Raw genomic sequence first — 71,042 nt, 5'->3', positions numbered from 1 at the left:
CATGATACTTTGTCTTTTTGTCTTACTTCTATTTCTAATGATAGACATCTTTTTTCAGGTGCAGGAACCATGATGTGTGACCGGTGGTGGAAACTTGGCCTACTGAAGATGGCTGCGGCCCTGGAGTACACTCCCCCTGTGCTGGTATTCCCACGCGAGCCCCCAAGGTTTCTCCTACCTGCCTAGAGTGACCAGCACCACCTGCCGGTCTGCCTGCACACCTGGCTGGCCGGCCGGTCACTGCTGCTACGGCTGCAGGAAGCCCTCAAGTGTATTTCTCAGCTTCAGCTCCTTTTGCTCCTGCTGGCCCAGCTGGCGAGAGACCAAGTGCATTACCGCTAACCATGTGATAATGTTGTGCCCTAACCCTGGACTATCGCTCGGCTGACGTGCCCATGCGCTCGCTCCTGGACTAGTGCAGTTCTTGTAGTCAAATTGATAGACTTTATAGCAACCTGCCTTAGTGTGGAGGTGCAGAGTAGTGAAGTGCACACCTTAGGGTACCTGGAAGACATCTTATACGACAAGGACAAGACCAGAGGCTCAGGAGGAGAGGCGGCGTGTGCAAGGCGCCCCAACTTACCACACTCATCAGCTGTGACATTTTTTAGCTCTGGGACGGAGGACAAAGTGGTTTACGCTGGCTCTTCTTGTGTGGCTCCCGTCATTCCGCCACCGTGGCAGGGGTGGGGGGGGGCACAGCACTGGCTGGGGGGGCTGCCCCTGATAATATGGCAGACTTTCAGCAGGGCAGACAAGTTGTTGTTGACCGGCTAAAGCGTCGCCTCGGCCACTACCGCCAGAACCACAATTCCGTCACCTCTCGCTTCGACACCTCCATCCAAACTCTGTACACTGACCAGCAAAAACAGACTATCTTGCTGAAACAGAGGCACATAGAATCTAAGGCTAAGAAAACCAACAAGAAAACCAACGATAACAAGAAGCAGGATAATTCGTCCTTATTAGCCACCATGGGGGTATGTAAGGTTTGCATTTATTGTAGAATTAGAATCATCAATTGAACAATACCATTTTTGAGCTCTGTAAAGTTACAGATCTTTCAAAATCTAAATATCATAGTATTTTGCTGTGTTTGATTGGTAGGGCTCATTTTAAGTGAGCTTATTTAGATTGATATTTCATTAAATGTAAATTTTTTTGTAAGTAAATCACCTTCAGTTGTGATGTATGTTGGGACTGTTTCTGCCTTTGTTGGACTAACTCAGTGGTGATGGTGTGTTGTGTATCTGACCCTTCCCCCTTTACCCTGCAGCAGTCAAAGATGCTTGCCCGAGGGCATGACCAGACCACATCGTCTGGCGAGACCCACGAGAATGAGCCAGCAACCAAGAAACAGCGGCTCAACAATGGCGCTCCCCCTCATGGCGGCCCCCTCCACGGCACCCCCTCCCATGCGGGGGGCCCTCCTCCCCCACACGGGGCAGGCCTCCACCCAGGGGCCTCCCAGTCCTCTGGCTCCTCAGGGGATATTGGTGACCTGCAGATGGCACAGCAGCTCCCCAATATTAAAAAGACTGACTCCCCAGTGCCTCTTGGAGGTGCCACCTCAGCTGTCAACGGGCCTTCCGTGGACGATGTGAAGAAGGAGCAGCAGGACCTGGACATCAACATCCTGGAAGAGTTTGATGACTTCAGTAACCTTGGTGATATTGATGACATGGGGATCAATTTTGATCAGTTCATGAGTGACCTTGACTTTGACAATATGAAGCAGGAAAACAGTAACTCTGGCCTGGCTGACCTTGTGAAAGAGGAATCTGTTGACAATATATTTGAAAATGAGCCATCGAGTGTGAGTAGTGATAGTGGCGTAGCAAGTGGTAATGCCAATTCTCAGAGTCCCCAAGTGAACATGAGTAAGTCTGGGGGGACTCCCACCACCTCTGCCTCACCAGTGTTCACTCAGTACCCGGGAACACCCCCAGTTTCCCATACCTCCACCCCACCTACCTCCTTCCCACAAACCTCATTCAACCCCACCTCCACCTCCACCACTTCCAGCTCCCCAACTACGTTCTCTGCTCCCAGTAGTGTGACAAAAATTCGTGTGGGCATGGGACAGTCAGACATGATCCCCGCCGCCCAGACGCTGAAGCAGATGGCTGAGCAGCATCAGATCAAGATGGTGTCGGCGCCCAATGCACGGCCAGGCTTTGCCGACTATCAGCTGAACAACATGAACAGTCCTGCTGGCCCTGGCATGATGGGGCAGACCGGAAGCATCGGTAATCAAATGTACAATAGCAACATGAATCAAACCAATCCCATGTACAACAATCAAAATAGCGGTATGAGTGAAATGGAGATGAAAAAACGCCAACTAATGCAGCAGCAGATGGTGCAGCAACAGGTGCATCAGTCTCAGCAGCAGCAACAATCACAGCAGCAGCAACAGCAGCAGCAACAGCAGCAGCAACAACAGCAGCAGCAACAACAACAGCAGCAGCAGCAGCAGCAGCAACAACAACCTCAGCAACAGCAGCAGCAACAGCCCACTGGCCAACAGCAGGGCCAGATGCCAGCAGGAATGGTGCCATACCAGAATCGCATCTCCCCTATGGGCTCCTTCCCCAGCTCCTCCCAACCAGGCACCCTCACACCCCAGTACCAGATGGCTGGGGCCATGGGCACTGGGGTGAGAGGCCCATATCCTGGAGGTCCCCGCGGGCCATCCCCAATACCTCCAGGCTCACAGGGAGGAGGACCGTCTCCCATACCTGCAGGAGTTCAAGTAAGTATTTCACAGGTCCTCTGTTGCCATAAATAGGTTAGGAAGTTTTGTCATTTTGGCTTCAGTTTCATATTAAATTTGAGGATGTGCTGTCCACTGTTAATCACAGTCAGACCCTTCTGTGGAGCAAAGGAAGGCAAGTCTTGAGTCAGGTAAAACTTTCATGAACTTTGACGACTTCTATAATTGCTGAAGTTAATGTTAATGAAACAAAGTCTCCAGTGTGAATTAATTAAATCATAGATTACTTTCTACCATGTATTCTCTCATTCATAATGTTTTTTCATGTGTTTTAATCAAGGAAAAGCATTCTTTCAATATTGATTATATGAATGAATCGATTGCAAATCTTTTGAGTTTTTCCGTGGACTTGACTTTAAGATTTGTGTATGAATTGTTCTGAGAGCTTTCCTTACTTTTACATACTGTCATCGTCTCACTTTTTGTCATTTCATTCCGCGTCAAGCTGAGTCCTGTGCCGGAGGGTTTGACTGTTGATCGTCAGATCAGTGTCATGCCTCACATTATTATATACCATAAACATTCAGCACCAAACAGCTGCATTCTTTTGCAATCTGCATATATTATGTTGCACATGATATTGATTTTTCCATTTTTATTTTGCTGCCTTTGAATATATTGTTTGATGTTTTGCATTCTACTTTTGCAATGATTTTTATAAAATTTTTAAAACTTGGCAGCAATGCATCATTGTTTATATAATCATTTTCACTCATCCCTTGGAACCCTCTTTCATCTCCACATTCCTCCACTCTTCTTCACAGCTTGGTGGTCAGATGGGAGCTGATGGCAAACTAAGTAATGAAATGTTCTATCAGGGTCAGATTAGCAGCCAGTATAGGATGAGCCCAGCTCAGCCACCAAGATATCCCGGCCAGCAGATGATGGGGCCAGGGGGCATGATGCGCCACGTTAGCCCTGCCGGCAGCCAGATGGTTGGCCAGTCTGGGCAGATGATGCCCCGTCCCCCACCACCCGAGTACCAACAGCTTATACAACAGCAGCAAATGATGGGTCAGCCCATGTCCCAGGCCATGTCTCAGATGGGGCAAGGCATGAACCAGATGAGCTACCAGGGCATGCGGCCCAACATGAGGCCAGGGATGGTGGCCAACCCCATGGTTAACATTGGCTCTAACCAGATGATGGGAAACATGGCCCAGCAAACGCTGCCACCCAACATGCCCACCATGAAGCCTGGCATGGTTCCGACCACCACCATGAACCCAACTTCAAGCATGCCCAGCACAACCATGGCTGGTGGCACCATGCCCACCATGAGTGTTGGTACCATGTCAGCCAGCAACATGAGCAACAGCATGGGGCAGGTGAGCACAGCTGGCACCATGGGCATGGTCAGCCGCAACCCCATGGGCAACAGCAGCATCCTCCAGCGGCCGAGACCGCCCAACGTCAACATCGGTCCAGGCCCCGGCGGCCTCAACATAGGCACACAGATGCCTCCATCAAGGCCAGAGTGGCGGCAGATCATGATGCAGGGCGGCCAGGGGAACGTGCAGATCATGGGTCCTATGCGGCCGGGCTACCCCCAGCAGCAGCCACAGCAAGGTGCGTTCTCTCCCCGCAACCACTCCTTGTATTGTTCTTGTCAGATGTTGGCTAGTGATATAATTATTCATAGAGGTTCTTGCTCACAAATATTCAGTTTTTAATAGATGTTAATCATGGTGCCAATCTGTCAATAGTTTCTTCTCATCTTGTGTTGTGGTGCAGATTTTGTCACGGTGAAAGTACTGTACTGAATGAAATTTTCTACCTTGACAGGCGGCATGCTAAACCAGCAAGGTCAGCTGATTGGTATTCAGCGACCACCAAGTCAGATGATGAATATGATGGCCATGCAGCAAGGCCCCTCCATGCAGGGCGGCCCAGGCATGCAAGGCAACCCTAGTATGCAGCCAGGGATGCAGGGCGGGCCAGGGATGCAGGGCGGGCCAGGGATGCAGGGCGGACCAGGGATGCAAGGTGGCCCAGGCATGCAGGGAGGGCCAGGCATGCAGGGTGGGCCAGGAATGCAAGGGCCCGGGATGCAAGGAGGACCCGGTATGCAGGGTGGACCAGGGATGCAAGGTGGGCCAGGCATGCCAGGTGGCCCAGGGATGCAAGGAGGCCCCTCCATGCAGGGCCCAAGGATGCAGGCCAATATGGTGGCTATGACACAGCAGGGGCAGGTATGTACTGGGCACAGTTTGTTGACTTCATTGACCAACTTTCTTGAACCAGGTTAATACATCAGTATATCATACCATTACCAATACTAATTATCTATCTAGTACTAAATTGCCTGGATTCATATACATTCTGGAATGGACCGTATTGGCTATACAGGCAGTGCCACATGTGGCCACTCAACTCCAAGCTGTCGTTTCCATAGAGTTCATTCAAGTTATAGACTAGAGTGCGTCTGAGGCTGTCTCCGGGATGCATGACCATGATGCCGCCATCGGTCCAAGCCGATGATTGCACACTCTTTACTCCTTCCCGATTTCAGTTTTTCTCCATGTCAAATAGTAGAGTCAGGAAATCTGGTAGGAATAAAGTGTGTGCAGTCATTGGCTTGGAGCGGTGGCAGTACCAAGGCCTGGAGGCAGCCTCAGACGCACCCTAGTACAGAACTTGAATTCTATGGAAAGTACTGCTTTGACAGTTCACCGAGTGGCCACATGTGGCACTGCCTGTATAGCCAATACGGTCCATTATTTTCTATTTTGAGTGGATTTTACTTACATGTAAAACTCAGTTTTCAATGTAGGATTATAAATATTCTACATTAATTTTCTATATGTCATATGTATATTCTCAATAAAACATGACTATTTGTATTTACTAATAAAATTAATGTTTGTAAATAGGTACTCAGTGATGTATCATTACCTCATTATTCAGTTTATTTATTTTGTAATGTACAGTGTAGGGTAAACAAATTGTACTAATGCCCTTGAATGTTGTAGGTGCGGATGGGAATTCACATGAGCCAGGCAGGAGGCATGGGTGGAGGTCAGGTGACCTCCCAATACCCAGGTCAACAGGGCCAGATGTCTACAATGACCCAGATGCCTCCTGGACCCAATCAGATGATGACCAACCCCACAGCCCAGGGACGCAACCCTGCAGCCATGGCCGGCATGACTGGCGCACGAAGCCCAGCGGCAATGGCCCAAATGAGTGGGCCAGGACACCCCATGAGCCCTGCCAACAGAGGGCAGATGGGCGGTGCCAGTCCAGTCAACATGGGCCAGATGAGTGGTCCTGGACAGGCACCAAGTCCAGCCAACATGGGAAGCATGACCCACCCAAGGTCCCCTGCCACCATGGGGCAGATGCATCCACGCAGCCCAGCTACCATGGGTCAGGGAGGCCCAGCCAGACCATTGAGCAACCCGGGCATGGGTCAGGGTGGCCCAGCACGGCCCCTCAGCAACCCTGGCATGGGCCAGCAGCAGGGGCAGCAGGCAAGCCAGACAGCATCGGGAGGGACAACCATCGGAGGTCAGACAACGGGCAGTACTCCGGGACCCATGAACCGAGGGTCACCCGGGGGCATGACCCAAGCCTCCTCCGGCATATCCTCTAGTGGAAGTGGACTGAACCAAAACCCAAGTAGTTTAAGCCAAAATCCTGGTAGCATGACCCAAAATTCTAATAGTATGAACCAGAACTCTGGTAGTATTAACCAAACCCCTGGTGGCATGAGCCAGAACAGTAGTGGTATGAACCAAAGCCAAAGTGGGATCAACCAAAACTCGAGTGGTATGAACCAGACCCCTGGAGGCATGAATCAGGCCAACAGTGGTCCTCCTGGGAGTCGGCCAAACCAGAGTCCAATGAGCCAGGTACAGTCAATCCAGGGTCCGGGTGCAACAGGCTCCCAGACCAACCTTACCATGAACAGAGTGAAAGGCGGCACGGCAACGGTGAACAGCAGCCAGAACACACCTCAAACCTCAGTGGCCAGCCAGCGGCCAGCCAACGATAGTAATAACAGTGTACGGACATCACAACCATCCACGCCCAACCCACCGCCACCCACCTCGAGTGGGAACACCCCGGCCACAGACTTTGAATTTGACTTTGGTGACTTTGCCTCTTTGATAAGTGACTAAGGTGGTGGTGGTGGCTGTGTGTGTGTGGCTGGCTGGCTGGCCGGGCTTGTTTTGGCTGGTTGGCACCCCACGTCAGTGCTGTATATATGAAACATTCCTGTAGAAGTGTTATATAATGTACAGTCTTAATTATTATTTTATTAATTAGTAGTAGTAATATTATTTTTATTTTTATTATTTTAACTTTTTATCAAAACTACTACTACTACCACTACAACATCTACTACTACTACTACTACTGTGACTATTATTATGATTATCATGAGTAATTATCAGCAAATGGTCCAAGAACTGAAGAAAATGAGTAATTTAGTATATTGATATAATCATGAAGACTTGCCATATCATATAGTCTTACTGCCAAGTATTATGCCCCCTCCCTACCACCACAGCAAGACCAACCACCTGACCACAGCCCCGCACTACAATCTGTTCTGATGCCGGGCACAGCCATAGTTATTTTCACCTTAGCACTCGCCAGCAACAACATTACAAGTTTCTTGACCAAGCATATCATTTTACACCACTATCACTTTCTTCCTAGCAAAAACAAAAAAAAATAATGAAAAATTGTAGTAAACAGGGTTTCATTTTAGTTTCCCACCAACCTGCAGTGTTGCAGTATTAAGTTTTATCTTGATGTGGTAAAGGATTATGGTCTTTACAGAATGACAATGTGCCTCACTGGACAGCAGGTTTAAAGCTGAACATAATCAGGCTGATGTGACCACACTGTTTCCTTTCCATGACATGGGCCTTGGAGTTCAGAAGTATACCCATTGGACTAGTCTTCTTGTTAGTCTGAAAAAAAGTAGTTGAGTAAATCTATATCGAATGTTATCCACCATATAAACCTTTTGTAGTAGGGTGTTCGGTTCTTTTTAAATGACAGCCTGAACTGCAAGGCCTTATTTGTGCCAAGAATGTGTACAAAACATTGATTTTATGATATGAACAAATTCTTTCTGAAACTTTTGTGTTGTGTCTGAGTGCTGCTCCCTCCCTCCCCATTTTCCTTGCTCCCCTCCTCCTCATCGTCCCAGCAAGGTGTCTTTAGCTATGTACTCTGGTGTAGGTGGTTTTGTAGAATTTCTCATCACTGTTGATTAGCTTCACATGTCATACTCTTATTATTTTTTTTATCCATCGTTTGGGTAAAATTTTTAGGCATTGTTACCATTTCCCTCACTTATTCTTGTTCTCGTACTCGTCACTCTCTGCCACATGTCCCAAAGTACCCCGTGTCTTGGGGAACTTCAACGAGGGGAGAGTATGAGCAGAACTTTGCAATCAGCCAATCACAAAACTTTTTATGGGTGTCTGTATTTAAAAAGAAAGCCCTGATATTTGATTGTTCAAAAATACTTATCTTCCATACACATCCCTCCCCACCAGCCAAGATTTTTGTTTCACTGAAGTGCAATGCTAAGATAGTGAAGCATGCCTTATTTTCGTCTCACACACTTTGCGTTCCCCTTGGCGCCAATGGCAGTGGACATGGCAGCTGCTGTTCTTGATGTGCTGCTGCTGCTGTTTGTCTGAGCCGTGATCAGTCTCCAGTATTAATCCCAGACCTCCAGCACACTACTTGATGCTTTGTCCCCCCTCTTCTGATTTTCCACAGAACAATTGTCTATGCAGTATTACTACCAGTGTTTGTTTCATCATTTTTGAAGTCTTTGTATACCCAGGAAGATCATCTATGTAGAATTATCTTTTAAAGTATTTAAAAACATATGGAGGTATGTAGGCATGAAAAAGCATCATTTCACACTGAAAGAAACACAAAACTGTAAACTATTTTTATATATATGACTTGTGCAGCATAGGACAAGAAAGACATTGTGCTGAGCCTGCAACATTGCATCAAATTCCTGTCTTTGAGAAAAAATGTCTGTTGGTTTTGCCGAACATTTCCGACTCAGCTTTTGTACAGTTCGTATGATCTTCACCCAATGATTCTCAGGTATATATTTGCAGAGACCCAAACTTCCAGACCAGTGTCCCCACATGTATATTTATTTATTTCATAAGTTCCTTAAAACAATCTCAATATTTTTCTTCCACCTCATTTTTTTTTCCAATCTACAAAGCTTCTTCAGGGATATACATCACAACACTTATTTTCATTCACATTTTCCTTCTCGAGCACTATTTTTCTTCCTCCCCTTTTGAGTACGTGTTGGAGATGCGAGGCAAAACCAACGTGAGGCATGAGGGGCCCTTTGCTGTGATCCTGCTACCACTAGAGTCACTCCCCATTGATTACATACAACAAATGAAAACCTCGACACCAACAAGAAACTTCAGGAAGGAAAAGAAAGGGAAGAGATAAGAAAAGGGTCATGGATGGCTTAGTGATTTAGAACGATGGAATTTGTATAGTATTTGAGAGGTAAGGGAAGGAAAGGACTTTGTAATGCATAATCCTTTGGAATGGTGTAGTTTGTGTATTTTGAGAAGAGGAAAGGAATGAGAACCACAGGTGGGTTAATCTTTTTTGGAGTGATGAAGTTTGTGTAGTATATCCTGCCAAAGTAAATAAATATTAACAAGATTTGGTGATTGTTGATGCCGAGTGTGGGTACTCAAGTTGTGTAGGTGTCAGCATGGTGACAGCCTGAACACACACACACACACAAACACATACACACACACACAAACACATACACACACACACACACACACACACACACACACACACACACACACACACACACACACACACACACACACACACACAGGACCTTCCTCGAGTGTGTGCAACATGTTTGCCAGTGTACAAACCTGTAGCGCTAGTCCATCATCACATAAAGGGAGTGGAGGGCCAAGGCTTCCTGGCAGCCCACGTGATCATTTCCTCGAGTCTGTACAAGTGATTGTATTGGTGTGACTCACCACTGATTAGGTGTTCTCAATGTGGCAGAAAGAAATTACATGCAAAAGTACATAGTACACATTATTTCAATGATGTCTAAAAAGCTTTGACTCTGAAATGTTTGAAGGACGACCAGCAGGAAATGATCCCCGTGGGTGACGCAGGCGGTGCCCTCCAGAAGTGCCCGTGAAGTCAGTGAAAACACGTGTCATGTAGTAAATATCTTTTCCAGAAGACATATTTTGTAAGTTCGTTAACGTAAAAAAAGTGTACAAATTTAGCCTTCACTTCAAGGACCGAGTGTTTTCACTGATTTTAGGCACGTCAGGTTTTGTAATGCAAAAATAAATTTGTGCATATGTGACACCATAATAAATTATGAGTTTTTTGGTAACTTGTGTAAACTGTTTATTTTCCAACTTTTTGATAGTGGAAATGAGCCATAACAGTTAAATACCAAAGTCTCATAATTGGTGATCTTAATGATATATATATATGGGCATCAAAGCATTTTCTACTTTGTTTTGACACAGGTTTCCAATAGTGTAAAGTCCCAAGTACAGAATCCATTATTATAACCACTGACATAGGTTCATTGAGTTAGCTTTGCCCGAGGCCGAGGCAGCGAGGAGGCGGAGCTGTGGCTGTGAGGCTGGTGTGAGGGCACGGCTGGCCGGGGACGGCACCTCATGCTGTGGCACTTCTATGATAGTTTTCCAGTCAGACTTTTTTAAGTTTCTGTACTTACGTGATGTAGGTCTTTTGATATCAAAACTTATTTTACATTTTATAGTGTGTATGCAACAATTCATAGATCAAATTTTGTTTTATACATTTTGATATGTTGTTCTGAGGGTTTTTAAGACCTTGGATATGATTTTAAAAACTTTTTCACTTGTACCTGCCTTGGTTTTTTTTCCCAAGTCGTGCTTTGATTGCCCTGATGGGAATATTATCTGGGGCTCGGATGAAGATGTCTACAAATCTGTGGTTCCAGATTGGGTTTTGTACATAAGATGATTGTAACTGAACTCTGTCTGCAGCGCTGCTGTTTGTGCACGGCGTTCATCTGAGCCGCAGGTGTAGACGCGAATGTCTTTTTGTGACCCTAGACAGTGCCGCACCACGACTGTGTCTTGCCTCACCTCGCATAGTTCATCGAAGAGCACCTCTCCACCTCCTCCCTCCTCGCCCTTGTCGCCGAGGCTGTACCGCCGCCAGGACTAGATCAGTATTCCTTCCCTGTACAGACGACCACCGGTTATGGCTAGAGTGTGTGTATTTTGTATCGGAAAAATAAGTGTAGGTATATTGAAAGCTGTTATTTATGCAACCCCAGACAATTATATTTTAACCAGCAAACTGGTACCTGAGGTAATAAAGGTAATGATGTCCCAAGTCTGCCCCGCGACTCCTGGGGCGCGGACAGCCTTCGTGACAGTGGCAGGACACAGGTGGCTGAGGTGCCAGTGTCACGGTTCGCTAGTGGCACCCCCCCGGGGGGCGGCTCCGGGCACTGCCCCGGGTCGCTCCCCGTCCACAGTCTGGTTTTGATTGCTCGCCGCTCGTCCTTGGAGCGTGAGTTTGCAGGTTCAACAGAAAGGCTCCGGATAGTTGGATAGTTGTTGTGAGGACGCAGGAAGCCACTCGTTGAGGTGCAGTGAAGGGAAGGTCTCTGCCGAGTAGCTCAGAGTGTTGAGGGAGTGTTGAGAGAATGTCATCTAGTTATAAACGGGAAACCATTCTTTGAAATACAGAGACAGGTGGGTGCGGCACACACTGAACCCCTGCTGGCCACCTTGTGACCAGATGATCTCAGCCGACGTACTTAGGTCACAAAGTCAGTCGCTTTGTAACATGTCACCCATCGGCTGACATGCCATCCTTGCAGATATGTACATATTGTTGTCATTTCAAATGCAATAAAATAGTTTCGGTCAGAATGGAGTTTTTTGTTTACTCTCTGAGGTAGGAAACTGTTGATAGCTCAATATATGATTCCTGAAAGTTCACATTACCACAAAATATAGCTCAATACGACTGACGTAACAGAAATATCAATCATCCAGCTTTTATAATAACATGATAAGCATGACGCAGCCTTTTGAGAGTCAACGAAGCGAGGCGAGTCGACCGAGTCCCTGGTAGGGGTCGGCGGCTTCAGTCTCGGTCAGCTTCGAGCAAGGACTCACCAGGCTTCGAGCAGTGACTTGTCAGCCTGGAAGTAGTGGCAAGGCGGACACCGGTGAGGTAAGTCATGTACTGATTTTGTCCCAACACAGACAGGTTGCTAATATCCCCTTAGGTAAAATACACCAACACTGCTCGGAAAAGATATAGCGCACATGTTATATAACGTGTGACACGTTTATGTTGGTAACTGCTGCTTGAAATTCCTTCATTGTTATTGCACCCGACTGTACTAGGGGATTCCTTTACTCGTCCGCGTAAAGAGTGTAAATGCAGTCGTTTTTTTTCCAGTCTTATTACATCGTTTTTATAGATTGATAAACGCTACCCGCGGCCGAGTGTTAGACTATAAACATAATTAACATAAAACATTCAGTGCCCGTCACAGCCTCTAAAGTGAGATGGACAGGAAAATATTATGGTCGTTCAAAGCTGCAAGGCGGATCCAAATTGGGGCGGTGGGGCTGAGGCAGTTTCCCCCATAAATTTTACAATATAAAATAATTTGTGTATTAATTTTGTAATACTATATAAATTTTGGAGATGGAGATAGTTTTCCGATCGAGCTTGACCTTGTCAGGCCATACAGTCTGTCAGGGTGACGAGGGATCCATCACTTCCTCCCGGAAGGGCGGCCACGTACGGTCCTGAGCGGGGAGCGAACTCACGACTTTTTCACAAATGTATTTTGTCTTTGTGAATAAAAGTATAAATCAATCAATCTTGACCTCTTCGGTTACGCGTCGGGAGCTTATATCACTGAGCTAAACAGCCGTCACCCACCCCCTCCCCCCTATCAAAGAGAGAGAGAGTGAGTTTACAGTAAGCTCCGCATGTTGGGGAGAGCGGTGATGATTCCACCACTTTTTATAAAAATATTTTTAGAAAAAAAGTTGAAGCAGTTGTGAATAATACTACAAATATAGGTGAACTGAAATTATCTGCGCACATTTTGTGCCACTCAAGCATGCAAACTATGCAAACTCGTTAAACAATATCTAATAAGGATTTTGCCCTTCACAGAACAAAGTGCACGGCACTTACAAACAACGTGCTTGGACCATGCATGTTAGAAGAGCTGCTTGAGGACATAGGAGATAGTGCATATTCACTAATTATAGATGAAAGCACCGATATTACAAGCACTAAAACTGTGTTGTCATCCGTTACCCAAGCTTTAAAAAAGAGAAAATTGTTACATCATTCCTCGGTCTAGTCACTAGTGGAACTAGAAAAGTGCACTTCCCAAGGCATAACATAAATTACTAGGTTTTTTGAAAAATGTCAACCTGGAACCAACAAAATGTACCTATGGGTCTGGCGACAGACGGCTGTAACACCATGGCAGGACAGAGAAACTTTGTTATCACTAAATTCAAAGAGATAAATCCCCAAGTGACACACATTAAATGTATATGCCACGCGTTACAACTCTGTTCATCGTATGCCATGAAAAAGTTGCCCGATCACCTGGAGTTCATGGTATCTGAAACGTACAGGTACTACCTGTACGTTTTAGATACCATGAACTCCAGGTGATCGGGCAACTTTTCGTCCGACACCCCCGGCCCCTTCCCCCCCTGGGTACGGCGTACTACGGCCCTGTACGAGTATATAGATTGTTAGATGAGTGCGGGGCCCATAAGAGCGCGGGGCCCTGGGCACGTGCCCGTTGTGCCCTGGCCCTGCAGGAGAGTGAAAAATTACATCAGACACCGAAAAAAATTAAATCTTGCCTGCGCATCCCGTCCACCTCCGCATAATAAAGCCCAAGGAACCTACAGAGGAGGAGTTTTTTAAAGTTTGGAAGACGGCGTCCAGAGCTATCTAGCGGCGGCCGGCTTCATTCCCCAGCTCTCTAGCTTTTTAGGGGTATCTTAAATATATTTTGTTTTCTCAATTCATGGGTATTTCAAATATTTTAGTTATCCTAATATTTTTTTGGGGGGCCCGGGCCATCTGGCTCCCCACCCCCGTATCCGCGCCTGCATATGCCTACAGCCGACGACACATTCCGTATTATAGTTGCAGCACATTATAAGCGAGTCAGTCCTGTACCCACTATCCGCATACACTCGAGATTTTCTGGAGGGAGGGGGGCGGAAATTTTTGCGGGAGCCCGGGCCCCCTGGCCCCCCCCCCCTGTATCCGCCCCTGTGTGTGTGTGTAGTTATGTATGTGTGCCCGATGTGTGCGTGAGCGCTTGTTTATACTCCATGTGTACCAGCACGTGTGTGTGTGTGTGTGTGTGTGTGTGTTTTGGTGTGGGGGGGGGGTGATATGTGTGTGTGTGTGTGTGTGTGTGTGTGTGTGTGTGTGTGTGTGCCCTGCCCCTGTGTGTGTATCTGTTTAGCGGATATATGTTAAAAGGTTATGTTAAAAGACTCATGAGTAGTAGCTAGTTTAATACGAGTTAGTACAGTTATCGTTCCATGAATTAACGATTATGTCATTAATCCAGATTGCAAAGGCTGAGGACAACAGTTACTCCGCGCGGCTGTTGCATCAGATGTATGCTGATCCTGCAAATAATTAAGGCATATCTAGCGTTCCTGCAGCCTCTAGTAACTCGATCAGGTCAACATGCAGGGTCAACAAGTTATTTGAGTCTGACCACTGCAACGTCAGCAAGCTGCTGGATGATCTCATGTCTTTGTACCAGTCTTCTGAGCAGACCCATGATGCCGCGAACATTCCCCACTTGGGAATCCATTACAAATTTTGATGTAAGTTTTGTTTTATTGTCTAATGTTCTACATTCTAATGTTCTTACATTCAAATCATATGCGTCCCTCTATGCTCTTGCGGGCATGCGTATAGTAGTTGGTCTTGCAATTATTATTTTTTTTATTATGAACAGGTCATGGATCTAATAATTATGTTCAAGTGATATTGTATAGGCCTATAGGGTATCAAGAGATGTATAAAGTGATGAAATATTCATCAAGGAGGAGAGACAGCAAGTAAAGGAAGATATATGAGAGGGATGAGGGACGGTGTGTACCTAGTGTTTGCACCCTCACCAGGCGAAGCTGACCACGTTACCTATTCTAATGGGCGGGACACCCGACACAGCATCTTTTTTTTTATCAATAACTTCCTTCATGAGCGTCACACAAAGTTAGTGTAGCCCATTCCCCTCGTGATATGAATGTTGTTTCCTTCAGGTATCGGCGTGAATCTGTTTCTGGTGAATATAGAATTTACCGCTAATGTGCATGATTGTATACTTATATTATCTGGTTATATAATAATTCTCTCTCTCTCTCTCTCTCTCTCTCTCTCTCTCTCTCTCTCTCTCTCTCTCACACACACACACACACACACAACAGGTGGAGAATGAGCGCAACCACTTGCCACTGGGTGCCGTTGACCGGGATCAAATTCAACCTTGAAGTGGCACGAACTGACATGGTCACATGGACATGGCAAGTATTTAATGCAGCTCATCCGAGAGCTTCGAAACAGGCTGCCTTCTAACGAGCAGCAGCTTCACAGTTTAGATGCTTTGTCTACGGAACATGTTCATGGCATCAGGAAGCCAAAGCTTATAGAACTGTCATTCCTGAACAGATTTCCAGGTGATATTAGTATCCTAGAAGAACAGTGGCAGAGAATAGCAACTGTTAACTGGCCAAGTGATCAAACTGAAGAGGAGAAGTTTTGGATGGCAGTCTTCCACCATCAGGATGCAGCAGGGGAGAGAGATTTTAAGGATTTGGGAAATTTTGCTCTCGATCCATGCTGTCTGCCTTTCAGTTAATGCACCAGTAGAAAGAGTCTTTTCCCAAATGAACTTAATAAAAAAATAAAATAAGAAACAGAATGCAGCTGAAAAGCCTCGAAAGCATATTGCACATTCGTGCATTCATGCAAAGAAACGGCATTTGTTGCCAAGAATTTGTTCCTTCACCATCAATGTTAGCCCTGTTCACTCAAGACATATACCGTAAGGAGGCAGACACAGACCTGGATTTCTCTGATTTATAAAACTAAAGAATAAAATAGCTATAGGTATAGCTAGGCTAAATATATATATATATATATATATATATATATATATATATATATATATATATATATATATATATATATATATATATATATATATATATATATATATATATATATATATATATATATATATATATATATATATATATATATATATATATATATATATATATATATATATATATATTACATATATTATATATATATCATTAGTAGGTATATGGTAGTTTACAAATTATAATGGATTTTTGTTGATATCATATTTTAAGTTTACTTATGTTAATTTTAGAAAAATAAAATGTTCAGGATTATGAAAAAGTCTAATTGTAGTGGGACTTGAACCCAATCTTCGGGATTACCACGTCCACATGTTGAACAGCTCTGCCCCCGCCTCCCAAAAAGACTGTCATTCCTGTTCCCTTTCTGATTCGAGCCCTGCCCATATGAGGAGGGTAGATAAGTGTAGAATAATTTACTAAGTAATGACAGATCATATGAGAACTTCCCACAACCAGCACAATGCAGAAGCTTTACAATATTGTTGCACAGGTAGTGGTTGCCACTCGTCACCAAGTGTATCACAGTTACAGTACTGACAGCAAGTGTAACGTGGGTGGGTTGGGAGTTATTTCCTCATATCTACCAATGGGTTCTCTGAGAAGGCACACACTGGTGCCAACACAAGTCAGCAGGTGGTGGTGGTGAAACAAATAACATTATGTACACTTTTATTACAAAGAATTTCAAAATAGTATATGGATTCAATTTATATAAAACAAAACAAAATATTTCACACGGAAATGAATGCCCAATTAGCCCCAGCATTTTCATATGTATCACATAGGTGCAAGGGACTGTGGGAACAACTATTTTACAGAACATCTTCAGACACTCAACAAAATATCCCTCAGCAGGTACATTCGTCAGCTGCTCTCCAGGGTTGAATGATCTTTTCACCTCTTTTCCTCCTAACTACTGTCATGCCATGATTTCTATTTTCCAGTTATTCTTTCATTCATGCTCACCATCAGACTTTGCATTTATCATCTCCAGTGACAACTGCTTCATATATCTATAGTACACAGTACACCATTATAATGCATTTTCATCACAACTAGGTGTTTCTATGCTCAGAAAAACCTTGAATTTCTTCAAAACTGGTTACTATCCCCTTTATATTCTTTGTCCTGTCTCTTGTAATAATACTCTTTGACCATTTTCCTTTCTAAGATATCTCCCAACTTTATGCTTGTTTTGCATGATTATTATTTAACTTCTCAATTTTTTTGCTAATTACAATAACTTTGTAATTCAGTCTTTTTTTGCTTCTACAATATTATTATCTTGCACACTTTTTTATATCTAAATAACCAGATATGTAATGCCTTATATCTTTGGCTTGGAGATTTCTGTAGACAACTGATTAATCAACTCGCTATGATTCTCGGTCCACATACCACATCTTAAAACAGTATAACAGCATTTTATTATATCAACTTTCCCAGCGATGATTTCTTAAAATATCATAGCTATAGATGGAACTCTTGAGTATATAAGATTGCATCCACTCGTGGTGGCAGCGGCGAGCTCAGTGCTTCTCAAGGGCCAGCTCAAGGAGTTCATTCATGGTGGTGAGCACCGTGCGGGGGTCCTCCACCAGGCCGGCCACGACCATGGCATTGCTGAACAGCTGTGTGGGGAGTAAGGAAGACATGTCATCATATACATCTATGTAGTCTTTATGGTGGGCTCTTCACTAAGCTGGTCAGACTAATGAGAGACTTAGGGTTATGATTATTCTCTTGCTATAAAACAAGCTTCGGGACCCCTCACTGTCATCTACCAACAGACCTAAAGCGATTGCAACTTCTTTTTTTTGTTTAACATCCTTATTTTCCTCCCTCCCTGATGTTCGTCCTACAGCAATAAAAAGTGGAGAAAATACTGCACAGACTAAGAGATGTTGATGTATACAGATGATAATCCGCCTGGATTCAAGAAGACTCATAGCAGAGAGGTGTGTGTGTGCACTTGAATGTAGTGCAGTACTATATCAACAAAAGCTTACCAGTCTACATGTTCTTTCTTGATGTCAGCAAAGCCCTTGATAAACTAGAGGAAACCCTTCCTTTATCTGATAAAGAGATGCTCCAATACATCTAATTAATCTGATATTGATCTTGGAGACTTCATAAGTTTGTAAAATGTGTGGGGAAACTCAATGTCTGGATTACTCTGAGCAAGTAATGACATGATGCTGGGGGCTGTAATATCCTTATCTTGATAATGTAAATACAGAAAAGTAGAGTAAATTTACCCTGGGTTCCATTTGCAAGCTAGAATTGACAGTATAGCATTACCCCAGTTTCCACCATGACCCACCTGCTTGGCTGTCAGCTCAGCCAGGCGCGGGTTGCTGCTGCGCAGGCCATTCAGCTTCACAATGATGGGGTGGCTGGAAACAAAAGATAGTAACATATGGTAACAGGCAGCTTACATGAAAATGACAACTGAAGTGCACTGCCTATAACATAATATGAATTGCTGTCTTAGGGAGAAGCTGGTTCAGCAATCTATAATAAGGTTTCTTCCTCTGATTTGAACCTCGACTAATAATGTCTTCTATGCATAACATTTATAAATTATGTTCCTACTGTTGTATTCTCTAATATGATTTTAATGTGATTTAGGTAATGAGTCCACATTTTGAATGGAAAATTTGGTCATCTTGTACCCCATTCACCTTATGTGTCAGAAAATAAGGTAGCTGTATTTCCTGGTACATCTAGAAAATGTGAGTGAACTTAAGCTGTATTATACTTAAACCATTGTATACATAAACAAAACCCTTTCTCCGCATGTTTTGAATGAATGGAGAAAACTAATCACAAAACTGTACATACTTTATAAAACTAAAGAGATGCCTTGGCACTGTTATCCACTAGTGTCTGATGTCATGCTAACACACCGTCTCTGCCACCACTCCTAGATGCTCACCTGGGGTTGATCTCAAGCTGTGGCTGGAGTAGGGAGTAACGGGTTTCCTCAGGGATCTGTGAGAACTGTGTGCGTACAAAGTGTCGGGCAGCTCCCATCTCCTCCACTGTCACCACGCACGGATGGCTCTCCAGGCGGGGTGTGGCCTTCACGCCCCAGCACCGCCCCGACAGAACTTGCTTCAGCCAGTCCATCAACTCGTTAGCCTCTGTTCGCCGCAGACCTCCCTCGTCTGCACAGTGGTGGTGTGTGGTCAGTTGAATATATATATGTATATTTTTATCTAGCTGTATTTACCTATTTGTAGTATACAGGGCCTGAGCTACACTTGTGTGGTCATCTCCATATCTACATTTGTCTAGTTTTTCCTTAAATTTTCACACACTCTTTGCCTCCACCATTTCTTCCTTTAATTCATTCTATGTATATATTTCTATGGGAAAAATTATACTTCTTTGTGTCATATTAAGACGTGTGTGTGTGTAGAACAATAAAAGAACGGAAAACAGTAAAATCGGTGGTGCGGCAGGCCAGTACTTACTCCCTTCAAAATCGACAGAATCCTTGTTTTGGCGCATTTGCTTTTCAACAGAGATGATTTTCTTGTCGCTGAACTCCCTAAGCTGCATCAGAACCACCTCATCATATGGCTCATAGCAGAATAGTACCTCCACATTCTTTTTCTGGATATGTAGAAAAGAAAGCACATTATTGTATTGTTAACCTTGGACATGAAATTTCTAAGATGATACTCCTGGTGCAATATCTAATATAGAATCTATGACACTATTAAGTATCACTGAGTTAAGTTACAGCAATGTGTAGGCTTTCATTTTGAAGATATCTTGAATCACAAACTGTCGCAGTCCGACCTTCAGATCCTCAAAGTAGGGCGATGATTCGGCCAGCTCCCTCGAGGGTGCTGCAAGATAGTAGATGTCCTTCTGTTCGGCCTCCATGCGGCTGATGTACTCTGGCAGGGCAATCCTCTCCCCGGCAGGCTTGGCTGAGGACTCGTATACCAACAGCTTGGCCATCTCCTCTTTCTCCATCTGCTCCTGTGCTGACAATATACCTGAAGGGATGGATGCAAATCAGTAGCATGTAGGTCAAGGTTACCGAGATCAGTGATAAAAAAGGAGGGTGGGAGTAATTTTATGATTCTTTATTTTTAAAGGCAGCTGACTGAGAGTGTGGGGCCCATCATGGCTGTAAGGAAAACATATATGTTCAAGACTGGTATTTTTAAATAATTACTTACCTTCCTTTATGAAAATTCCATAGTCTACAAAGAACTTGTTGTAACTTTCAGTGTCCTTGCGTAACTTGTCAAAGAGGAAGCGAATGACTCTGTTCTGAATGACTGTGCGCAGCCTGCGGATGAGAGCAGAGTCCTGGAGCAACTCACGGCTCAGGTTGAGAGGAATGTCCTCGCTGTCCACGACACCTGAATAATGAGAAGTGTGAATGGATGCAATGGAATGTCATGTCTAACAGTAACCCCCTCCCCCCAGGGAAAAGGAATAGGACTTAGGGACGTTTTACAAGTCGAATCCAAGAAGTTTTGGGTCCCTACAGAGTCATTCATCCCGAACTTTGTAAAGACCCTAAATTTCTCGGATTCAACTTGTAATACGGCCTTTAATATGCAAATCCAGGGGGAAAAGGATGATGTGGGATACACATTACTTTAAGAGGTACAGGTTTATTGAAAAATTTATCAATCACAAAATACAATTACTGACTTGACTTGATTGTCTTTAAAGGCAGTATAAAAACTAATGCAGAGCAAATGTTAAGTAAGATACTATTAACCTCCACAAAAATATATGATGTGGGAGGTTTGATTGTCTCAAATGGGACAAATGAAAGAAGATGCTACTCATAAAATGAAACCAAGAAAAGTCCGAGATTTCAATCAGTTCTCTCTCTGTAAACTTACTGCAGTCATCCATATCTTTCAATCAATGACAAAAAACATTGCTGCACTCTGTGCACCTCCTTGAATCCTGCAGAGAAGGGATGCAATGTACCTTTCATAAACCTGAGCCACTTTGGAAGGACGTTCCCAGCCTTGTTCATGATGAGGACGCGGCGGCAGTACAGAGCCACTGAGCTGTCTCCATCGCGATTAAGGTCAAAAAGACCTGCAAGGGAAAGCAGACTTGCAAAGTACACCTCATTTAAGAAGGCTTTCTCTTAATATAGCTTAGATAATACTTAAAGAAAATATTTCATAAATTCTGATTTTTTAATGAAGTGCACACTACGTGGTACCGTACAGAGACCTGAACTGAAAATTTGTGAAGCATACCATAACTCAGTGACAAAAGATGTTATGTACTGTTGCGGACTGTCACTATAAAAGATAAAATTCATATGCAAGTAAATGGAGTGCACTGACTAACAAAATTACCCGAAGAGTGAGCATTACGAAACAGCAGCTGCTGAATTACTCAACATCCACTACCTAATCAGGTCAAATTAAATCACATACAAATGCATGCATGTACACACACACATACACACCTGGTTTGCCCTCCGGGACATAGAGAACACAGCGCAGGTCGATGGGGGCGTCTGTGCGGTAGTGCAGGGTGAAGCGCGGCTTGTCGTACGCTGAGCCCACAAACCGGTAGAACTCGTCGTGCTGCTGTGGGGACACTTCCTTGGGGTCCATCAACCATATGGGCTCGATGTTGTTGGCCTGCTCCCCGTTAACCTCGATCGGAGAGTTGACAAAGCTGCTGTACTTCTTGATCACGTCTGGGGAAGGCAAAGAGGAAATGGATGTAACAGAGAGGGTAGACTGATATGGGGATTTACCAGCTTGAGTGGACGTATATTTAGTTGTAACTGAGAAATAAATGTGTCCTGGCAATAGAAACAGATTTTAAGATCAATTTTAGCTCACATATAAAGGAAATAGTCTTCTTGATGTTAAGAGTCATGTGTTTTACAACTGCCTGCAGCTTTTAGTTTTAGCTATTTCCTGTGCAGCTTTCCCTTCACAACTAAGCTCTTGTGAAACAGCTAAAAAAGTTGAAAGCTGATGCTTTGTGATCGCCACTGACGATATGTCATTTGTTAACATGAACAAATGATTATTTTATTTAGGGTTTCTTAAATATATATATATATATATATATATATATATATATATATATATATATATATATATATATATATATATATATATATATATATATATATATATATATATATATATATATATATATATATATATATATATATATATATATATATATATATATATATATATATATATATATATATATATATATATATATATATATATATATATATAGCTCATGTTTGAGATATATCTCAATGTTTCATATTATAAGTGCTTTTAGTTTTCCTCAAGAAATGAGAATTATGATGTCATCAAGACCAAAAACATGCCATAAGATCCTGATTCTTGTTTATAACAGTAGGCCCTTGGTAAAATTGGTTTCATTATAGTTTGGCATTTCACATTAAGTTGCTGGTGCCAAAAAGTTATTGATGACATTAAGTGGGAACTAACTATACACAACAACTGAGCACAATCTGTGTGCTTACTGTGCAACTGTTGCTCCTTCAACCCTCTAGCTAAGCACTTCACAGCTAAGCTGCTTGGTCTCTGATCTGTAACACACGCTGGGCACAAGACGCTGGTTATTTTTTTCTTTTCAGAAAAAGTTTTTTTATACACCAGCAAATACAGTAACTGTCAAGGATTGTAGTCACCTGAAAACTTTGGTGATGGGAAAGATATTTTTCTAGACTTGAAGACACCCACCTTTGACACTCTGTTCATCAGCATACTCTCTGTCGGCAATTTTGAGGTGGCAAATGATCTTGGTCCCAGGCTCCACGCCCTCACACTCTTCAATGGTGTATTTACCACACCTGTGTGGATTACAGAGTTTTAATTGCATGCATGCACTCTGTTTTGATTATTGGATGATGTTTCAAAGGTGTGATGTATGTTCATGCAGAAGCAGCTTAAGCTATAATGATATGAAGTTGCAAATTTTACTTTAAACAACATTTACTGTTTAAGCTGAGATCAGTTTCCACAGAACTTTATTATTTCACAAACATCCTTGGTCATTTCTGTTTCATGGGACTCCTAATTTACTAAAAAGACAATCAAAGGACTATCGGTGGTGTCACCACAAGATTGGTGAAGAAAAGGAAATAGGACAAAGTAAACAGACAGGCAGAGTAGGTTAACCCACCCATCTGAGGTCCAGCAGTAGCCCACGCTGCCCGGGAGACGTGAGCGCGTGTACACCTCCAGCTTCTCCGCCACCATGAAGGCAGAATAGAATCCCACACCAAACTGACCAATGATGCTTTGAGGGTCTGACCCGCCAGCCTCCTGCAGCTGCTTGATAAAGTCCTGCACAGATGAAAAAACAAAAAACAAATTGGGTGCAATTAATTGTGGATCTATTACTGTTAATGGTGTGTCAATTTATTTGTAAGTTGGGTAAATTGACACATATGTATTACTGATCCTTTGCAACCCTTATAAAATGTGAAAAACTGAGAAAGGAGGTATGATCAGTATTAAGTACACTGTAAACTTTAATAAAATGCAATAGTATATAATAGACCTGGATTATGTAACTAGTAGTGCCAGCTTCGTCAAAATGTATATCAGTACAGAAAAAAAGAATCACTATCCATACTTTGGAGCCTGAACGAGCTATTGTGCCGAGGTTCTGCATGAGTTCCTCCTTGGTCATGCCGATGCCGGAGTCTTGGATGGTGAAGGTCTTGTCGTACTTGTCGGTGGTGATGTGGATCTTCATGTCTGCCTCGGAGGAGTCCATCTCTTTGCCTTGGAGGGACAGGTAGCGAGCCTGTGAGAGGGTCGAGGTGTGTGTTAGGAACTATGAACATCTGGCCAAGCCTTGTGATTCATGTCATTTAGTGTCTTTCACCTGCTGCTCCATCAAACATTAATACTGCATATAAATTTTTTTGCTACCAGTGAAGTACCACACATCAGATTTACCCTTATCCTCATCATCCTTCTTTTCCCCTACACAATATATTTATCAGACCAACAAATAGGAACTTCATGGACCAAGACCAAACCCTAGGGACTCATAGCCTCAGCCTTAGCCAGACCTTTTCAATAGCATCAGAAGCGTTGGAGATCAGCTCTCGGATGAACACTTCTTTCTCCGAGTAGAGGGACTTGGCCACGATGTCCAGCAGCATGCGTGTCTCAGCTTGAAACTCGTAGCTCTCAGGTTGCCCCGAGGTCTGTGCTGCTTCTTGTGCCCAGTGAGGGGAGGTATGGAGGCTACGGCACAGACTACCGGCCACACCTGCAGGTTGTGCTGGGGATAGAAAATAACGAGTTATTACACAGATTCTAGAAATTGCTGGGTAGCAGGGTAAATAGTAGTTTCATATGACTACTATATACAGCAGGCATGCCCATTACACATCTTCACTTTATAAGAAACACTTACCATGCAAGGATATGAAAATATAACCCACAAACTCAAAGTGTGTGAATTGAACCCATACTATGCAAGGTGGAAGCAAGGAAAGGCCTTAACCCATTGTGTAAGCACCCATCATGACATTGCTATAGCTTGACAGTAATAAGCTTGATGCTAGTGTGGACAGTGAATGTGGCAGTTCAGATAAGTAGCATGAGGGTGCGGCAAGTGATGAAATGGGTAGTGAAGCAAAGTCTCACCCTGCCTCGGAACCCCTGCTACTCAAGTCCTTCAGGCCAGTCATTTATTTCTGTATTTGGAGTACCCATATTTTTGTTGTTTTAGCTATAAACTGATATATCTTATATATTTTCCCTAGATTATGTCTCTTAAGGTACAAAAAAGGTCCATCAATCAGGGCAGTCCTGCACATATATAATGGGTACCAGGGGTTACCTAGGGAAGGCAAACTGTGATAACCTGGATGTTACTACACTGGGCCTGTGTCCCCTCCCTCAAAAAAAAAAAAAAAAAAAAAAAAATGTGAAGAAAGAGTACTAGTGTTATGGATATGCACAATGTAGGAATCAGACCAAATTTGGGATGGATGGATGCGCATTACGTTATATGACTTGACACTAATGATAATTGACTATAAATTACTAACAAGGACAATTGACACATTTCCTGGCATCACATGCTCACCGTCATATCAAATCACTGCCATTTTGAATCTAAATACTAAATCACTGCCATACTGAATCTAAATACTAAATCACTGCCATACTGAATCTAAATACTAAATCACTGCCATACTAAACCTAAATACTAAATCACTGCCATACTGAATCTAAATACTAAATCACTGCCATACTGAATCTAAATACTAAATCACTGCCATACTGAATCTAAATACTAAATCACTGCCATACTGAATCTAAATACTAAATCACTGCCATACTGAATCTAAACACTAAATCACTGCCATACTGAATCTAAACACTAAATCACTGCCATACTGAATCTAAACACTAAATCACTGCCATACTGAATCTAAACACTAAATCACTGCCATACTGAATCTAAACACTAAATCACTGCCATACTGAATCTAAATACTAAATCACTGCCATACTAAACCTAAACACTAAATCACTGCCATACTGAATCTAAATACTAAATCACTGCCATACTGAATCTAAACACTAAATCACTGCCATACTGAATCTAAATACTAAATCACTGCCATACTGAATCTAAATACTAAATCACTGCCATACTGAATCTAAACACTAAATCACTGCCATACTGAATCTAAATACTAAATCACTGCCATACTGAATATAAACACTAAATCACTGCCATACTGAATCTAAACACTAAATCACTGCCATACTGAATCTAAACACTAAATCACTGCCATACTGAATCTAAATACTAAATCACTGCCATACTAAACCTAAACACTAAATCACTGCCATACTGAATCTAAACACTAAATCACTGCCATACTGAATCTAAACACTAAATCACTGCCATACTAAACCTAAACACTAAATCACTGCCATACTGAATCTAAATACTAAATCACTGCCATACTAAACCTAAACACTAAATCACTGCCATACTGAATCTAAACACTAAATCACTGTCATACTGAATCTAAACACTAAATCACTGCCATACTGAATCTAAATACTAAATCACTGCCATACTGAATCTAAATACTAAATCACTGCCATACTAAACCTAAACACTAAATCACTGCCATACTGAATCTAAACACTAAATCACTGCCATACTGAACCTAAACACTAAATCACTGCCATACTAAACCTAAACACTAAATCACTGCCATACTAAACCTAAACACTAAATCACTGCCATACTAAACCTAAACACTAAATCACTGCCATACTAAACCTAAACACTAAATCACTGCCATACTAAACCTAAACACTAAATCACTGCCATACTGAACCTAAACACTAAATCACTGTCATACTAAATACCAAGTAACTGCCATACACAATACTGAATCACTGCCATACTAAATACCAAGTCACTGCCATACACAATACTAAATCACTGCCATACTAAATTACGCCGGTGGGATGGGTCAGACACAGGACACCCCCGGCACCCTCCTACAAGCCTCTCCTTCCTCTCTTACCCTGGTGGAGCGCTGCGGGGCCGTGGGTGAGCGCCGCCAGCGTCCCCCGGGGCAGCCTGGGGGCGCGGCGGAGGGCGAGGAGTGACCCGGCCAGGCGTGTTGAGCCCAGACGTGCTGCCATCATGTTGTGAATGTGAAGTGCAGACGATGTGCCTAAGGGAAACGGGGCTACGAGTTTTATCAAGTACACCGACAGATTGATTGATTGATAGTTTATTGTTGTAAGTAAAACAACAAAGGAGAAGGGAGGAGCATGCCATCCCAACCCCCAGGCAGTACAGAGTGTGATTATACAACTAAGGATACATATGTGTGATTGATTGATTGATATAGTTTATTGTTGCAGGTCCTACCATTGTATCTTTTTAATTTCATGGTGCTACCTACACATGTATTAATAGTTGTATAATCACACTCTGTCCTGCCTGGGGGTTGGGATGGCATGTTCCTCCCTTCTCCCTTGTTGTTTACCTGCAACAATAAACTATCAATCAATCAACAACAAGGGATAAGTAGCACCAGGAAACTAATAAAAAGATACAATGGTAAGGGACAAGTGCTGATATAACAGGTACAACAACATATATACAGTAGATACAACAGATACAATAACAGCTATAACAACGGATACAACAATTGATACGACAAAAATACAACGCAGATTGATTAATTGATAGTTTATTGTTGTAAGTTTGATTGATTGATTGATTGATAGTTTATTGTTGCAAGTAAAACAACAAAGAAGAAGGGAGGAGCATGCTATCCCAACCCCCAGGCAGTACATTGATTCATAGGCTGGTATTACAAGACTCGTACTTTGCCATATCACATCAGCTATTTCTAAGGTCAAAGAGGGGATTAATCGGGTTCTGATGAGTGTTTCTTTAGGTTCATGGTACAGAAGAAGGGTCAGACTACCACCAGGGTCATAAAACTACCCCTGGAAATGCCCACAACTCTACGAAAGCTTTGCCTAATATGTGTTCTTGGGCGGCGAAATGTCTCATATAATACGACCCACAGTATTATATAGTTTATTGTTGCAAGTATTGATTGATTGATAGTTTATTAATTGTTGCAAGGAGCATGCCATCCCATCCCCCAGGCAGTACAGAGTGTGATTATACAACTATAATAAACAACAAAGGAGAAGGGAGGAAATACAACATAAAAAACACAGATACAGCAAATACAACATGCAATGAACAGACACAACATAGGCTATAAAACAACATGCAGATACAACATACAGGTCCTACAACAAGTTACAACAGATACAATTTAACATACCTATACAATTACATGCAGATACAATAACATATAGAACATAACAGACTACAGCACATATAGGCACAACAGATATAAAGTGCATAGGGTGCAGTGAGGTTTGTGAATAATTTGAAACATTTTTATTCTTTATTGTCCTATACAGTGATACAAATTTAAGACAAAAAAAAATCAAGTTCTCTTCCAATTAACAACCATACAAAGGAAATTACTGGACTGCTGAACTGCTATTTGAAGACCACATTGATAAAGAAGATTGATAGTTTATTGTTGCAGGTAAACAACAAGGGAGAAGGGAGGAACAAAAAAAAAAAAATATAAAAAAATAAACGGATTCTATATGCATGAGTTAAGCTGAAAAAAAGGGGAAAAGGGACTACAACCACCCAAGAATAGACAAGAGGAACCATATATTAGCAAAGGGTGAAGATGTGCAAGATGAACCAAAAAGGAGAACGTACCTAATTATATATAAGAAGAAGCGAGAAACAGGTCAAAAGAAGACGAAAAAAGAAAAGAAAAAGAAGTGACGCCTTGAGTAAGAAGAAGAAGAAGAAGAAAAAGAAGAAGAAAAGAAAAAGAAGAAGAAAAAAAAGTAACCCGTTGAAAAGAGGCACAAAAGTCAACCGCCGCGGCCATTAACGGAGGGCGGGAAGTCGCTGGAGGATCTTTGAACGAGTTTGTGCCGCCCTCAGCTGCTCCCGCCTCGCCCCGCCACGGTAGGTAGGTGAGGAAGGGCTGGGGCCATTACTATCCTATTGTGGAGAGCTTGTGGTCATGGGTTTTTGGGCTACACACGCAGAGGAAGGCATAAGAGTAAGGGGTGTTGGTGGTAGTGGTAGGGGTGTATTTATTTAGCGTCTCCAATTTGAATGTTTGGCTTCTTCTTCTTCTTCTGGGGTCTTCTTCTTGTTGTTCTTGTTCTTCTTCCTCTTCTTCATCATCATTTTTTCCTCTTTTTTCTGCTACTGCTACTACTTCATCTTTTTCCTCTTCTTTCCTCTTCCTCTTTTTTTTCTGCTACTACTTCAACTTCTTTGTCTTCTATCGCTTTGTATGGCTTTGTAGGTCCTAGGGCATTAGTTTGTTTGGAGGAGGACCTACAAAGCGATATACATCAAAAGAAGTAAAAAGTGTATTAATTTAAAATATAATACCTAAGAGAAGAGGATGTTAGGGACTCGAGGTTGTTAGTGGTGGTGGTGGTGTATTTTTTTCAGCGTCACTAATTTGAACGTTTGGCTTGGGGCATTAGTTTGTTAGGAGCCTGTGGTCGTGGTTGGAGGGGATATTGAAGAAGGGGGAAGAACAGTGTGTCTGGGTGATGGTAATGATGGTGTGAAGGACCTTTGTACAGTATCCAGGCTATGTATGCTGCCCTTTCTGTGTGATGAGCAGAGTTGGCTACAGTAGTCCAGTGTGGGTTCCATCAAGGTTTTACAGAGGGTGAGCATGACTTAGGGGCTGCCGGACATATTCCCCTCTGGACCATCCCCCCCCAGACATTTTCCCCCCTGACAAAGTCCGCTCTTGACATATTCCCCTCTGGACATTTTCCCCTCTCATTTATCTATATTAAGAGCCAAACCTACCTTTATTATTGTTTAAGATCCTTCATAGTCTATAGCTGTGCTTCTAATATGTTGCCATAGAGTACAGAGCAAACAAATAACTACCTATAAAAAAAATTGAAATGGAATCAGTTGAGAATAATTGTCCATGCCTTGTTCAAATCAAGCTCTAGTTCAACTCTAGCTCAAATTGTAATTGAGCTATGAAGAGAGGTTGAGAAAACTGAAACTACCCACACTATCGTAGAGAAGGGCATGAGGCGACATGATAGGAACATTCAAGATCCTGACGGGAGTGTATGATCCGGAAGTATGCCAAGATATTCTTGTGCTATGGGAGAATGGTAGAACCAGAGGACATCCTATGAAAATAGTGAAGAAAAGGTCAAAGATGGATAAAAGGAAGAACTCTTTTTGTAATAGAATAATAAATAACTGGAATGCATTACCCCTGTATGTGATAGACTCTAAATCAGTTATTAAATTTGAGAGTAATTTAGATAAACCATGGAGTAGCCAAGAGTTATTATATAACTATAGAGCCAAAATTCAATATAATAATATTATTCAAATTGACACCACCACCACTTATTCAGTTCAAAGTCCAGAGCTGGATACACAGACCTGAGCTGGGCCTCTTCCAGAAGACTACTGTGAGTTATCCCGCTTCTCCGGCAACCCGGCCAACTGCCATTTGCATTGTTTTGCATGGGGTGGGTGGGGGGGAGATTGGTCAAGCAAGATGGCAGCAATATAAAACAGTTGCCTGCGCCACCAATTAGCTGGGACCAACCAAAAGAGTAAAGATGGGGGCATACACTTCAGCTGAGCGTGGCCGTAGTGCTCATCTCCGTAACAATGGCCCTGAGCCATTGGTGGGAAGAGCCCATCACCCCGGGACACAGGGTCAGCGTGACGTCCAGGTTACCACAGTTTACATTCCCCAGGTTTACCCAGGTACCCATTTAGCGGCCAGCCCGAAAGGGAGGATGAGCAGCTGGGTGAGCTCTACGCTGACTGCCCAGGTTGGGATTCGAACCCAGGACCGCGGATTCATAGTTAGGCACGCACCACTAGACCATGGAGGCATAAAAAAGAATATCCACAGGGTATATATCAGCTCAGAAAAAATTGTGAAGTTGACAGGGAAAACATTGATATCAAAGTTAGAGTGTTTTCTTTGTTTATATTTACATTGTATATTGTTGCCCTGCAATAAGATCAAGATTTAAATCAATGAAATAAAAAAAAAATTATATAAATATTGATTTAAATCAACTTGATTTAAATCAAACAACCCTGTTTCCAAGTGTAAATATCTACCATTGTTATTATTTCCAAGGGTAAATATCTACCATTGTTATTATTTCCAAGTGTAAATAGGGTAAGGTAACCAGTAGGTACGCAGTGGTCCAGTACGTACGCATTTGGCATTTAAAAATGTCCCCACAAAAAAAGACCAAAGCAAAATCAACAAACTTCATATCATATTATACTTCAACCATCCCTCCATCATATACAGAAGTATCCCACAAATAACATGTATATCATAAAAACTATGTACCCTAAAAGAATGCAATTAGGAAATGTGGTAGTTTTCTTAGGGAAATGCTAAGGATTGCAAATTTCGTTTTTGTTGTCTGCCTTGTTTCCGGTGTATTTTTTTTTTCTTTTTCCTTTTTGCAGGTTGATTTGGGAGGGTAAACTTCAAGAAATAGGTGTTGGTTTTATTCCAGTACATATCTATAAACTGGAAAAAAGGTGCGTACCTACTGGACAAGGAAATCAAGACTTGACCAGTAGGTACGCATTTTTTCAAATGACTGCTAGAGAGACGTATGCCACAATCCACAGCAATACAACTCAAGCTCTATGGCATATGAGAACAAGAAGCACTGTCCTGTGAAAACTGTGTGCCACCTCATCAAACTTACCCCACTGGCTGTCCAGTAGGTACGCAGTGCATGTTGTCCAGTAGGTACTCTCGTCGTCCCAGACTACGCGGAACTATCATATCCTCACAGAGCATGTGAGCTAGCTGTACTAGAACCCCCAAATCCAGAGTGCAGGGGCCGTGTTCATGGATTTGCATTTACTACTTCTATAAAGGAAATACTTATCTCCCACTTCAAATTGTAAAGTGATAACTGCTATTTTGTTTGAAGGAAGTCCTATATTCTTATTCACTAAAACTAAAGTTTTTCCTTTACAATATACATTTCACTTGATTAAGGAAAAGGGGCTGGTTGCCGATTAGTAATTCCGTATTTATTATCCGATTCAACTGAAATGTGGCACAGTTATAGGGTACCCTACACTGTATGTACCCATAAAATTTCATTAGAATTGGGCAATTAGTTATCGAATTAGAGCCAAATTAGTGCGAAACCATGGCATATTGAGTAAATAAATATGTGATTGGACTTTCATAGCGTTTTTCTGAAAACCTAGTTTTTTTGCACATTATGCTAAAAAAAGGCCAGACTATTCGTCCTAGAACAACGATATGCATATCACTGGAAAGAGCTTGATTTGCGCTACAATGTTTAGGGATTAGATTTTCTATTTTCCATTTCATTCATCTACAATTAGTCTGTGAAAAAATTAATTTACCCGAAATTAGTCGTTGCAAATTTTGCACTAACTTTGTACGGCCCTAATTCGACTAATTAGAACTCATTCAAAAATTTGCCTCCTAAATCTTTTAGAGAAAATCAAGCCCTTTCCACTGATATATATATTTTTGTCATAGGATAAAATGTGTAGTCTGTTTTTAGGTTTAAGGAAAGTTTGTTTAGTTTCGCACTAATTTGGCTCTAATTCGATAACTAATTGCCCAATTCTAATGAAATTTTATGGGTACATACAGTGTAGGGTACCCTATAACTGTGCCACATTTCAGTTGAATCGGATAATAAATACGGAATTACTAATCGGCAACCAGCCTATTCAGGATCCAATTAGATTCAATATCTATATTTTAGATTTACTTATGCTTTTGAGTTATTTTCTTGAAGAAATGCCCAATAATTCTTTTCATTTACATGGATGGATAATTTCTTCACATAACGGAGGGAGCACTTTTCTTAGTGTTTTATATGCAGCATTATATTTATTTTTTTCAGAGTTACTAAAATGTAATTCAGTAATTGTAGTACTCAGGTTATTGTTTTTAGTAACCAAATCAACATTATGCCTATACTTGGACAGAGGAGCGTATTTGAATTAAGAAATTAGAGAATAAAGTATTTTTTTGTGTTTTCATCACCTTTACATGAATACATTAATTACTGCTTTGCGATCACCAAAAACAAATAAACTAACATTAAAGGGAGGTTGAATGAATAAAATATCCAAAGGAGACTCTTCTAGCTGTTGTAGTTTTTTAGTTATAAATTAATGAGTACCTACTGGACAAGGGTGAGTACCTAATGGGTAGGGGTAGGCCTAAACGTACGCACTAACTTTATACACCATTTTTTCTGTACAGTTAAATCTTATTCGAAAAATGCTTGTACCACATGAAACTATAGCCATTCCTTTATTTGCAAACAATAATTGATGTAGTTTGCTTAAATAGTATAGCGGGTACAGGTCAGAGTGTAAAAAAATCGCCGATTTTTTGCGTACCTACTGGTTACCTTACCCTATCTACCATTGTTATTATTTCCAAGGGTAAATATCTACCATTGTTATGTTTTTCTTCTAGAAAAATCTATGAAACATCATATTTTCCATGATGGCACTTGTAGTAAGTAGTTTAGTAATGTAATGAATTTTATTTTTCAGGTGATGGATAACCCAGGTCATAGTATTTTTGCTGGAGGCAGTTTACACTTGGATGGCATAACAGCCAACAATGAGGAGGAGGACCTGCAGAGGGAAGAGGAGGAGGAAGAGGAAAACAGGAGGAGAGAGCAGGAAATACAGGACTTGCTAGTTAATGTCTTTGATGACTTGGAGGATGAGGAGTCCTACTCACACCACTCAGGCCACCCCTACACAGTCCCCGGCGGTGGTGGTGAAGGTGATGAGGGGGGTGGGAGCGGTCTGGGTGGAGCATTACCAGAGGCTTATCCAACACCCACCCACCACCAAGTTAGTCACAGCAGCTACCAGGACAACCAGAGTGACATATATGGCCACCAGGATGCATATCACCAAGATGGTCAGTTTGGTGGGTTTCCAGAGGATAGACAGTCACTGGAGGATGTCTCGCACAGAAGCAGCAGCAGCAGTGTGGCCCCGTGGAGTGAGGACAGTCGAGGCACCTCCCCTACAATGTTCCACCCTCTCCAAGGCCATGACACTGCCGGGAATGACCTGGATGATGGCACAATGGTGGGTGACCCGTATGAGAGAGACTACAGGCCTATGGAGGACCCGGAGTGTAGAGGGTCGCATGTGGAAGCCTACAGTAGTGACCATTTTCATCCACAACACTTGGCGAGGCAGGACAACCAGGATATGTTAGACCTCAATGACCAGTACAAGGAGGCGGAGACTTCTTACACTCAACTGAAGCTCCTGTATGAAGTCAGAGGCAGGGAGCTGGACCGCCAGATGTCAGACTTTGCCAAGTTACAGTTTGAGAGTAGCCGTGACATACGTGCCTTACAACACCAGCTAAATCTAATGAGGTCTGAAAATGAAGGAAAGTCAGCTAGCATCAAGCAGCTTCAGATATTGCTGTCAGAAAAAGATGAGAGGGTGAAGGCTCTTGTTACTGATATGAAGGACATTCAGAGCAAACTCTTAGCTCAGCAGGATGAAAACAAAAAGCTCCATCTTGAACTAGAGACGGCAGAGTCCACAATATCCAGCCTAGAGTGTCAAGTATCAGAGCTCAAAGCAATGGATAGCCTCAGCAGGAACCAAAAGCTCCAAGAGGAGTTCATCCAGAAACTCCAGCAGGGCAATCAGGAGAACAAGGACATGCTGTTGTCAAAGCTGCATGAGTCCCAGAAAGAGGCACAGGTGTCACAGCAGGAGGTGAAGAGACTCCGCGAGGAACTGAGGAACGTAAGAAATATGTATGATGGGGCAGTTGTGCAGAAAACAGAGACCGTGGCCAAGCTGAACTTGACAGTAGAGACCTTGAGGAAACAGTACGAACAGCTCCTTCAGGCTCACGACAGTCAGGAAATACTAAAGCTGGAGCTGAAGGTGAAGAGTTTGGAGGCCAGTAACCGCAATTGGGAAGAGCACGCGTCCATGCTTGAAATTGAACTCAAGAAGACAAAAGAAGACCTAAAAAGCTACGACATGGCAATGAAGCTGGGGGTCATGAAGGAAGTAATACCTGAGGACGACTCCATGGTGGTTCTGGGCATCAAGAAAACCCTCAACTATAACGACACAGTAGCCAAGGACACACTTGAGGGCGGAGGCAACAAATGCAATAAAAAATTACCAGATGGTGATGAAGGCCTCAAGATCAGTGAGGAGCTGAAAAAGAGCCTGATGATCAATAAAGCCAAGAGGGAGGAGATTGCCATGTTGCGGGAGGACATGCAGGAGAAACAGGCCAGGATCAGAAAGGCTGCCAGTGACCTGCGGGATGCACATGTTGAGATAAAGCAACTGAAGGAGCGGATTTTGAAACTCGAGATGGAGAAGGATGAAAGGGAGGTGAGAGAAGGAAGCAATGAAAATGGACTGAGAAGAAGAGGAGGCACTAGCTCTTCAGTGAACAGGGAAGAAGAGATTCAGGTAGAAAACTCGTCACTGCGTCAAGAGGTTGCACATCTAATGGCCTGTGTGAGGGAAGCCAACCAGCATTACAACAACCTGAGGGATGCAGTGACTGCCTTTAAGAACACTCTGCATGACAGCCCATCCAAGGAACAGCTTGTGCCTGTCATTACCAAGGTGGACGAGTTCCTTAGCCTTGCTGAAAATGGAAGGAAGCTGTCTGGTGAGGTTGAGTACCTTCACGAGATGCTGACAGATATGAGGAAGGAGAATGCCACGCTGCATCAGGCCCAGACGCTGTGGGAAAGGAGACTTGGTGGCCTTGAAGTGAGCCTCAAGGTGTCGGAGAAGATGATAAGGAGAGTAGTGACTGACCCAGAGAAAGCGAGTGAAATAACTCCCTCCCTCACCACACTTCAAAAGCTGCTCACTGACCTTGGGGAGATGGTGACAGTGGTGAAGAGTGAAGTTCAGGAGGCCCACCAGGACAAACTTAGGCTGCAAAGTAAACTCTCAACCTGCCAAATGGAAGTGGAGAAGGCAAAGGATAGAGTTGCTAAACTTGAACAGGAGAAAGGTAACTTAGAGGCACAGGCAGCAGATTTGGAAAGGAACAAGCAGATGGAAAAAAATGCAGAGCTAGAAAGCTACCAAAGGACCTACCTGAAGTTCCACGAGGAGGCAATGCACGAGCTGGAGGCCAACGTCAAGGTTGAGTACGAAAGGATAGTGACAGACTTAAAGGAGAAGATTGTTGAGTTGGGCAGGGAGTTGAAGGAGGCCAAGGAGTGCTACATACAGGTGTGTCAGGAGAAGAACCAGCTGGAGGAAAGACTGGAACATCTTGAGAACAGACCTGTACCTGAGGAGTCCCAGAGGACCCAGCAAGGCACCAGAACAACACTCTCAACCCCTGACTCTGGCATCAGTGGTGAAGCAGTGGTTCACAAGCCTCAGCAAGCACAAGAGACAATGCAAAACAAGGAAATTGAAACCCTCAAAGAGGAGTTAGTCTTTGTCAAGGCACGGTACATGGAACAGAGCAAGAATATGGAAAAGCAGAGGGAGCAGTTTGCCCTCATTTGTGGACAACACTCTGAGGAGGTTGACAACAGGGCAAGACAGAGAAGCAGTCATGGCACAAGGGAAATGCAGGAAACATGCAGTAAGCTGGAGAAACTTAATCAGGAGTTGCGAGACAAGTGCCAGGATCAGGAAGCTGAGATAGTAAGGCTCAAGGAAGCGTTATCTGAAGAGGCCATGTCTGAGGATAAGGGGGCATGGAAAGCCATCTTGGAGAGGCAGCAGAAGAGAATGAATGAGGAAAAGGAAGAATTGAGGACTTACTTCAGGAATACCATTGAGGAGTTACAGAACAAATATACACAAGTAGGGACCTCACAACTGTTGGAGGACAAGGTAATGGAGCAAGTGACTGCCATGAAGACCAAGAATGACAAGATTACAGAGTTGAAAAATGTTAATGCAACCATTAGCAGGGAGCTGGAGAAAGCAAAAGCCAGCCTACAGGTGCAGGAGGAGGAGAGGGAGAAAGAGGTGGAGAAGTTGACAGACATGATACAAAAGAGAGAGGATGAACTCAGGGAGAAGCAAGAACAGACTGATGTTATTAGACACGGCTTCCAGAGCTACATGGAGAAAGCAAAGGCAGAACTAGAGGGGAAAGAAAGGAAAAACATCCACCTCAAGCTGAAGTTAAAAAAGTACAATGAAATGAGGAATCAAATCAAATTTTACAAGGACGAGCTGGAGAAAGTGTGGGAAGAGTTTGCAGACACAAAAGCAGCTATCACAGAAAGGATGCAGAGCTGCCTGGAGGAGGTGAAGGGGATGTTTGTGGAGCAGGTGGAGTCGGTGAAGGAATCCCTGAGTGGAATAGAGGGGTCGAAACAGGTCGCTGAAACACTGCAGGAACTTGATGAACTTGCTGCCAACGTCAAGAATATCAAGTTGATCATATGAACTTTTGGATAAATTTATCCAGATTTTCTTAAGTAGCTTTACTGAAAAAAGGAATGTGAACCAAAGCCTACTATTTTTTTTAGTATCACTATTTGTTTATATTTAGTGTTTTTATGAGTATAAGTGATCGATTGCACAAAAAAATATATAGTTGAGCGTTTAGATGTGATGGAGGTGTCCCTCCCCCCCTCCCCCCCCAGACTTGGCCCACCGACTCAGGACAAGTGCATCAGGAGGCAGTTTTTCACCTTTGTAAGTAAGAGTCCAAGCCAGGAATGAGGATGTACTAATGCTGTTCATGTGGTATAATGAAGCTAATTTATTGAAGTTTATTCTGTTTAGTCTTTTCTGTGTATTTCCTTTAATTGATGAAGCTGTTATTTTTTATTATGTGCTTTGTTCTAGGATGCCAACCCATTTATGTAGGAAAGGTTATGTAACAAAATATATTGATAAACCCAGTCATCTTTTGGTAATCATCTTAATGTCAGATTACTAAAGAAAGTTGGCAAAGTTGCTTGGTAAATTGATACATGTCAGGAGGTAATCTGTCCAAAGTATCCATGGTGTGTCCGTTTCTGACCCTCGTAATTTTTTCAGGCAAGAATGACGTCCATCGCCTCAGCAACGACGCTCCAAGATCTGGACACCAACCTACGGGCCAAGATTGATGTCTTGCAGGTATGACTTACTGTATTTGTTGGAGTAAAAGATGCACCCAACTTCTCCAGGTTGTCTACAGTGAAAATCAGTTTCCATTCACGTCAACTTTCTATGATGTTACTTTATGTAGAAACTGGTTTTATTAACCCTTGATCACCAGGAGTCCAAACATTATGTGATCACCAGACATGTCCAGAATTCCAGACAAACTTTGAGGGTAAAAAAAAAAAAAAGTTTTAGAAATGGCAGAAAGTTTATTCCTGTATTTTATACATGAAATATATGCACTTCTGAATTTTATTTTAAATTACTTCTATTAGGCCATGAAGTTTGCATTTAAAAACAATAAAAATAAATAAATAAACTAAAAAAATGAGGGAAAAAATCACAGCCAGCCAGTGTAGAGGTATGCTGCTCAGACTTGCCACATGTGGAGCCCTGGGATGCTGTACCCCCCTAGCCCTTTTAGAGCATAGGTTGCTTTGGCCCATGATGTAAAATTTATTGTTCCATTGTCCGGAAGGATGGACAATGTGGTTGTAAATTTATGCTATACATAGGAGACCCACAAAAGTACCTCCCACAGCAAGACTACAACTCAAACTAAGATGTCAACAACACCACAACTGAAAGCTAAAAGGAGCGTTCACTCTTGCCACCCACAACCCCTCTCAGTGTCACTAAACGACAGTTGAATATGTATTTGACCTATTGAGGGGCTCTGCTACCCTCTACTCACTTGTGCTTGCAGATTTCAGCACTTTGGGCTCTTCTGACGCCCACTGCCATACAGGTTTTCACACATTTCTGTTGCTATTGTCACACTCATTTTAATTCCTATGTTTTCCAAGAGGTTTGAAACTAACCAGAAAACATGTGTAACATCAGAAAGGTAGTTTTTAAGGTAAGAAACAAGATATGGGCACTTTAATATAACCAAACTTAACCTCCCCAATGTGTCCATTTTAACACAAAAAACAGAATATTAAAATTCTGGTACTAAAAGTTGAGAAGAGGCTAGTTGGGGCCCACGGTTCAATCTGGAAATCTTGTGCTGATCTTTATTTACTTTCATTAATATATTTTGAGTTGCATAGTTCAAACATTAACTTGTTCATGTCAGCGCTCAGTCCATATTTCCCAGTCATTTTATTTTCCAGGTGTGTGCAGACCTGCGTGGGGGCTGGGCTGAGGACACGGTTGGGGAGGTGGAGCAGCAGGCCCGGGAGCTGGAGGCACTGAAGAAGGACATCGCCTTGTACCGCTCAACCATTGCCTCTGCCCGCCAGGAGTTGTCATCCAGCTGTGCCCTCCTGAAGCAGATGCAGCAGCTGTCACTCCGGCTCCTGCACATCAAGGAGTACATGCCCCAGCGTGTGCCACGCCCGGCCCCACAGCAGCAGAAAACACGTTCAAAGAAGTCACCCAGTGAGGAAGATGCAGCTCCCATTTCTCAGCCTAAGGTAATATAAGTATTTTGGATGTTTGTGAGGCAGTCATTGCTTATGTGTACAGTCACCTCTCGATTAACACGAGTTGATATTTAAGGAGATACGTTTAACTAACGTGATATGTTCGATTTAACACGAGTTCCATCGTCATTGACGTTACAGTGCAGAGACGCTGTCTTTCTTGGAGAAAGACAGCGTCTCTGCATGTCATCGATGAATCATTATTAATACATTAGTAGGTCACAGAAACAACAAAAACACACGTTCTCATTTTATTTAAATTTGTTCTTCATCTGCGTCAGCCACTGTCCCTCCTCACCCCGCGCTCCCTTCACCTCCGCCTCACTTGGCTCCTTCCTCTTCCTTTGACTACCCATGCTATTGGTGACAAAGATAACTCCTTTAAGTTAAAGTTTTCTAAAGAAAGAATTACTACATTACATTTGTAAGTCACTGACACAACAAAAACACGTCCTCACCCTCACCATCATCACTTTGTTGATACGTCACTTGTCAATATTGTCGTTGTCTGCCGAATCCTCACCCCACTCTCCCTCCTCCCTCTTCACCCCATCCTCCCACCTCCTATGAGGAGGTGGGAGGAAACTGAAAGAAGGAAGGCAGGGAAAAAAATACAACTGAAGTAAAAAGTGTGTATGTGTGACAAAGATGGAAAATGCGAGAGAGAGTGTCACCTGTCCTCAGGGGCTGACCTCACGCTCTCATCAGAAGAAATTTTGGGGCCGTTACGACGGGGACGAGGAGAGGAGGGGAAGGCAGGTATGGGGAGAGTGAGGTGGCCATGGATGATGAATTGGTAAAAAATTGAAAAGATTAGTAAAACAGAGAGCCCATCTCAGGTGTTCATGTGACAATGGCTGTGACTGTACCTCCAATGGAACAAAATATTATGAACAAACTGATTTTTACCTCATCATCTGCTTATGTTGTGTCCTTTCTTCCAGCCCCAGCCTCCTGCCAAACCTGCAGTGCAGAAGAGCAAGCGACTTCCCACAGTTGAGTTTGTAACCATGGAAGAGTTCAACTCTGTTCCTAAGTAAGTACATTAAGATGTAAGGAAATTAGAATTCTTTAGACCAGTCAGCCTGTATAAGGCAGCTCCTGCAAGGATGCGAGTGCCTCTGTGCATGTAAACGGAGAGCTAAGTGATAGCTTTGGTGTTAGTGGGTGTAAGACAGGGGTGTGTGATGTCACCAAGGCTGTTTAATGTTCATATAAGTTTATAAAAATGAAAGCCGAGAAGTAGGCCCAAGGCTGAAAGTGAAGAATATGGAACAGTCTTTGGTGGCAGAAAATGATAAGATGCTGCAAAGGATCAGAATGAATCTGACAGGGTGTGTAAGAGGAAAAAAATGGAAGTAAATGTTGGCAAGCATAAGTTTATAGTGTATGACAGGGCAAGAGAGCAGACTGTTAAGCTTGTAGAGCCACAGTGTAAGATCTATTTGGCAGAAGATAGAGGAAGTAATTGCATTTATATACTAAGAGATAGGCGACAGGTTATAGGTGCTTTGGAAGTCATCAAAGGAAGGTGTGAGTACAGGACTTAAAAATGGGTCACATTCCTCATAGATCAATTGGAAAGTGATCAATAGCATTACATCATGGGCTTAATAGAGGCACCTAACATCAAATGTGGGGTACAAACTTGGCGGAGGGATTTTTTTGGGGGGGGGCCATTGGAGGTAATGGGCTAAAGAGTAGCCTATCCAGATATTTTGTTTTTATTTATTAATGATCCACGAGACATCCTAAATTTAAATCATAGTATGTGCTTATCTTTGTATTCATTCATACACACTGGTAATATTTCTGTGGTGTCTGATTCACTTACTTGAGTGAAATTCTATTGTGATAAACAGTCTCAAATTTGTGTCACAAGTAAAAATGAAACTAGTAATGTAAGTTTTGGCACCATGCAATATACACAAATAGATAAATATGAAAGTTCACGAACAACAGCAATTGTGCTAAGCATGGCTTTAGCATGGACATGTTTGATAATGCTAGACATCTATTGCAGGTACATCCGGGGACGCATACAGTACGCTCAGGTGAACACTGCAGTGGAGGAAGTGAACAAGGCTTTGGAGGCCAAATACACACTGCTATCACGGCCACGTGCCAAGCTGTCTGAGATGAGCATGAAAATTGTCTCAGAGTGTCGCCGCCAGGTGAATGAAGAAACTAAAGGTACTAGTTTGTAGTTAAAAGTTGGTGCATGGGGTGGTGAGGGTGGGTGTCATGTGGCTGGTTGTCATGTGTTATGGTGTCACTGTATGTGGTGTGGTGTAAGTGGGTGTTGTGTGTGGTGTAAGTGGGTGTTGTGTGTGGTGTGAGTGGGTATTGTGTAGCTGGGTGTCATTGGTGGTGTAGTGTGGCTGGGTGTTGTGAGTAGTGTTTGATTTGCCTACCAGTGAGTTGCAGTAGAGGGGGTTAGGGTGCAGGAGTGGGGGTGGCATTTGAGTCACAACCTTAAAATTCCTGAAGTCAGAGTTAGATTCTTTATATTCAACTCTACACCCCTGGTAGAGGCTACATTCTTTTCAAAGCTTTTTATTTTTAACATAGATAATACGTAGCCTATGTAATCTTGAACTTGTCTGAAAAGAAAATAATTAAATATTAATAAAAGCACAAGAGGAACCTCACCTTCATTGGGTGACTTCCCACAACTGTGGTGACAAATTGGGAGGGGCTTTCTTGAGTCTTGTAACTCCAGTGAATTTCTTGAACTTCTGCAAGATGTTAGACAAAAAAATCTCATGACTGATATAATTAATATTGTATGTATTTCAAAGAAATTTTATAATACAATAAATTTATTATAAATAAATAATGCCATATAATGGTGCACTTCACTGAAAAGTAATAAAGGTGCAAGTACACATAATTATCCCCTCTAAAATAAAATAACCTTATAGCACTTAAAGAGTGACCATTCCAAACCAAAACACTTAAAACAGTATTCTATTTTTTCTTATAATGTTGCTTTCTTCACTTAGCGGGGGGCACTACGGTCGTTGCAGGGTGTACATGGGTAGGGGATATTCATTGCTAATTGTTAAAAATTACTATTACATATTCAATGTGTAAGACAGCACCCTTTTCATCATCTCGCCTGATTTTTCCTTGATGCCATTGCCATTCCTCGCAGGTCTGTTCTTTGTGGTGGACAATGACATCAAGCGGTGGAGCTCCCTCAAGATGGACACGGCTGGCAAGTCTCTTCTTACCATGCTGCGAACCCTAAAGAGGCTGAGGGAGGTGCGAGGGCCTGGTAGTCTGGTGCGCTACGCTGTACTTGTCTAAATGAGAGGAATGTGACTTTACAATGAGAACCCACTCACATTGACATGAATTAATGAGGATGTGGTGTGTTGTCTTCGCCTTACAATACCTGTCCCTACTGCTCAACTTAAAACGATGTGCTGTTTCTGTGCCTTACTGAAATCCTATGGTTGGAGCACATGGTGAATGATCTGTTGTGCTTGGTCTAACATCACTACTGTCCCATGAAACTGCCCATACAAAACTATTTTACACAAAGTTTTATACCACCATATTACTAGTGCTGGTTTCCTAGGAAATTATTTTAGAAAAGTCGGCAAAGTAACAGTGAAAGCTGACACAACATTCCACATAAAGGGGGTCTCCTTTATTAATAACCTCCCTACTCGATAGCAACATACTTTTGCAACAGGTAAGCTGAAGATGTCACTGCATCCACATGACATGCAGCTGCTTGCTTAACCACCCACAGCTGACTGAGTAAGTGGGGCAAGCAAATGATACGAGTCAATCAGTTATCTGCAAGCTGTAGAAAAGCAGAGATGCATACTTTACTTGCTTCTCATAATCAAACTTAAATTAATAGGCTGCTTGGGTCTGATTTCAACCCTATTATATAGTATTCATGTGGGCTATACTGTCAAGTTTCTCTTTTCTTTTTTTTAGAGGGGGCCTAATGAGTAAAGGGGACTCCCTGTATAAACAAATCATGGAGTCAATTTCCTATTAATGTTGTGAATGCAGAGAATTTGCCGTTGCACCCCTCAGGGACCAAGATAGATATTTAGTCCTTGAAACTCTTTTCCTTCAATAATAATACACTCATCCAAACTCCATTGTTGGCTAACATCACTTTGTTTCAGGCATTGTATGATGTCTCAGATAAAATGATCAGGGTTGCCACCTCTTCCATATGAATGCTACATGTGCTTCCCCATCCAGTACACACACAATATTAGGTTGTCATATAATTCATACTTCCTAATCCCTCCTGCAAATCTGAACTTTCTAAACAGTCTGCAAGACAAAACATATTTTGTATTAAACAAGACATTTTATTTCAATACATTTGTCATTTAATTAATTTTATTATTATTCCCCAAACCATGAAGATTAAAAATGCACAATCTTTGTCAACTGTATGTCATAAAAGTAAATTAGAGCATTGCTTCTATAATGGAGGCTGAGGATGAGGACTGAACCTCTCCACTCAACTACTACTGCCCAGAACAATCAGCAAAGTGGTCACAGAGTAAAGCCCTTCACTGCTGGGCATTTCACCTCCGATATCACAATATCCTTGGAAAACCTGCTATTGGTAGAAGAAAATAATAGGTGGCAGCTGAGTGCCTGATTGGAATGTGAAAGAAAGGTTTTAAAGAATGATAGGTATTGTGAAGGAAGGATACACTCGGGAGGAATGGCATGGGATGGAGTGCATTTTATTGGGTGTGGAAGACATGTAAAGAAAGGAATGTGTTTATTTACAAGTGCAGAGCAGGGCGAGACAGTAAGGAATTTTGTACATGTCAGCAAGTGTCTATTTGTTCAACTTATCTTACGAGGGTTCAAGTGGCAATGGTAACTGATTATTCCCCATGCGATGAAGATATATTACATACACTGTAAATATGCATGGTCAATTAACAGGAGCATATACCTGGGGCAGTGGTGGGCACCACCAACCGAAAAGTTAGCTTCTCTAACTGGTAATCCACTGACTAAAAAGTTAGCTTCGCTTACGCTAAATCGCTAAACTGATAAAGAAATTAGTGGAAGCTAACGCTAACTTTTCTTAATATGGATTTAGCTTCAGTTAAGTATTTTGGCTCTAAACCCCTTAAAAACAGACCTATTGACATGAAATTTCTATATGTTGTAGCTAAGACATAGAGCTTTCCAGAAAGGTATAGCATGCCAAAATCAGGTGTACACAATTATTGTGCCATGTGGCTCAATTGGTGCTGTGTCTGCCTAAGACAAGAACAAACCTGTGTGAACTTTTAATAATAATAATAATAATTTTATTTCGCCCAGCAGCATATATAAAAAATAGGACAAGGAGATGCATAACACTTAACTAATTGATACCTTATAATTATAAATTGCGTGTGCACAGCACACTTATGCACAATCGACATATACAGAAGGCCCAGTCACTCCCGCCACATAGATCCACATACATAGGCCGAGCTCTGTCTGATGGAGGTCATGATTGAGTTAGCGGAGGAGGAACTACGTTTAGCAGACGGTACTTGGTCCGCTTACTGTTTCCAAAGTTAGTGAAAATGCTAATCAGCTAACGAAAAAGTTAGTTTCGCTAATTAGTGGTTAGCGGATTAGCAGAACCATGGAACTGTGCCCACCACTGACCAGGGGTCCCTCAAAGCCAGTCTCCATGCAGGACCCCTTTTCATCCTTAATACCTAATGGCAGGCTCCATCAACTTGCTGAAGCTGTGGGTGTTCCCTATCCCTCCACCACTCAGGGTTGTCTTTTGCAGAAACAACCTGATGAACAGGGTCAATTTCTGGGTAGCATGCCACATGCCCGTATGGCCAGAGTTGGCATTAGGAAGGTAATAGGCCTTGAGTCAGTCTAACAGATCAGTCACTGACTTGGCAAAGTCAGTTCAGTGATATCCTATGAATCTGCATAGGCACATAAGCACTTCATAACACATTGTAACTGGTACCAAAGGTGCGTCCTTTGTTGAAACGTAATGGAAGTCTCCAAATAACTTGTTTTGGTTAATCTCTTAGATGTGCTGCTTAAATGTGCTGGACAAAGAGTGTTAAAAGTCCAGGGCAGGTACTAAATATGGGCGAATGACAAACTGAATATCGTAAATGTCTGAAAATGGGCCGTGGCCCCTACACTGTAGCTATTTCAGATTCTCAGACTTTTATGGTTCCTGATCAAGTGCTCCCCCTATTAATTAGTCTGGTTGAGTGTACTCACAAGGAAGACAAATGAGAACACTGGTAAGGGATGAACAGTCTGAAAGAATGAAAGTCACAAGCAGAGTCCTGCAGGGGTCAATGTTGGTTGACACTAATTATGTTCTTGTTTTATGTAAATGATATGATCAATGGATTTAGCAGCTCTTCATCTCATCAACTTCCCTCCTCATAGTGACAGTTTTCTACCTCTCAAATGCATCTGTCATGTTACCTCTCTATCTTCTATCGATATTTTCATGGTGACTGCTCTTCTGAACTTGCTATTTGCATGCCTCCCCCCTTCCTGCAGCCCCACTGTACTTGACTTTCTACTTTAGCTCATCCCTATACTGTCCAATTCCCTTATGCAAGAGTTAAGAGTTATGTAAGAGTTAAAATGAGAGGATGAAGAAAATAACTGAGAAAAGTGTAGGTGATGAACAAGTTTTTTTTTGGAATGTGAGGGGTTGTGTAGACCAAATATTTGCACTCAAAATGTTAGTTGAAAAATACGTAGAGAAGGATAGGAAGCTGTTTGCTGCATTCATGGACCTGGAGAAGGCATATGACAGGGCTGACAGGAAGGGGTTGTGAGATGTTCTAAGGGTATATGGTGTGGGAGGGCATTTGCTGAAGGAAATCCGATCCTTCTATAAGGATGTGAGTGCCTCTGTACATGTGAAGGGTGAGTTGAGTGAGAGTTTTGGTGTTGGTGTGGGTGTGAGACAGGGATGTGTGATGTCACCATGGCTTTTTAATGTGTACATGGATGGTTATACGAAAGAAATAAAACCCGGAATGGGGGAGCTCGGTCCAAGGCTGAAAGTGAGCGGTACAGAGGAGTCATTGGTTGCGGGTCTGTTTGCAGATGATACAGTGTTGTTGGCAGAGAATAGTGGATGAGTTTGACAGGGTGTGTAAGAGGGGAAAGCTGAGAGTGAATGCTGGAAAGAGTAAGGTTATGGTATTTGAGAGGGCGAGAGAACAGGTCATTGATTTTGCAAAGTCGTACAGAGTTAGAGCAGAGGGTACAACGAAGTGTAGGATAAGGTTAGGGGAGGAGAGAATGGAGGAGGTGACTGAGTTTAAATATTTAGGGACTATTTTATGTAAGTATGGCAGTATGGAAGGTGAGGTGAAGGAAAGAGCAGTGAAGGGCAGACAGGTGGTGGGTGCACTGGAGAGAGTTATGAAAGGAAGAAGTGTGAGCATGGAGGTAAAGAGGGGAATAAGAAATAGTATTATCCTGCCAACTCTGTCATATGCATCAGAGACATGGACATGGAATGCAGCACAGCAATCAAGAATACGTGTAGTGGACGCGTGATGAGAATGGGGGAGAATGAATTCGTGAAGAGTGTATGGAGGAAGGATTGAGGGAGGGGGTGTCAGGGGAAGACCACCTGTGAAGTGGATCAATAGGGTGAGTATTGGAGCGAGAGAGTTGGACGTAGCAGGATTGAATGTGCTGAGAGGGAGTGCCAGAACAGGGAGAGATGGAGACACCTCTGCTGTGGCCACCCCCTGGAAGGAAGTTACCATGAGGGAGCAAGGCGTCGGAGATATAGATAGATATAGATAACCAGCATCTTCATTTTTTTATCCCTTACACTGATAAACTTTGAAACAATCGTCTGCATTTCCTCCTGCCTAGAACTTGAAGTCTTTCAAGAGTAGCATATCAAAACTCTCCTCCTCTCCTCCCAAAATTGACCTCTTTATGCCACTCTTCTAAACTTTTTTTTATAGGAGCAGTGATTAGCAGGCTTTTTTTGGGGGGGAGGGGGGCTTGAACTGCTTCCTTCATTAAAAAAAAAAAAAAAAAAAAAAAAGTTGATGAGAAGAGTTGCAAGGGGACTTGGACAACATATACAAATGAACTCCGCAATAGAAAATGGAATTTAACTATAAAAAAATGTCATGTGTTGGAAATGGGAAAGAGCAAATCTGGGGCCCATGTGGAACTACAAACCAGGAGCTGAAGTAATGCATGATACACTGTCGTTGGAGAAACATATTACGTAATAGCATACATAGGACCACACACATAATACTAACAAAAATAAGTGTTGCTTTTCATCGTAAGGAAGGGGCATGCCAAGAAAAATAATGGTGATAAGATCAAAACTGGAATATGCAGCAATAGTTTGGTCTCCTCACAAAAAGAAACACAAGTAAACTAGAAAGAAGACAAAGATCAGCAACAAAAATGGTTTCAAGGTAGGCAAGATTAACATATGAGGAAAGACTGAAGGAAATGAATCAGCCAACATCAGAAAAGAGAAAGAGGAGACTTGATAATGCTATATAAACTGATAAAAATATGGAAGAGGTAGACAGGAGACCTGATTGTGCATTCATAAAGAGGACCATGAAACTTAAGGGGACACAAGAACAAACTGAGGAAGACTAGATGCATTATACTAGAATATCGTCACCCTCATAAAATAATCGCCCAAGTCATTTTTCAGCAATTTCCGGCTTTTGTCTACATTCATTTTTCAACATGTGATGCCCATTTTTGTAGAGTTGCCTGCGTCATTCAGGGTTTGAGTGTTCTAGAATTGACCTTTGCATTTCTGCCTAAATCTGAAGCCAAATGAGATAATGACAGTTCTTTTCTGATTTCCTGTAAAGTAGAAAATAATGACTAAGGTGGTTTGTTTATGAAGGTGACGATATGGAGCTGTAGTTCAGAATCTACTTCTAAAGAAACATTTGGAAGGAAAGGATAAAAAAATGAAAAAGATAAAGGGTAGCAACATGATGGGTTAATCTTAAAATAAATTCAATTCATGCAGAAAGACTAAAAACTAAATTACTTACACTGGAACCAAGATGGGAAGAGAGGTGGCATGATTATGCTAAACAAATCTGTGAAAGGCAAAGAAAAATATACCAATGATCTATGGGATGCTAACAAGAAGAGGAGACAGTAGGAAACTATACAAATGGGAGGTGATAAAGATGTAAGAGAACAGGCACACATGCACTCTCACGCACGCATACACACACACACACCTGGCCCAAGTAGAAAAGATATGTGAAATTAAAATCTCTTTATTTCAGTTTCTTTATTTTGATGGCTAGTCACCCTGTCAGAAGCATAAGTAATGGAATGTGTGCTTGTAAAACTGAAAGTTCCATGAAAGAAAATTTGAGAGAAAAATATAACATTACCTCCCATGTACACAAGTAATTTTTATATACAATGCAAAAATTTACACTTTGTAATGGTAAGGGAACAATAAATACCCTTGACACAAAATACTTAGATCCTTCATAAAGTGGAACTACAAATGGGTTATCTAATAAATAAACAAAACAAGCTTAAATAAACTATAAATAGGGAATAAAATCCTAAAACCAAACTTTTTATGACACATCCACATAGTTGTCAAATTATTTCCATCAACCCAAGACAGAACAACAAGCACATCAAGCAGTAAACTGACTCCGAAGGGCAGCCTCTGAGTCACTTTTTTCTCCTTTCCAATCTTCAGCTTCCCCTTCAACATCAGCAGGTGGTTCTTCCTTTATGTCTTCCTCATCTGAGTGCGTGTCAGAGTCATACGCCTCCTCACTTCTGCTTCCATACTCCGGATCGCTGAGTTCTGCCTCGTTCCCATACAGCATTTCACCATCACTGCTGTCGTCTGTGTCTGATAAGTCTGAGTAAACGTCTGATTGGTTAAATGCATCGTCATCCTCACTCTCATCATTATCTTCACCCTCCAGAGCATCTCCTTCGCCGTCAGTATCTATATCCGTGTCTTCGTCGCTGGTGGAATCAGACAGCATTGCTTCATGGTCAGCTGAGATGGAGTTAAATGCCTCTTCTGAGTCATCAGCATTGTCTGTGTTAGGTATCTTATCCTCTTCAACCACATCAGCACCACCATTCACAGCATCACCTATCCTAACACCCTCCAATGCCCTGCCTTCACTTGAATCCACGGGTACAGAAGATGGGTCCATTTCCATCTCAACATCATTAGACAGTTCAGCAGCAACAGGGAGAGGGTCAAGGCTGATATATGATGAAGAGCTGCTACAACTACCAGAGGTCTCATCTTTGTCACAGGTTGGCAGAGCAGGGTCAGCAGAGAGGTCATGATGAGGATGATCATTCAGTGTCTCCCTTGGTCTTGACTGGAGGCTCTTGTCACTATCAGTCACACCTTCCTGCCTCGGGGATTCTTCTGCGTCAGACAAAGTATCACTGAGAACATCATTGGGGAGGTTGCCCTGGCTGGTGCAGAGAGTGTCTTCAGTGGAGGAGGACTCTACTGCGTCAGACAAAGCATCGCTGAGAGCATCATCATTGGCTCCTTTGGGTGATACAACATTGGGGAGGTTGTCTTGACTAGTGCAGAGAGCGTCTTCAGTGATGGGAGAGTCTTCTAATCTCTCTCTGCCATAAGTGTGAGACTTCTTTCTTTCTTCATCTACACTGGAGTCCAAAATTTCCAATATCTCGCTTTCCAACTCTTCCTCCAACATGCCTTTTGGTCCTGAGTCAGGTTTGTCATGGCCAGACCTGGAAAGTGTCATGGTGTGGGTGTTTTATATATTTGATGTGTGTTAAGAGGTGGATGTGGATGTGTACATTGAAAGCTAAATGACAATGTCTTGAGTTCTTAGTAAGGACTGTTAATTAACGCTGGTTCACATGAGCATTTGTCCGGTACCTTCTGCCGTCAAGTGCCGACATGCTGTACAACCTGACTCTGTATTAACACTGCCAGTGGCAACGGGTGAGTCATCTTGCTGCCAGCATCTAAGGCAACACCCTGCTAGTATGGTTCTCCTCATTGCCATACCATTAAAAAAATATATGCCCAAGGATTTTTCTGGCCCAGAGATGTGGCCACATCATTTTGTGGGATGATGAAGCCCCAGAAGTGTGTGTGAGACCCACAATATTCTGATTACACCACACACAGAGTGCAGCATAAGAGGTTGACTGCTTTGGCTCAGGAACTTGGGTTACAGTACCCAAGTATGAGCATCTTAACTGGAGGTAAAGTTAAATTGAATTTTCTGATCTGCATAGTCATAATCCTCTTTGGTGCAATAAAACCTCTTTTAAGTCAGAACAACAGCTGGTCTTGCAGTTTGCATGCAAAAAAAATTGTAATGCAAGCATGTGGCAAATATATTCTTCCATTTGTTGATTTTTTACCCCCCAGGTGATGAATTCAGAGTAAAACATTCAAGGTCACCACCAGGCCGTCCACTACCTCTGGCCTAAATTCTCCTTCTATTAGTGAGTGCTCTCATGGCTCGGGCAACTTTCCGTCCCTCACCTTGTTAACACACATGCATAGTGGGGTGTGCTAAAAAAAAAATTATCTTAGATGTACCGTACCTCTATTTCCAAGACTGTCTTTAAGGGGAGAAAATACATGATTTTATCTTCTTATCCGTTCAATGTCAGGATAATCTTTGTTTATTCTTTTGCCTACTTGATAATAAATTCAATTATCCATAACATGAGGCCCAGTGCACTTGTGACGCTGCACAGGCTAGAACAGCACAGGATTCTGTATCTAGCCTGTAGGATAGGGACCTTAATTTTTTTCTTATCCTGTTGTGAATAATAATAGAAGTACATATTTAGGCAGTATGTTATAACTTATTTACTTTAAGCTACAAACTAGTACAGCTTCAGCAGTACCTGAGAAGCATCAGGAGGGGAAAGCAGTGGCAGTAGGGTGACCTGCTTAACATAAGAGATTCCCCTCTCTACCTTTACCCCCTTTTTTATTTTTCCTTATTTTTGAAGTACTGCACATATCTTTCATTTAGTCATTGCTGTAGCCAGGGAGGGTTGGCCACAGTCTCACCAGACACTATCTTGCATTTCTACCACTCAGGTTCACTGTCTCTTACCCAGCTCTTCTGTCTAAACAAAGGGTCACCACCAATAGATAACAATGGTATTATTTGAAAATCCAGCAGCTTGTGCTCAGCCTGAGATATTGAGCTTGGGGCAATGAACATGAGCAGTATAGAAACAAGATGGCAAGAGGCCTAACTCTACCTGCCTACAGCTCTGAGCCATACTGTGCTCAACACTTTTATTTGTTACTTTTCAAAAACCATCTCACGTGGAATTTTTTTGTCTTAATTCCATGGTAAATTCACTTTATTTGGCACGCTCATGGCTGAAGTTATATTGCATAATAGTTGCATAAAATTAAGTATTTTAACTCTTAAAGATGAAAATATGCAAATTTGTAACTGAAGCACTGAATATCACAAACCTATGAAAAAATTATGCTGATGCATCAAGGGCTCCAGGCATCACACAGCCAAATTGCACGGCAGAATCTTAATTTAATCAATAAAACAGCTGGTACATAACAACTTAATACATGTATGTAGTTATATCCATTCATTGTAGTACAACCCACTGTACAAAGAATTATCAATAACTATACAAATTATATAACAATACACATAAGCAAACACATACAAATACACATACTACATGAAGGAAATACATACACACAAATATATAAATGCAAGCAATACATAGTGATGATCTCTCAACAGAAGCTAATTCATTACCTACGGAAATTTTGAGCACCAACAGCATACAGAAACTTTGGGCGGCATTTGATAATATGGTTGTGGCAAGACATAACTTCACTTGAATAAAATAAGAAAACACAAACTCAGATAACACACACGCACGTATTGCCATGCAAGTACTGGCAATGGCAAATCCAGCTCGTGATCAGGCCATGGTGGTGAATTACACACACACACACACCTGCAACCTTCCTCAGTTATCACAGTCAGACTCCCCCTCACCTTCCTTTTGTGAACTTGATTGTTTGTAAAATGTATATTTCCAGCATAACGGCTCCCAAACTCATAAACTGTTCATCGTTATTACACACACAATACCACACACACATGTACACACACAGCTGTGTGGTATGTGTTTGAAGCTGGTAATAAATAACCTCATGATACAGTGGGTGCAAGGAAAAACAAGGTTGAGAGGGGATGATGAACCACCAAGACTTGACCTAATTTTCACAAAAAACGTGGAGTTGGATGAAGGAGTCAGTCATGAGTGCCCCTTAGGAAAGAGCGACCATGAACTATTGGAGATGAAAACTTTGGAAGGATGTGAATATCGAGAAGAGGCTTATAAGTTCAGAAAGGAAAAACTACGCTAAGGCAGATTACGTTGGACTCAAGACTTTCTTCGGTGGGGTAAACTGGACTGATATGAAGAGTACTAATATTCAAGAGAAATAGACACCATTATGAATATTTACAACAGAGGAATAGAGATATATGTTCCATTCTAGACAGTAAAAACTAAAGGAGAAAAAACATGGTTTGGATGGAGGTGTGAGACAGCAAGAAGAAATAGAAATAAGGCATGGAGGAATTTAAAGAAAAGACCAAATAAGAACAATAGGGACAAATATAAAAAAAGCAAGAAATGATTGTGTGAAAATAAGGAGAGGAGGAAGCTAAATTTGAAAGAAGAATAATTTCTAAATGTAAAGAAGAACCAAAAGTGTTTTATAAATTCATATAAACAGAAAGTTAAAAAGAAATAAGGAGTGGAAAGGCTAAAGTAAAAAATATAATCTACGAAAAGGACAAAGAAATTGCAGAAATATTAAATAAATATTTTCATAAAGTGTTTATGGAAGAAACTGACTTTGACTGGGGTCTCGAAAATTGTAATGAGGGGAAACTGAATCATGTAAAGGTTGATAGGATAACTGATACAGCTGATGAAAACCTTAGATGGAAAGAAAGCTATGGGACTGGATGGAATCTCAGGACAAGTGCTAAAAGAGTGTAGAAATGAATTATTGGAGCCACTTTATGACATAATAACATGCTATATAAATACCTACTGGAATAGTGCCCTTAGAATGGAAAAGAGTGAACATTGTACCAATTTATAAAAGTGGAGATAAAACTGAACCACTAAATTATAGACCAGTTTCTTTGACAAGTGTAATATGCAAGATTTGTGAAATAAAATAAAAAAACAATGGGTCGAACATTTAGAAAAGGAAAACATGATAAATGGAGGATAGTTTAGATTTAGAAAAGGAAAATTGTGTCACTTGTAATATACATATCATCATGTGTATATGAATGTGTGACTGTGTGTGTCGAAGCACTGGGTTGGTGTCGCGCCACAGGATGTTTAACAACATGTCGTGCTTTTAGCCATGGGAACTGTGCTGAGCTAACGGTGGAATCAGCAAGAATCAGCAAATGATGACAAATCATCCCAAGTTATCACCGGAAACCACACCCTTCCGGACGAACCAACGAGCAAATAAAACGAGCGAGCAACGCGAAGAAGAGGAGAGAAGCAGACGGGTGACGGGTGGCGAGCGGAGCACCTCCGCTCACGCGCTGGGTGTGGTTTGCTTTCATTTCATGCGACTCACTCACATAAACTTTGTAACTATTGTGTAAAATTGTCAATACCATTTTTATTTTTATTTTTTATTTTTTTTACAACAAAGGAGACAGCTCAAGGGCACAAAAAAAATAAATAAATAAATAAAAAATAATAATAATAATAATAATAATAATAATAATAAAAAAAAGCCCGCTACTCGCTGACCCCAAAAAAGAATCAAACGAGGTGACCGAAAGAAAGGTCAATTTCGGGAGGAGAGGTGTCCTGATACCCTCCTTTTGAAAGAGTTCAAGTCGTAGGCAGGAGGAAATACAGATGAAAGAAGATTGTTCCAGAGGTTACCAGTGTGAGGGATGAAAGAGTGAAGATGCTGGTTAACTCTTGCATAAGGGGTTTGGACAGTATAGGGATGAGCATGAGAAGAAAGTTGTGTGCAGCGGGGCTGCGGGAGGGGAGGAGGCATGCAGTTAGCAATTTCAGAAGAGCAGTCAGCGTGGAAATATCGATAGAAGATAGAAAGAGAGGCAATATCGCGGCGGAATTTAAGAGGTAGAAGACTATCAGTAGGAGGAGAAGAGCTGATGAGACGAAGAGCCTTAGACTCCACTCTGTCCAGAAGAGCTGTGTGAGTGGAGCCTCCCCACACGTGAGATGCTTACTCCATACGAGGGCAGACAAGGCCCCTGTATATGGATAGCAACTGCGCGGGGGAGAAGAACTGGCGGAGACGATACAGAACGCCCAACCTCGAGGAAGCTGATTTAGTGAGAGAGGAGGTATGAAGTTTCCAGTTGAGATTTTGAGTTAAGGATAGACCAAGGATGTTTAGTGTTGAAGACAGTGACAGCTGAGTGTTGTCGAAGAATAGGGGATAGGTGTTTGGAAGATTGTGTCGAGTTGATAGGTGGAGAAATTGAGTTTTTGAGGCATTGAAGGACATAAGGTTCCTTCTGCCCCAATCGGAAATGATAGCAAGGTCTGAGGTCAAGCGTTCTGCAGCCTCCAGTCTGGAGTCGTGTACTTCCTCTGTTGAGAGTCTTCTATTGAAAGAAGTTAAATAATGCAGAGTGGAGTCGTCGGAGTATGAGTGGACGGAACAGTTTGTCATGGAAAGAAGATCATTGATGAATAACAGGAAGAGAGTGGGTGATAGGACAGAGCCCTGTGGAACGCCACTGTTGATAGGCTTAGGGGAAGAGCAGTGACCGTCTACCACCGCAGAGATATACTAAAAAACACACACCTTTTAATGTCCCAGTGAGAGACAGAAAAAGTGAACTAAGTTAAGTGAATTTAAAGTTAACAACGGCTCTGCTCGGCCACACATCATCTACCTCACTTAACTAAAGGCTATTGTGTGATGATGAGGTGGATAGGGATGATCTCTTCTTAACTCTGAGAATGCAGGGCCTGAGCGGACATAGGATGAAACTCAATAAAGGAACCTGTTTGAGTAACGTAAAATAGTATAGTTTTCCACATAGAAGTGTTAACACATGGAACAGCTTGCTGGAAGATGTGGTGGAGGTAAACAGTGTCCAACAAATGAAGGAAAGGCTGGATAATTAAATGTAGATATGGAGGAGACAGGACTATTAGAGCTTAGCTCAGGCCCAATAGACTACAAATAGGTAAATTAACATTCGAACCAAAATTGTTCTTAAATACCTTGAGTAAATGAAAAAGAATGAGTGTAATAAGGATAAGGGATGACGAGCAGGTATATGATGAGGAGGAAAAGATCAGTGAAGTGTTAAACAAAGTTTTTAAAACGTATCCAATAAAGAGTCTGAATTTGAACCCAAGACGACAGGAGGAAGAACAGTTAAAAATTGGAAAACATAGATGTGGACAGAAATGTTTTATTAAACATCATGAAGTCACTGGATGGCAGAAAGGCAATGGGACCAGATGATATATCGGGCCAAATACTAACGACATGTAGTGAAGAACTGATAGATCCAATTTACGACATAATAAATTGCTCAATTAGGACTGGTGCAGTACCAAGAGAAATGGAAGAGGGCCAATCTGATTCCCATAAATAAAAATGGAGACAGAGAAGAACCACTATACTATAGACTGGTCTCACTCACAAGTGTTGTTTGTAAATTATGCAGAAGAAACATAAAAAAGAAATGGGTTGACCATATGAAAAATGAAAAGATAATGAGTGACAGCCAATTTGGTTTTCGACAAGGAAGATCATGTGTTACAAGCTTGGTCCGTTTTCACTCGAGAGTAATTGACACAGTACAGGAGGGAGATGGATGGGCCAATTCAGATTAGCTGATTCACTAATGAAAAAAGTGCTGCTTCCTACCTATGTGCTCAACCCTCTGCTGCTGACTTAGCCCATGAGGCTATGGAATCATTGTAAAAAGCAACCAAACTTGAGAGTGGTGGCTTGTCTGTAGAGCAACTGCACATTCAGTACCGTAGATATCTTGTGCCACATGAGTGTTGCATTGCCTCTTTTCTAGATTTTAAGCCTTACACTTTACATTTAAAATCGACAAGAGGATGTGAGAAACACTCAATATTTTACTTGGCGCACCTGTTGCCCCTGTCCTCCAGGTCAGTGCACCTCCACAGGAAGGGCCACAATGCTTAACTGCTTTTGACATAAGCAAAACATCACTTGGTAAGTTGTTCTTAAAAACACTTCCTCACACACTATGGGCAACATAGAAGCAGGTGCTCGCTACAGAAATTTACTCTCCCCAGGTGCTCAATTGGCCTCTGTCTACCCATTTACTGTCCCCACATGCACTAAATTAACAAGTTTCTGAGTAATGCAGCCTTCATGACCGTGGCACCACTCCACAAATTATTGCTATGTCATCCAATGTCTCAACAGTTCATCTGCCACTTCTTATGCCCAGTCAGGGGAAGAAAGCCTAATGTGCCAACCCCCCCCCCCCCAAAGTAAATAAATAAATAAATAAAAACTAAAGCTTCCTCAAGAGTCACCCTAACAGCAACCTCTTAAAATGAGAGATACCTGTATACACAAAAAGGCAAGAATGCACACAAACAAGTAAGAACACACACACCTTTTAAGATACACAATAAAGAATGTTAAGATACGTGACACTACAAGCATGCGACAAACAGGTAAAAACCAACAGGCAAGAGCTCACCACCTCATGTAGCCCTTCATTGTGTTGGTGATTCGGCCGGTGATCTCCCTGACCCGCGTGAGCACACCCAACTCTTTGTTTCCTCCAGCCTGCTGTTTCTGCTGCTCCACTGCTGCTTCCTTGGCCCTCACCCCATCCAGATACACTGCCAACACCAACACCACCAACACCACTGACCTCACGCTCCACCGCACCAATCTGTAAGAAATGCCATGAAAAAGTTGATTAGAATAAATCTCAGGTATAATCAATCTCTCATAGGCTAATAAACATTAAAAAATTTATCTGAACAAAAAAAAAATACTAAATGATATAAAAAAAAAGTACATGTAATGTTTTTGATGTTGAAGTTGAGCTTGCAGATCCTATATCTGATCATGCCTGGATTACCTTTGCCTTTAAACTCCCTCAGCCACTGTCTTATGAAAATTATGTAAAGTTGGGGGCATAAGCTATATAGCTGCACATGGCCTTGGTGCTCCTCTGTATTGCATTGGCCCTTGAGCCTGGGGTGGGTAAGAACCCTTTGCCCCAGGACACAGAGCCAGTGTGACATCCAGGTTACCACAATTTACCTTCGCACATTTCCCCAGGTACCCATTTATTAGCCTCACCAAAAAGGGAGGATGAACAGAGTGAGGTGCACTCCCACTGCCCAAGCAGATTCAAACCCAGGCTTACGGATTTGTAGATAGGGACCCATAACAAATGAGGCTTCAAGACACTCAAAAAAACTACATAACTATCAAATGGATAAAAAAGCAGCAATAAAGGAAACATATTAATACCCAAATTGGAGCTGAGAGTACAACACAGAAAGAAAAAAATATATATATAACTGTCAAATAAGTAAAATAAGAATGGAGTAGGAAATTATAAGTTACCTGTCCATGGGCATTCAGAGGGGCAGTAGCAACCCCCCTTGGAAATCTGTTATACTCCCATTCACATTTGCTTCCAAGGTAAAACTGAATTAACATTTTAAATTCTCAGAAGTACACCTGGTGGTGCAGTTATTGTTAACTGTATGTGCCATTGCCTCGTGGCTAACCAATGAAAATATGGAATATGATGTATAAATGTGTAGAGCCTAACCATAATGGCTTTGCCTCCTCATGGTGCAGCAGTTAGTGTCCCTAACTACGAATGGGGTTGGGGTCGAATCCTGGCCTGGGCAGTAGGTGTGCAGGTCACCCAGCTATTCATATAGTTTCTTAAGGGTTGCTCAATAAATGGGTACCTGGGGAAACCTAGGGAAAGTAAACTGTGGTAACCCGGACGTTACACTGGCCCTGTCGGATTGTTGGGTCCTCTCCCACCACAGGCTCAAAGAACCAACGGGACAAAGATGAGCACCGCCGCCACGCGCAGCTATAGCGTATGCTCCCAACTATACCTTGCTCCCCTGAAAAAATTACTGCGGACGCCCCTGCGTGCTGCCACCACTATGAGAAAACATTAAGCCTCTCACACATGCAAATTTGAATCGTTTTGAGTACAATATAGGACTGTATAAAAACTTAAATAAGTATTATAAAAATGGAGTATGAAATTGTTATTAATTACCTCCAGCCGCCGCCGCCATCACCGCCGTCTGGCAGGAGCTGAGGAGCGGACAACTGATTCACTCCAACAACACCGCTTCGCATGAGGCTTGTACGTGAACACAAGCGGCGAAAGATTTTATTTCCTTACCTCCAAGCACTGATTCATCTTGCCAGTCTATTCACCGTTCACTGGCGACGACTAGATCTTGGGGAGTGGGGACCACGTTTCAGGCGATCTTATTATAACGCCTGGCTAGAAGATAGTGGGTGACCTCTTTCTACTTTGATGGTTGGTTGTTCATGCTCACTGGACTGGTCACGTGATGTCTGCTATTTTTCAACGTTATTTGCCGATTTCTGACCATAAAATGGCCCACCCACGCAGATAACGATATTCATTTAGTTATTGTTTAAATCATTAGTTATTGATGGTTTGGTTAAGATTCGTTTTAGGTCCGTGCCAGTATCTCATTACCTACCTTATGAAACATCAGTATCTCTTCATATATCTTTTCTACAAACCTTCAACAGTCATGGAAACGTTTTGAAAATCCAATTCAAGGACTTTTTTTTTGCTCTTAAAAATAGAGGATAATGTTAGCGAATGCGCGTCGCCTCCTCTGGCGACGGCCGCGGCGACGTTAGTAGGTCGTAAAGTGAGCTATTTTACGGCTGCGGCGGGTGCAGCGTCGCCGCGGCCGCCGCCAGAGGAGGCGACGCGCTTTCGTAAACATTATCCCTTATTTTCAAGAGTAAAAAAAAAAAGTCCTTGAATTTGATTTTCAAAGCGTTTCCATGACTGTTGAAGGTTTGTAGAAAAGATATATGAAGAGATAGTGATGTTTCAAATACGTAGTAGATTATGAGATACTGGTACGGACCTAAAACGAATCTTTACCGATGGTTTTTCCAATAGTTATGGGTCACAGAAAACCGGAAAATACAGAGTTCTGAGTACGACAATCTGGTAATTAACGCTGGACTTTTAATTTATTAACTTTACTTTTACTTATGTTCACCGCTTCTATCATTGCACAAAACTCATCCGATTAGCACAACAAAAAGGTGAATGAACTCAGCATATTATTCTCTCTCGCTCTTTACTAACTTCACTAATACTTATGGTTTACCTCTACAGACACAGCTGCACAAAACTCAGATTAGCCCCGCTGCTTACTGTTAATTTCAAAATGGTTTACCGCTTCAGAAATCATTGCACAAAACACTGATAAACCTTACCTGGACAAAATCTAAATTACAATAAATGATAATTGATAATAAATGATGGTAAATGACAATAATAGTTTTGACCGATACCGATACCCCAATATTTGACCGATACCGATACCGATACCTGTGGACTGATTTTTTTTATATACAACAATTCCAGCAGCTAAAGGGCAATATCAAATGTTAAGAAAAAAAAGACCCACTACTCGTTGTTCCACCATAGAAGGGGTGAAAAAAAAAAGTAATCTTTGCTGGCCTGAAAAAAGGTGTCCATAGTCATGAATTTCTTTTTATCAAGTTTGTTATTAATAAAGTTATGTCAGTGTACCCCATTGCGGGGCGACCGTCTGACTGACTGAGGCAGGCAAATGAGGCGAGCGGAGGGGCTCCGCCAATCTCGCGCCGAAGATACTGATTGATTGATAGTTTATTGTTGCAAGTAAAACAACACTAGTTCTAAGTACTAACGGTCTAACCTGTATTGTAAGCGTCCGCGGTACTAAAGGCTATACTCTATAGTACTAAGTATTATATACTTATATTGAAAGTAATTTGATCTTATCGTTTAAAGTGATGAAAATTAAATCGCGGGAAATTTCAAACTATGTAGTAGCATGATATTAGATAAATACACTTTTCTAATATTTTTTCAACAACTTAGAAAATCCAGTTTCTGTTGAAGAAAATAATTTGCAACGAGTGACATGCGACGTACAAAACTCCTTTAGGTATCGGAAGTATCGGCAGACAATCAGCCGATACAGATACTCTTAAAATGTGCCGATACCACCAATACCGATACATCGGTACATCCCTAGACAATAACTGATAAATGACAATAAATGGTAAGGATAATAAATAGTATATGATGGTAAAGATAATAAATGATAGTAATGATAAATGGTAATGAAAGATGATAATAATGACGGATAAATGATAAATGATGATAAATGAAAAGGATGCTATATATGATAAATGATAATAATGATAAATGGTAATGAAAGGTGATGATAATAAATGACAGGGATAGATGAGGTAAATCTTAGTAATAGCGGCTCCTAGAGGGTGCGCGTTTAGGGCACGGTGTGGTGGTAATTACAACATTTCTAGCACGTACGACGGGGTTTTGACAAGCGGACGAGCGTGTTTATGTCACAAGGGGTTTATTTTTCCACGCTGGCCTCACGATTTCTTCCAAGTCGATGGGCGATGAGACTGCGAGCTCCGGGGTGAAGAGAGGGAAGAGCCCGCGCGGAAAAATACACCCCTTGTGACATAAACACGCCTGTCCGCTTGTCAAAACCCCTTCATACGTGCTAGAAATGTTGATTGATTGATTGATAGTTTATTGTTCCAGGTAGTGAGCACCCGCTAGGAGCCGCTATTACTAAGATTTACCTAAATATAATGCTAAATAAGGATAATAAATGATAAATGATAGTAAACGACAATAAATGACGCTAAATGATAGTGGATGACGATAAATGATAATGATAATAAAGGACAATACAGTAAACTTTGGCCAACCCCCAAGATACCGACCCTTTCCACCCAAGCACCAAGCCAGATGCAGTTTTCACCATTTTTTCCCGCCATTTCCTCCCTTCCGGCGCACACATTCACTCAGCGGCCTCGTGGAGCACCGTCCCTCACTCACCTCATGCTGTCAGCCGCCGGGGTGTCAAAAGGCCAAGAATTTCACGTTATTTTTCTCTCCTGCAAATTGTAGCGTGGCCGCCTCGTGCCTCCGCCGCGATGACGTTACTCGAATCCACCGTTGCCAGATTATCGTATTCACAGCCTCGTATTTACCGGTTTCTGAGCCATCTATTGCCAAAAAAACACAAACAATTAACCATTTTAACGATAACTATGTATGAAGGCAATTATTAGGGTCGAGGAAGCAGTTTTTGGGTCGGAAATCGGCAAACATAAGAGGCAGAGTACGACAATCTGGCACCGTTGCTCGAGTCAGCGAAAATCTGTATCAACGTTACCAGATTGTCGTACTTAGCACCGTTGCCAGATTGTCGTACTCAGAGCATAGTATTTACCGGTTTCTGACGCCTAACTATTGCCAAGAAACAGCAGGATCTAACTCTTTTAACGATAACTATAAATTAGTTTTGTTATTGGAGCCCAGAAGACAGTTTTGGGGTAGGAAGTCGGGAAATATAAGCGGCTGAGTACCCTTCATCCGGGACTCCTGAATATGTTTTCCTCTCAGTATCCTACTTACAAATAAAGGTTTTGCTAGTATATTCTCTCAAATGTATTTCTTTATATCATGTTACTATAGCTTGACCAATCCTGCAAAAATATGTAGGCCTAGTGCTGTATAGGCAACTTGGTGACTGAACACAAGCATGCCGCTGTGCATGTATGTTTGCATAGATGGAATAGACTAAGCAGGATAACTAAAATATTAAGTTGTTCTCTCTACCATACTACCCACAATACTGTCTACTACCTCTACATACTGTAAACTACTTTCATCTAATGTTACTACCTACAATACTATCCACTACCACCATCTACTATTTTTTTTTGTACAATACTATCTACTGTTATTACCTATTATCTACTACACTCTCTACTACCTGGTATACTATCTACTACCACCATCTATTTTTTTTTTTGTACAATACTATCTACTGTTATTACCTATTACCTACTACACTCTCTACTACCTGGTATACTATCTACTACTATCATGTAAAATACTGTAGGCTCTGCAGAACACCACATGTTGGTCGTATAATGGAAAAATAAAGATATTGATCACACTATTGTCATTAGAAAACAACAAGAATCCAAGGGTAATAAAACAGCAATTCATATTTATTTAGAGAGAGCTTTAGTAAATATATAGACACATACAGTTATGGTAAACATCTCAGCATATCCGCACTGACGCAGCGGGACAATGATATAAAACAGAGTCGAGTCCATCTCTTATTCACACCCTCACGACACAGGTCACGGGTCTGGATAGAAGACTAGCCCAGACAAGCTTAGGTCCAGACAGAACAGGTCCCGAAAGATTTAGGTCCAGGCAGAGCAGGTCCCAAAAGATTCAGATCCAGACAGCACAGGTCCCGAAAGATTTAGGTCCAGGCAGAACAGGTCCCAAAAGATTTAGGTCCAGGCAGAGCAGGTCCCAAAAGATTTAGGTCCAGGCAGAACAGATCCCAAAAGATTTAGGTCCAGGCAGAACAGGTCCCAAAAGATTTAGGTCCAGACAGCACAGGTCCCAAAAGATTTAGGTCCAGGCAGAACAGGTCCCGAAAGATTTAGGTCCAGGCAGAACAGGTCCCGAAAGATTCAGATCCAGACAGCACAGGTCCCGAAAGATTTAGGTCCAGGCAGAACAGGTCCCAAAAGATTCAGATCCAGACAGCACAGGTCCCGAAAGATTTAGGTCCAGGCAGAACAGGTCCCAAAAGATTCAGATCCAGGCAGAACAGGTCCCAAAAGATTTGGGTCCAGGCAGAACAGGTCCCGAAAGAATTTAGGTCCAGACAGAATACAGGTCGCCCACAGCCATGCCTCCTCGCTGGCCAAAGACCTGAATATATACCTTTCTTTTGGTCATGACAGAGAACAAGACAAATGGAAAACAGCAGCACAGTCTCTCTGATCGCAAGTCGTGTTTGGTTCCTGAGGTGTCACAAGGAAACAACGTAAGAGTAATGTAAACGGTACTGGCTGCCTTACCATACATTACACTGGCTTAGAATGCGAGTTTTTGACGAGTAGGAGCATATAGGTGTTAGCTACTTGACACACACTGAGGGAGAGGAAGCATTTAGTCAAGGGTACAAAGCGGCTGATTTTCTGGATTTTCTGTCTGTTGTTAGTCTTACAGAACTGTCTTCCTTCACCTCTTGTCATAATGTTACTTGTGCCTGTGGTTTTTTCTTTGTATTTTGTGTTTATTTTCATTTTTTTATTACAGTATTAGATGTAGCTCAAGGGAAAAAACATACAATAAGGAAAAAAGGTTTTACTCTCACAGAACCAAAAAATCCTCAACACCATTCATTAAATCTACACTGGATGACCACTTGGATGCTGACTTCCCACCAACAGGGTCTCATGTCCTCCTCGTTCTATTATCATTCAAATGCAACACTAGTGGAAGGCAACTGAATGAATGGTGTGTTATCTGTCTGTTTGGGGACTGGTACATTCTTCTATCAAAAAATAACATAATAAGATGATGATAGAAGCCTTTGGCACAGTATAGTTTTGATACATATGATACACTTTAGCCTTGGAGGAGCAGCACTGAAAGGTTAGTTTTGCCTTTCTTCCGTGTGTGAATCCCAAGCTGCCACACTCCTCTTCTGATAAAAAAATATATATTCCCCATCATCATAATGGTATGCTAATGTTTTCTAGAATGATATAACAGACATCCACAAGAAAACAGGTAACTTCACTAGGAGGAAAACAGTACCGCAATGTGGCGTTAGTATTCATTGACTAATTAAGAGATCAGAGTCAGTCTTGAATAAGTACTGACTACCAAGTTCATGTATTGACAATGACCGACTATTAGCATAAACTTTCTGATCAGTGAGACTGTGCTGCTTCTCTTTTCTTTTTCTTTAAATAATTAAATCAATGATGTATATAATTCCTTCCAGAGTCTACACAGATATAAAAAACTACTATACAAATATTGATATATCAATATACACCTTCTATATAATGTTTACACCTTAACACATATACGTACACACACGGTCACTGATAAACTGTACAGTCACAGCGCTCCACTGCTTGTCCCGCCGAGGCCCTGACCAAGGCCCTCCTGGACAACAATGAGATGTAGAACAACAACAACAACAACAGTAATCTAAGTAAACCATCTCTTTGATGTTGAGTTGCTTCGTTTTTTATCACAATTCACTAATATTTGTACCTCTTTTTAATAATGTCTTGGATTTTCAAATGGCATTCAATTTGCATCAATTCCAAACACATTTTTGGTTCATATATGCTTTATCTTGATACAAACTAATTCCATAATCTGAATTTCATCTTAAAAATGCATTTTCGTTGTTCATATAAAAAGCATTTGAATGTTCTTTAGAGTAAAAGGCAGCTCAAGGGAAGAGGAGAAGATACAAAACAAGCCTGTTGTCACAATGATGCTCCAAAAAAGATTATACAACACACTTCTTTGCATCATCCAAACTTCCCTTGCTACGTGCTGCTGTTGTCGTGGGTCAAATACGGATTTATGTACAGTCACTCACACTCTCAAGATCTTCAGTACAGTATCAGTTTTGGAGGTGTGGTACATTGTCACCTTAACACAGTAAAGGGGAAACTATTTATCACAGGAGTAACACCCAGAATGCAATTTCTTGAAATCAAACTGCACTTCATCACATAAGAATCACCTCCTCCTCCTCCTCCTCTACTCACACTCAGATCTATATTTTGTCTGTCTGGCTGCAGTAATGGTACCAAACTAGGGCAAACTCTTTCCCTTTATTCTTCCCCCAAGGAATGCCTCCAAGTAAGTGCAAGAAACAAAACATTATATTTTCCTCAAGAAACTAAAATCAAACTATATCCTGCCTTTTTTGCTACATACGTATATTTATCCTCTTCTTCCTAGTTTTAGAAATATATTATCCGCCTCATAAGTCCCCCTTCATCTCATAAGCAAATGAGTAATACTACAGCTTGTATTTAAGGTAAAACACCTAACAAATAAATAAAGTTGCCCTGTACAATATCAATTTAAACAGTGAGTCATCATGGACTGGATTTATAAATGATCTCTGACAACTAGAATATACAGACATTAGTTGAAACTTTCAACTTGCACTGTTCTTCCCTTATCTGCAGCACATGTACCATTTGCAGGATGCTGGTGCGACTCTATGAGCATCTCCTCCTGTCACCTGACCTCAAGGGACCCGACAAACAGGTGCATCAAAAGACATCGAGTGCTTCCTGAGTTGAAAAGGTACCTGCTCATTGCCAGCATTGATGTCAAGTAGTCACAGCAAGAGTCATGCAATACTCTATTGATTACAAGGTACAGCTGGCAAAGTCTTGTAAAGCAATGTTCTGTTACAGGAAAATGTATATTGAAGAGCCGGGATAAATAACTTACTTAAGGTTGGAGTGAATGTTATTATGATCATTTTAAAATTTGCTAATCCTTCACCTTTCCCAGTGGGCTGGAGTGTCTGACAATTGTAAGTGAAACCCACACCACCCAAACATCCTGCTCTGCTTCACACCAGAAAAAATGACCTTATGGATCAATAACTGTAAAATATACACTATTTGGGGCAATGATAAACTACCTGATATATATATATATATATATATATATATATATATATATATATATATATATATATATATATATATATATATATATATATATATATATATATATATATGGCTCCATAGTGAATAAAGACTGTCTTGATGGGAATGGGGTGCTGCTGGTCATTCCCAGTGTGTGGTGGTGTGGGTGGACAGTTTCAAGGTGTGGCTCTTCTTGTGTGGCTCATGCTGTTCACAAGCATGCCATAAGTGTGAGGAAACAGATCAGACTTTCAGATGATAGACAGCATGCTATGACCTGCTTCACTCACTCTCTCAGTGACTAAAACTCTGACCTTCAATCCACTGAGGTCAAATAAGAGGACATTGATCATTAAATGTAGACAGTCATGAAATGCATGGCAATGCAATCCTCAAAACTGCACCAGTCATAATAAAAATCATCCAAAAAAGGATGAGAAGACCTTAAAATTATAATAAAAAAGCATAAAGCTCTTTCATAGGGAACGTTTTCAATTGTAATCTCAATGGAGATTCTTGCCGAGTTACAGAGTCAACGTTCAGCGTCTGACTCTCACCTTGAGCTTGTGACCTTGACCTTGTGGCCCCAGAGGTATGAGAGACAGTTTTCTGAACATAACCTCATAGCCATGCTTATGTTGGCTCACTGCAGTTATGTACAGCTAAAAACTTTATGGGCTGATAATAGTAAAATACATTTTAACAAAACAGGTTAACTGTGAAGGACAGTCAGCTGACAACACGGTTATACCAATTTCAGGACACATTTTCTGGGTTGCTTCCTTGTCTACCTGACAAAATGTTACAAGAATATTGTATATAGAAATCTCTGAGTATGGCAAGAGAGGCCAAAGCACCTTACACACGCTATTCCACTGACATGAAGCACGATAGGTACTAGAGTGAGGTGAACCAGTCTTTAAACTATTCTTTGTCATGTGCACTCTTCGGTACTCTCATTGTCTTGGTTATCACAAAGGTTGATCAGTGACTAACTTCTTTATTTTTTCAGAATTTAAGATCATCACTCTTGTCCTCATCTTACAAGCTTCCCAACATGATTTCTGCATCCATCAGCAGTAGTTACTTCATCTTAATCTCCACATAAATGCGTAAAGTTAGCTCAGATAATTTTCTGTATAAATATATGCCACCACTCGTTTGTTCTCTTGTAGTATCTGAATATCATCTCATTCCACACAGAATCTTCACTGCACCTCCTCCAACTTACATCTGTCCTTTGAGGAGTTCAGCGATTCATACCTTGCCACATCACTTCAGTCATCACGAAACCCACAGTGACTCTCGGCAGCAGACTTGTGGCCTCCCTCAGAACCCCAGGCGAGCCAGAGCCATTTGGCGGCGCAGCTTCACAATCTCCCAGTACACGTCGTGAACTGCAGGGGAAGGAGAGGGGGTGGTTTTAGGGAGCTTTACTTGACAGCACAGAGAATCAAGGAAGGACCACAAAATGACACTCCTATTTTTTTTTTTTTTTTCCAGAAATACAAAAGTAGGTAACTTCATCACTTGATAACTCTAAGGCAATCTAAGTAATTTTTTCAACAGTAAACTAATGTGTTACCTTACAAGAGTTACTTAATATGTTTCATGACTGCTGTGAGAGAAATTAAAGTTCTTTTCCCGTAAAATATAAGTATGTCACTGCGAATTAATCAATCTATTTACATCCATCATCTTAACTAACTATTTATATAATCTACTGACTTATCAACCTACACCTATTTACCTCATTCATTTCAATGCAGCTTCCTGACATTGATGAGTTTAAAGTAAAGGCCAACACCCACCTGCTGACTCATGAGGTATTGTTTTTGTCCCCCCTTTTTATTCTTCTTACTTTACTGTCACTGTCTCTCCTATTTTTCACATCCATGTCTGCTCATCGAGGGGACTCTGTTTGGGTCTGTATAATTTTTTTCCCTTGATCTCAGTAATAATAACAGTGATGAAAATAATAATAATAATAATAGTAAAAGTATCATCTATAACCAGTTTATTTATGGAGACAATAACTGGACACAACTGATATACTTAATCCACTGCTGGCTCATCATCTTCGTGTCTATATTCCCACACCGTCACATGATTACCTGAGAGCAACAAAGGAGGCTGCTCGTCACTAAGGGTCATATTACGATTTGAATCCGAGAAGTTTCAGGTCCCTACAGGGTTCAGTTTAGGGGCTGTATTACAAGTCAAATCCAAGAAGTTTCAGGTCCCTACAGAGTTCGGTTTAGGGGCTGTATTACAAGTCAAATCCAAGAAGTTTCAGGTCCCTACAGAGTTCGGTTTAGGGGCCGTATTACAAGTCAAATCCAAGAAGTTTCAGGTCCCTACAGAGTTCGGTTTAGGGGCCGTATTACAAGTCAAATCCAAGAAGTTTCAGGTCCCTACAGGGTTCAGTTTAGGGGCTGTATTACAAGTCAAATCCAAGAAGTTTCAGGTCCCTACAGAGTTCGGTTTAGGGGCCGTATTACAAGTCAAATCCAAGAAGTTTCAGGTCCCTACAGAGGTTTAGGGGCCGTATTACAAGTCGAATCCGAGAAGTTTCAGGTCCCTACAGAGTTCGGTTTAGGGGCCATATTACAAGTCGAATCCGAGAAGTTTCGGGTCCCTACAGGGTTCGGTTTAGGGGCCATATTACAAGTCGAATTCAAGAAGTTTCAGATCCCTACAGGGTTCAGGATGAATAACTCTGCAGGGACCCGAAACTTCTCGGTTTCGACTTGTAACACAGCCCTAAGACTAAGGTTGTTCCACTCACCTGAACTTTTGACTAGACCCAGCTTGATGTATCTTAGGTAGTTGAGGAAGTCACAAATGGCAATAATCTGGGGAAGAGACAAAAAACATTATTATTTCAAAGGTTAGTGAAGCAGAGATTCTTGACCAATATAACATTACAACATAAACCACCACAACTAATATCAGGATAAGATAATTTTTATGTGAAAAGTTGGAATTATGATGGTTTCTTTTTCTTTTTTTATGTTCACTGCTCTTATTTTCCCTGACCATGAACTAAAAAAATAAAAAATAAAATAAAAATAAAATAAAAGAATGTGGTGTGGATATGAAGGCAATGATGATGACACTTTAAACAGAATAATAAGATACCATAACTAACATTTGCAAGTGAGAGTCTGAGTAAACATAGACTATTTAGCTGCCACTCACCCTGTTCCTGGCCAGCTGGGAGATGTAGTACCAGGTATCGTCTGATTCACTGAGGCGGAAGCGATACTTGCAGAACCGCGGGACATCCAGCAGTACACACTTCCTGCGGGGTACGGAGAGGGACACACGTCACACACACACACGAGCACATGATGAAAACGCATGCTCTACTGCCTACTGTTAGTGCTATCCAGAAATTGTGATCTGTCTGCTTTGAGGTTTGTTGTTTTAAGTAGTTTCATCCTTTTGCTGCTTGCTATAAAGTGTCATTTCATACACCTGAGAGTTTTTCCCTCATCATCCTGCCCTTTGTAACTTTTAGGGAGGCGATGCAGGCTTTTTTTGTTTATAGGATTATCTCAACGAAATATCCACACTGTATATATCTCATTAATTGTAACTTTAAGGCAATCTGTGTCATTTATTCCTACACTAAACTAATGTAAACTAATGCTTCTTTATAGCAGCTACGTTATATTTATCTAGTTATTTGTGAGTTTAATCTGAAAGAATGAACATTTGCTTGTGGTCATACTGCATGATATAATTTTGTCCAGTAACTTCAACTCATATGTGATACAACAGGAATATTTGCGACACACTACACTTAGGATTAAAAACAAATACAAGATTACTTTCAACATGTTCTCTGCATTACCATCATTCACTAGCCTCAGGGAGATCATCTGATACATGGGTACGTTTTCTAGTCACTGGCAAGGACTAGTTTAATTACAGAGGGTCAAGCAGGGGAGAAGGAAGAGAGCAAAATGTGATAACTCAGGACAAGCAGTCAAGCTAAATGGAATCATATATACAAGAATGCAATGTATACAGCGAGAATGAAATGTATACAGGGATTCTTGGGGTAGTAAGGAGTCAAGTCACATCATTATAAACTGCTATGTGGTAGTTTTAGGGTATTTTTAAGTCCATGCAGAGAGAGGGTCATCTTGCAAACAGCAACTCAAGGCATGTTGGGTCAGGTACAAGGCAATGACAAAACAATGGACGGAATGTTGGGATTATCAGTAGAGGAAGGCAAGGAAAAAACTGCCAAATAAAATAAGTCAAAACAGAATCACAGCTAATCAATCATTTCTATATTAAAAGGTTGAATTAATGGATGTGGCAGGTAGGGCCTTATCAGGGGTGGATTGGGATCTGCAGTCACTGGTGCATTCCAGTTCCCAGGCAACATTTACCATGGAGGGATGGACAGGGGAGGGGAGGCTGGGGGGAGGGGTGGCAGGGGCAAGTTAACAAGCTATAAGGAATACAATGGATAGAATATAACCTGGTTTCATCAGGGTCAACTCTGAAAAGGAGACCAAAATGGTTCTCAGTGATCACATCTAAACTGACAAAATATATACATAAACATACATATACATATATATCTGAAGAGTGTTCTGTTAAATAACATTTATATATACTTAAGTATGTTTTATGGCTACAATAAAGTTTAAGTTTCAATAAGGAATGGTAATAAGTCTTATCCATTTGCTGTGAATGTCTTTGATCTGGGTATTACATGGTGGTTTATGGTTTTCCCGAGTTAAGTCACACTTGAAATGCACATCACACTTATCCCCAATATTGATCCCTCTGCCTCAACTTCATAAAGTACTGAT

The 71,042-nt window shown here is 41.7% G+C and overlaps 6 protein-coding genes and 1 long non-coding RNA gene across 19 annotated transcripts in view; 4 read left to right on the top strand and 3 right to left on the bottom strand.

Annotated features, from left to right (window-relative positions):
* Positions 1-11,721, top strand: part of LOC127001676 (collagen alpha-1(I) chain-like) — a 69,768-nt gene extending 58,047 nt beyond the window's left edge. For 4 of the 5 annotated variants that reach the window (XM_050866661.1, XM_050866660.1, XM_050866658.1 and 1 more), the window contains 5 exons: positions 59-980; positions 1,277-2,755; positions 3,541-4,345; positions 4,562-4,968; positions 5,749-11,721. In XM_050866661.1, the coding sequence (XP_050722618.1) occupies positions 732-980; positions 1,277-2,755; positions 3,541-4,345; positions 4,562-4,968; positions 5,749-6,900 (4,092 nt within the window). In that variant the 5' untranslated portion in view covers positions 59-731 and the 3' untranslated portion in view covers positions 6,901-11,721. The remainder of the gene's footprint in view (positions 1-58; positions 981-1,276; positions 2,756-3,540; positions 4,346-4,561; positions 4,969-5,748) is intronic. The other variant, XM_050866662.1, reaches the window with a different exon arrangement.
* Positions 11,722-16,697: 4,976 nt separating this feature from the next.
* On the bottom strand, positions 16,698-26,792 carry LOC127001675 (heat shock protein 75 kDa, mitochondrial-like). Its single transcript, XM_050866655.1, has 13 exons — positions 26,624-26,792; positions 24,128-24,342; positions 23,683-23,856; positions 23,227-23,390; positions 22,785-22,894; positions 21,509-21,745; positions 21,013-21,126; positions 20,241-20,426; positions 19,852-20,054; positions 19,521-19,662; positions 18,980-19,211; positions 18,365-18,437; positions 16,698-17,672 (listed from the first exon to the last, which is right to left on the bottom strand). Exons 1-13 carry the CDS (start codon positions 26,745-26,747, stop codon positions 17,571-17,573), a joined length of 2,076 nt encoding a protein of 691 aa, XP_050722612.1. The 5' UTR covers positions 26,748-26,792; the 3' UTR covers positions 16,698-17,570.
* A 1,706-nt stretch (positions 26,793-28,498) lies between these two features.
* Positions 28,499-37,350, top strand: LOC127001670 (myosin heavy chain, skeletal muscle-like). Its single transcript, XM_050866647.1, has 2 exons — positions 28,499-28,629; positions 33,271-37,350. Exon 2 carries the CDS (start codon positions 33,274-33,276, stop codon positions 37,156-37,158), a length of 3,885 nt encoding a protein of 1,294 aa, XP_050722604.1. The 5' UTR covers positions 28,499-28,629; positions 33,271-33,273; the 3' UTR covers positions 37,159-37,350.
* Positions 28,549-43,664, top strand: LOC127001673 (spindle and kinetochore-associated protein 1-like). The gene is made up of 7 exons (XM_050866654.1): positions 28,549-28,633; positions 37,359-37,410; positions 37,759-37,839; positions 38,982-39,284; positions 40,238-40,329; positions 41,317-41,486; positions 42,451-43,664. The coding sequence occupies exons 3-7, from the start codon at positions 37,765-37,767 to the stop codon at positions 42,603-42,605; spliced, it is 795 nt and encodes a 264-aa protein (XP_050722611.1). The 5' UTR covers positions 28,549-28,633; positions 37,359-37,410; positions 37,759-37,764; the 3' UTR covers positions 42,606-43,664.
* A 4,921-nt stretch (positions 43,665-48,585) lies between these two features.
* Positions 48,586-61,668, bottom strand: LOC127001672 (dentin sialophosphoprotein-like). Of its 3 annotated transcripts, none has more exons than XM_050866651.1 (3): positions 61,523-61,668; positions 57,089-57,286; positions 48,586-50,066 (listed from the first exon to the last, which is right to left on the bottom strand). In XM_050866651.1, the coding sequence occupies exons 1-3, from the start codon at positions 61,525-61,527 to the stop codon at positions 48,965-48,967; spliced, it is 1,305 nt and encodes a 434-aa protein (XP_050722608.1). In that variant the 5' UTR covers positions 61,528-61,668; the 3' UTR covers positions 48,586-48,964. The 3 variants fall into 3 exon arrangements, with proteins under 3 accessions (XP_050722608.1, XP_050722609.1, XP_050722610.1); XM_050866652.1 differs by having other exon boundaries at positions 57,092-57,286; XM_050866653.1 differs by lacking the exon at positions 61,523-61,668 and adding an exon at positions 57,479-57,788.
* Positions 61,669-61,801: 133 nt separating this feature from the next.
* LOC127001674 (uncharacterized) lies at positions 61,802-63,312 on the top strand. Of its 6 annotated transcripts, XR_007755395.1 has the most exons (3): positions 61,802-63,038; positions 63,101-63,115; positions 63,147-63,312. It is a non-coding gene; the product is annotated as an uncharacterized LOC127001674 (long non-coding RNA). The 6 variants fall into 6 exon arrangements; XR_007755391.1 differs by lacking the exon at positions 63,101-63,115 and having other exon boundaries at positions 61,802-63,007; positions 63,132-63,312; XR_007755393.1 differs by having other exon boundaries at positions 61,802-63,007; positions 63,101-63,312.
* The window catches only part of LOC127001671 (guanine nucleotide exchange factor for Rab-3A-like), an 83,262-nt gene continuing 74,919 nt past the window's right edge, over positions 62,700-71,042 (bottom strand). The window contains exons 6-9 of one of the 2 annotated variants that reach the window (XM_050866648.1): positions 70,706-70,726; positions 69,409-69,511; positions 68,996-69,062; positions 62,700-67,604 (exon numbers count right to left, since the gene is read on the bottom strand). In XM_050866648.1, coding sequence (XP_050722605.1) covers positions 67,537-67,604; positions 68,996-69,062; positions 69,409-69,511; positions 70,706-70,726 — 259 coding nt within the window. In that variant the 3' untranslated portion in view covers positions 62,700-67,536. The remainder of the gene's footprint in view (positions 67,605-68,995; positions 69,063-69,408; positions 69,512-70,705; positions 70,727-71,042) is intronic. The other variant, XM_050866649.1, reaches the window with a different exon arrangement.

This window comes from Eriocheir sinensis, chromosome 21 (assembly GCF_024679095.1).
Source record: "Eriocheir sinensis breed Jianghai 21 chromosome 21, ASM2467909v1, whole genome shotgun sequence".
Taxonomy (NCBI): Eukaryota; Metazoa; Arthropoda; class Malacostraca; order Decapoda; family Varunidae; genus Eriocheir; species Eriocheir sinensis.
The sequence above is the reverse complement of the archived record's forward strand: the minus strand, read 5'-3'. Positions and strand labels throughout refer to the sequence as shown.

Coding starts and splice junctions, on each gene's coding strand:
- LOC127001675 (XM_050866655.1), bottom strand. CDS start 26,747: ATGATGGCAGCACGTCTGGGCTCAACACGCCTGGCCGGGTCACTCCTC. Junction 20,055..20,240: donor TGGAATTTTCATAAAGGAAG/GTAAGTAATTAT, acceptor CCATCCCTTCAG/GTATATTGTCAGCACAGGAG. Junction 17,673..18,364: donor CTGAGCTGACAGCCAAGCAG/GTGGGTCATGGT, acceptor CTCCCCACACAG/CTGTTCAGCAATGCCATGGT.
- LOC127001670 (XM_050866647.1), top strand. CDS start 33,274: ATGGATAACCCAGGTCATAGTATTTTTGCTGGAGGCAGTTTACACTTG.
- LOC127001673 (XM_050866654.1), top strand. CDS start 37,765: ATGACGTCCATCGCCTCAGCAACGACGCTCCAAGATCTGGACACCAAC. Junction 37,840..38,981: donor CCAAGATTGATGTCTTGCAG/GTATGACTTACT, acceptor TTTATTTTCCAG/GTGTGTGCAGACCTGCGTGG. Junction 39,285..40,237: donor CTCCCATTTCTCAGCCTAAG/GTAATATAAGTA, acceptor CCTTTCTTCCAG/CCCCAGCCTCCTGCCAAACC.
- LOC127001672 (XM_050866651.1), bottom strand. Junction 50,067..57,088: donor ATGAAGGGCTACATGAGGTG/GTGAGCTCTTGC, acceptor GACACTTTCCAG/GTCTGGCCATGACAAACCTG.